The 71,741-nt window shown below is 49.0% G+C and overlaps 2 long non-coding RNA genes across 3 annotated transcripts; one reads left to right on the forward strand and one right to left on the reverse strand.

Moving 5' to 3' along the window:
• The first annotated feature begins 927 nt into the window (after nt 1–927).
• On the forward strand, nt 928–15,701 carry LOC147570819 (uncharacterized). The gene is made up of 3 exons (XR_015248008.1): nt 928–1,041; nt 4,530–4,650; nt 15,113–15,701. It is a non-coding gene; the product is annotated as an uncharacterized LOC147570819 (long non-coding RNA).
• Nucleotides 8,267–34,783, reverse strand: LOC147570820 (uncharacterized). 2 transcript variants are annotated; one of them, XR_015248006.1, is made up of 2 exons: nt 34,570–34,783; nt 8,267–9,056 (listed from the first exon to the last, which is right to left on the reverse strand). It is a non-coding gene; the product is annotated as an uncharacterized LOC147570820 (long non-coding RNA). The 2 variants fall into 2 exon arrangements; XR_015248005.1 differs by lacking the exon at nt 8,267–9,056 and adding an exon at nt 19,445–20,708.
• Nucleotides 34,784–71,741: the final 36,958 nt, after the last annotated feature.

Raw genomic sequence — 71,741 nt, forward strand, 5'->3', positions numbered from 1 at the left:
CGTTCCAGTGGTTCTAAAAGTGTAGTCCTGGACTAGTGACATCACCACTGCGGAGCATTTGTTGGAAATACAGATGTCTAGCTTTTGAAAGAATTTGACAAAATGTCTACTTCTGGAAGATCTGCTACATCAGAAACCTGGGGGGTAGAAGCCATCAGTCTGTTTTAACAAGCCCGCCAGGTGATTCTGATGACTGCCAAAGCTCGAGAACCACTATAGAAACCAATTCTGTCTGACCTCTGTGGGAGCATTTTCAAGCAAATGTCATCATTGTATTTGTAAATACTTTAGAAGCTATTTTCTTTTAAACACAGTATCTCACAAATTGGCACGACATTTAGAGAGTGGCCAGCCGATCGGTACCAATACTTAAATAGGTTACCCTTTGACCTCCTAATTCTACTCCTAGAGACCTACTTAACTGGACAGGTGCTTCATGAGGTCTATACAAAGATGCTCATCGCAGTGCCTCAGATGGAGAAAATTTGGAGATACCACAGGCCTAATCGTGAGGGCTTGGCTGAGTAAGTCGTTTTATCCACTGATGGAATGCTAGGAAATCATTACAGACGATGATGTCATTGATATTACTGTTAAGTAGGAAAAGCAGTTTTCAAAAGAAGAATTGGCCCTGTTTTCTTTTTCCTGTGTGATGTGTGTGTACGTATTTGTGTGACAGAAAATGTGCTTATGTTGTGTGTATGGGGTTATGTTGTATGTATAGAAGAAAGACTGGAATGTTCTATACCAAAACATTAATAGTTGGAAGATGTGATTTTCGTTCATTCCACCCTCCTCCTTCCTGATTTTTTTTTTTTCCTTTTTGCAGTGGGACATGTATTTGTGTAATGGAGAAAAAATAATTTAATTTTGAAAAGAAATCCATTGAAATGACCATCTCTGGATGAATTTCTGTTGAAATGATAATCTCTTTCCAGATGGACACCTGTTGGATTCAAAGAGCTATGCCATTATTGGAGCAGATCTCCGAGATTCACCTGAACTCGAAGAGAAGCTAAAGAAATGGAACATGAATCCACAGTGAGATCTTGTTTTAACCTCTTACGCGTTTGTGATTTCATGCGAATACGAAATAAGGTCAGGTGAAAGTGCAGCATGAGACCCGTGTTCCGTTTTTAATTCTGAAATGTTTATCATTTCATGGCTATGAGGGAGGTTTTCTAAGTTTTTGAGAAGCAATGTTTCTCCTGTTTTCACATCAGAATCACGTGTATTGCTTTTATGACATACTGATGCCTAATACCATAAAGTTTGAGAGAAGATAATTCTATGTATAGAAACCTACAACTGCAGGGCGCCTGGGTGGCTCAGTTGGTTAAGCGTCCAACTCTTTGATTTCCGCTCAGGTCATGATCTCACGGTTGGGGAGATCGAGCCCCATGTCAGGCTTTGCGCTGACAGCTTGGAGATTATATTAAGTATGCGTGTGAAAGCAGTTGAACGGAAATTGGCGCATAAGCTATAATCTGTAGATTATTACAGTTGCAGTGGTAACCAGCAGCAACCCGCTGCGAACGTAGAAACACACCATTTGGGCAAATGTGCTACATAGCCAGGGAAATAACCACTTACAAATCAGGAGAGCTCTTGGGATGCCTGCGTGGCTCAGTTGGTTAAGCATCCAACTTCTGATTTCGGCTCAGGTCGTGATCTCATGGTTCATGAGATTGAGCCCCACATTGGGCTCTGTGCTGACAGAGCCTGCTTGGGATTCTTCCTCCCTCTCTCTCTGTTCCTCCCCTGCTTGCCCTCTGTCTCTCTCAAAATAAGTAAATACACTTAAAAAAAAATTAATCAGGGGAGCTCCTGATAGGCAAGTTTGCCTCACTTCTGGAGATTTACAAAATGGATAAGGAACAGCGGCTATCACAAGTATTAGAATTACATCCATAGTTCTCTGGGGTTCATTTGTGCTCTGTGTTTTCCTCCGTGGGCTGTTTTCGCTTCACTTAGACTTCTCTTCTGAAAAGTATTAATCCTGTTTTTAATATTGGCGAAGCTACCTCTTAAAACTACACTGTAAACGTGTCTAACTTTTCATTTTCAAATAATTCAAATTTGTAAAAAAAAAAGTTGCAAAAGCTGTACAGGAAATTCCCACGTAGCCTTCTCCACCTGGCTTCCCCCCATGTGGTAATACCGTATGTAATAGTCGGTGCCTTTTGCATTAAAAAGGTTTTTGGAGGGGCACGTGGGTAGCTCAGTCGGTTAAGCATCCGACTTCAGCTCAGTTCGTGGTCTCATGGTTCGTGGGTTCGAGCCTTGCATCAGGCTCTGTGCTGACAGCTTGGAGCCTGGAGGCCTGGAGCCTGCTTCAGATCCTGTGTCTCCCTCTCTCTCTGCCCCTCCCCTGCTTGTGCTCTGTCTCTCAAAAATAAATAAACATTAAAAAAAATTTTTTAAATCAATAAAAACGTTTTTGGAACTGTTTTTCTCTAATTATCAACCTATTGAGGTTTTGAAACTTTTTTTTCCACCCACTCACTTTTTCTAATCGTTCCTATTGATATAATCTGGGGTTTTAGACTTAGGTTAAAAAAAATTGCTTACTTTAAACTTCCTTTTAATGTTTTTCTTTCTGATTTTCAACTTCATCTTGGACTTCATTGTCTATCCTCTGGATTTAGTTCTCTCATTCTTTGTACCATGACCCAATTGGGTCCAGAGAGCATTTGTAGATATATACATACATATGTGTGTGTGTATTTGTATACACATACATATATATTTATTTTAGAGAGAGAGAAAGAGAGCATGTGCAAGTCAGGGAGAGGGGTAGAGAAAACGAGAGAGAGAGATAAGATCCCAAGCAGGCTGCATGCTCAACGTGGAGTGCCAACACAGGGCTCAATCCCATAACCCTCGGATCATGACCTGAGCCGAAATCAAGTCAGATGCTCAACTGACTGGGGTACCCAGGCGCACCTGGATATATATTTTTAATTTCATTTAGTGTTTATTTATTTTTGAGAGAGAGTGCGAGCACGAGCCGGGGAGGAGCAGAGAGAAAGGGAGACACGGAATCCGAAGCAGGCTCCAGGCTCTGAGCGGTGAGCAGAGCCCGATGTGGGGCTCGAACCCATGGACTGTGAGATTATGACTTGAGCTGAAGTTGGATGCTTGACCGACTGAGCCACCCAGGCACCCCTGGGTGTATATTTTTAAGTCACTTGAGTTGTACAACATTTCCTTGTCAAAAAAAGGAAAAAAAAAAAAAAAAAAAAGGAAATCCTGATAAACAGTAACAGTGGATAGTCGGGACTGTCAGGTCAAAGCCAGCAGCATTTGTGGGTAGCCTTTCTCTCTAGTGATCATGAGTCCAGGCACTGAGTCTAACTGCATGGGTTACATTCTGACACTAACGTACACGATGTTCTTTTCAGCAAATTTCTTGGGTATTTTCAGTTCAGACAATTTATTTGTTTTGAAATTCCCCGCCAATAAAAATAGGCAAAAATAATCTACGTGCTTTGTGAGAAAACTAGCAACCAGCCATGAGGAACAGCAGCGTAAAGGGGCAGAGAAGGAGGAGGATCCAGTAAAGGAGTCAGAAGGAGCAGGAATAAATCAGCAGAGCTCACATAATTTAGGGCTGCCTGTGTTCCCTTCCAACATGTAAAGCTTTTAGAGATTTCTGTAGGAGTTTATTGCTTTTCCTGTTTCGTAATTTGTTCGTTACTTCGGGTCTGGTAACTCAGACCGCATACTAATGTGTCATTTGCTGAAGACTGTTCGTGTTGTTTTTAATTCTTGATGACAAAAGTCTGTGTGAGAAGAATTAGATTCTGTTGAAGGGATAGCAGTATTTCTGCATTTTATCAGTCAGCTTTTGACGTGTACCAAAATCTCTGCAGCCTCAGCGGTCTCGAACAACTCACAATTCAGAGCAGTTCACAAGTTGCTCAGGATTGTGTGAGTTGACCATTTGGACTGGGCTTCGCTGGGTGGTTCTTCCACTGGAGCCAGCTGCAGCTGAGGTCCCCTGGGGTTCCCTCCTATGCGGATGCCTCATTCTCACGCACAGGGCCTCCCCTCCGATAGCAAGCCGGCTTGGGTTCATTGCCACACTGGTTCAGGCTGCTGAGCAAGAGGGCAAGGGCCAACGTGCAAGTGATTTTCAGCTTCCGCTTGCGTCGTGTTTGCTACTGTTGTATTGGCCACAGCAAGTTACAGGCCTAACCCAGATTCCAGGGGAAGGGAACTAGACTACCTGGGAGCAAGGGGTCTGCAGGGCCACCTCGTCACCATGTGCGGGCATGCCGGGGGAGAATTTGGAGCCAGCCAGACAAAACCTTGCTCAGTGCTCACGTTGTTACGGTCTGAAACTTTGGGTCACAACGGGGCTCTCCGCCTCTTAGCGCCCTGATAGTTGACGTGCTATCCGGGGCTTCTCCTCTTCCTGCGGTGTGCACCCCAGGGTTTTCCTGCCCTGCCAGCACTATCCGTGGCTGCCGTTAGAGTCCCGATTTGATGAATACATACTTATGTGCCTTTTTTCTTCTCTGAAGATTGCCAACACTGCTGATAACGGAACGTGTGCTGGTTTACATGACTCCGGAGCAGTCGGCCAACCTTCTCAAGTGGGCAGCTAACAGTTTTGAGACAGCTGTGTTCATAAACCATGAACAGGTAAAAGGAAGCTCCAAGACCTTTGCGTGCTGTATGCGTTCGCGTGGTGGCTAACCCTCTCTGAGCAACCTCAGTATAAATTTCCACTCACTCTTTTCCTTCCGCCTCTGGCCACACACACATCTCCTTTTTAAATCGATTCCAGCAATTCCCAGCGTTCCTGATTTCTTAACTTCCTGCAAACTCGCAGCCAGGGTTTTTGGAACTTCTCTCTTGGCCTTTACAAAAACTTTGTAAAGTTCACATTTTACCGTTGTATTAATTATAGAGTCATAGATCGCGATGGAAGGAATTTTGGCTAACATATGGGTGTCAGGGTAGCGAACCCTGATTCCTTCCGAGGCAGGCAGGTGATGCAGTGGAGGAAGTTGGCCAGGTGTAAGGCAGACAGGAGTGCTGGGGACTCTGGTGAACCACAGTTCACCCCTGCTCAGTGCCACCTCGTTCCCATGTGGACATGGGAGCCCGGAGTTGAGAACCCCCAATTTTTCAGGAGAAGCTACAGTGTAGAATTTTAATGTAAAATTCCTAATTTGTAAGATCCCCGAGTTTGGCCCGCTGGTTGCCTGTTTTTCTCTTCTGATGTGGTGGGAAGGCTTCTGTTTTAGAGCTTTGGAATTACTCAGCGTGGGTCCGAGTCCTGGCCCTGGCTCTTAGGATTGGCCGGGTGCCCTTAGGCAGAATTGTAGGGTGGTTGGGAGTCCATGCTCTGGAGGTAGATTGCCTAGCTGTGTGACCTGGACAAGTTTCATAACCTCTCCGTGCTGTCTCTTGATCAGGAAAATGAGAATACTAACAGTCCCGACGTTAATAAGGTGTAGTGAGGAGTAAGCGAGTTAATTTGTACAAGAGCGTTTTCAGGATTGCCCGGCTGCTGAGCAGGTTATTAGCTGTTATTTGGATCTTTCTGAGCCCCAGGTCCTTGTTTTTGATTTTGATTTGTTTTTAAAAAAGTTCTCTACTTATTTTGAGAGAGAGCATGAGCAGGGAAGGAGCGGGGTGGGGATGGGTGGAGAGAATCCCAAGCAGGCTCTGCGCTGGCAGCCTGGAGCTTGACACGGGGCTTGATCCCACGAACTGTGAGATCATGACTTGAGCCGAAATAAGGCTTGGATGGACGCTCAAGTAACTGAACCACCCCGGTGCCCCCGCCAGGGCTTTGTTTATAAAGGGATAACTTCTCTGGACTATTATGGGAGTTCATGAGATGATGTGTAGCGGGAGGCACGTGACTGAATGCATGGTGGCTAATTTCATTGCTTATTTCATTTTAAGTTTATTGATTTTATTTTGTTCATCTCATTTTATTTTTAAATGGTGAGAGCAGTAAAGGCTTTGCCCCGTGTCACATAATTATGGACAGATCTAAGGCTAGACCTTGGTGGACTTTCTCACCCCTTCATGCTCCAGGCCACATTCCCGTAGAGGTGGTTCTCGGTTGAGTTTTCTTCCTTCCCTCTGTGTAACTGGGGGCATTCCTCAGACTCAGTCTTCAGTCCTGGTGAGTGGACATAATGGTAGCTGGCCTCATCTGGCTTCTGTAAGTCCTGGGAATCTGTCTTTGCTTGCAGAATACCAGGACTGGGGAAAATGAATTCTGCTTGCTTTCTTTTTTTAATTTATCTTATTTTTTTAGCGTTTGTTTTTGAGAGAGAGAGAGAGAGAGAGAGAGAGGGCGCGAGCAGGGCGGGGATAGAGAGAGAGGGAGACACAGGATGTGAAACAGGCTCCAGGCTCTGAACCGTCAGCACAGAGCCCGACGCGGGGCTCACACTCACGAACTGTGAGATCGTGACCTGAGCCGAAGTCGGCCGCTTAACCGACTGAGCCACGTAGGTGCCCCTGAATTCTGCTTTGTTTTCACACATTGTGGGTGTTCACCCTGCTCTGTTCACCTTGTTTCATTCGTGCATTCTCTTATTCAACATCATATAGCAATGGTGGATGAAGTGAATCTTGACCACGGACCCAGTCACTTGGGAGCAAGCCTGGGGATGTGTCCGTTTTAACTTAATTCAGCAATTTCCTAACAAATGCAAACCATCAGCCTCCTCAGGTGTACTAATTGCTCACATGCCTTCCGTGATTTCCTAATCAGTGTTTTAAAATGACAAAAACCACATGAATGATGAAAAAAAAATTTTTTTTTAATATTTATTTATTTTTTAGAGAGAGAGCGAGCAGGGGAGGGGTAGAGAGACAGACAGAATCCCAAGCAGGTTCCATGCTGTCAGCACAGAGCCCAGTGCGGGGCTCAAACCCACAAACTGTGAGATCATGACCTGAGCCAAAAATCAAGAGTCGGTCGCTTAACCGACCGAGGCGCCCTGAGTGATGCAGATTTCAGTACTGATACAATAAGGGTAGCGAACTTGTAGAAGTTGCTTGCTATGTAGCAGGCACCTTCCATGAGTGTGACCTGTATTAACCGACTTGTCACAGTAACCGGGTGTGGCGGGTGTGGCCGGTGAGGGGACCGAAGCACAGAGGGATTGGACAGCTTGCTGCCCACGGCCGCACGGCCTCACGGCTGGTAAGTTTCAGGCCAGGATTCAGACCCAGGCAGGAAGACGACGGAGCACATGCTCACAGGCACCCAGTGTGACCATCCGTGCCACGTAAGCCTCACACGTCCACCGAGAGAGAGTGATGCTGCTTCTTGCCTGCCACCGTTGTCACAGGAGCTCTGGGAATCATTTCGTATGGGGGGGGGGGGCGGGTAAGCATCTGCATGATGAAACAAGGCGTTCCTTGAAACTGGCAAACTCTTGAGGCCCCCGTGGATGTTCTAAGAAAGGGACAGGAGCAGACAGTTGCCACCTGCCTCCTGTGGGAATTCTGCAGTCCTCAAACTGCCTGCAAGGCCTGGGGCTTCAAGGGTTCAAGGAGGTTGTGCATATTTATTACTAACGTGGGATGTGGGAGAGAGAACACTGATGTGAAACCTAGTCTAGTTAAAGGTTATCGAGCCCAAGCAACATTTCTGAAAGTCTGAAAGTGAAGCTGAAATATACGATCAAAGCCAATGAGCAAATATTACTAAGAATAAGATTGTCAGGGCTCCTGGGTGGCTCAGTTGGTTAAGTGTCCAGTTTTGGCTCAGCTCATGAATTCACGGTTCAGGAGTTCAAGCCCCATATTGGGCTGTGTGCTGGCAGCTCAGAGCCTGGAGCCTGCTTCAGATTCCGTGTCTCCCTCTCTCTCTGCCCCTCCCCTGCTCACATTCTCTCTCTCCCTCTCTCTCGCTCTCTCAAAAATAAAATAAACGTTAAAAAGAAAAATAAAAAAAAGAAGAATATGATTATCTAATAATTCTTTAAAAAAAAAACCCTCCTACTCTTAATAAAAACTTCCGGTCCTTAAAAACAACAACAACAACAAAAAAAACGTGCTCTTAGAATCTTCTACCTGCAGGTGGCTGTCATAATTTAGAAGGATGTTCTGACATGGGCTGGCATGGCATCATTTTTCTAAGCTATGCCAGCTCCTCTCTGTGGGAAGAGACAGAAAGTCACCCGGGAGCAGACTGCTGGTCTTCAGGGGCTCAGGTGAAAAGACCTGCCGAAGGTCATGGAATGAGAAGCAAGGACACAAGCAAGGAGGCTTAAGAGAAACCTCAGTGCAGAAGGGTTCTGTCTTTCCCGGCGTGCCGTGAGGTGGGCGGAGACGGAACGGGGTTGAGGCCGAGTGAAGGGATGTGCACAAAGGGTCCCAGGCCTTCTGGAAGAAACCCCCAGCCCCAAAGTTAGGGAAGCCTGTGAGAGACGAAGTGCAGTGGCCCCGGCCGAGGTCCCTGCAGGAAATATCCCTCCTGCAGGGCAGAAAAGTCCAGGCTGGTAACAGGCCACCTCAGGGCCTCAGGGTGGTTCTGACAGGTCTGGTCACCGTCACTGAGACTCTATGTCCGTCAGGAGCCAACTCAGCCCAGAAGTGGAGGAGGATAGCATGAGAGGCAAGAAGTGGAAACTCTAGGCTGTTGCTGGCAGGGCCTGTCCCATCAAGGACACCGTCATAGCAGCGAGCGACAGGCCCGCAGCCTGCCCGGGACCCGTGACCAGGCTGCAGTGCCGGTGGACCGGCCAGGCCAGCCAGCGCCTCCCCCACCCCACCCCGACACCTGGCACTTGAAAGCAGGACAGCCCCATCTGAACTTCACAGCATGACACCGAAGTTCCAGATCCCCTTTTTATCACCGTGCAACCCAACTGCTTTTCTTTCCTGCTCGGGACCATGCCGATCAGTCTCATCGTGTCTCAGATCATACATACAGACGTTCGTACACAGATCTGCTTCAGTTCTCGCCGATGAGGCTTTGTTTTGTTTTCCTCTTTAAGCAAAGCACTTTAAGAAGATTTTATTTTGTTACCTGTAACAGATCTTCACTGAGGACTTCTGTTTTCTCAGCTCTGTGGGAAAAAATGAAAAGCTCAGAGTCAGAAATCCAGAAATGCAAAGGAACTCGTGAAATGTAACAATTATTATCCCAGAGTTTAAAACAAAACAGCTAGGGACGGACGCCTGGGTGGCTCGGTCGGTCGAGCATTCAACTCTTGACCTCAGCTCAGGTCATGATCCAGGGTCGTGGGATCAAACCCCACGTCGGGCTCTGTGTGGAGGGTGGCGCCTGCTTGGGGTTCTCTCTGTCTCCCTCGGCCCCTGTCTCCCCCCGTTCCCCGCTTGTGTATGCATGCTCTCTCTCTCTAAAATAAAAAAATAAAAAATAAACAAAACAGGCAGAAATGAATGATAACGTGGGGAGAAATTCCACCAATGTTGACATCAGAGGGCTCCTTGAGCAAAACCAAAGAAAAAAACCAGCAAACAAAAGTCTGCAAAGAATAGCAACCCCAAACAAGAACAAAGCCTCGAGACCAGTGGCTCCCAGACCTGGGCGTGTATAGAATCACTGAGGGTGGGGAGTGTGCGGATTTAAAATGCCAGTTTCCAGGCCTCACCTCTGTTCAAAAGCAGGTCTGGAACACGATCCTGCTTCTTTAAGAGGCCCTTTCCTCCCAGAATTCCATGGCCGAGACCCACAGGCCACCCTTGGAGAGAAGACTGCTCTAGAGGCGCCTCGCTGGCTCAGTCGGTAGAATGTGCAACTCTAGATCTGGGGGTCATGAGTTTGAGCCCCACATTGGGCATGGAGCCTACTTAAAATAAATTTAAAATAAATAAATAAAGAGCGCTGTAGAGAAGCTGAACCTTCATTTCCTAAAATGATCATTTCTGGGGCGCCTGGGTGGCGCAGTCGGTTAAGCGTCCGACTTCAGCCAGGTCACGATCTCGCGGTCCGGGAGTTCGAGCCCCGCGTCAGGCTCTGGGCTGATGGCTCAGAGCCTGGAGCCTGTTTCCGATTCTGTGTCTCCCTCTCTCTCTGCCCCTCCCCCATTCATGCTCTGTCTCTCTCTGTCCCAAAAATAAATAAACGTTGAAAAAAAAAAAATTTAAAATGATCATTTCTGAGCTTGACAGCCTTACTGAAACACGTTTGTCACAAATCCAGGAACGTGATTCAATGATACACACACAAATAGTAACAACTGAGTACTTCCTTCAGGCATCTCATCTTTACTTTAAAAAGAAACAAAGTACTTTCACAGCGTTCTCCCACTCATGCTTTCCAATTATCATTAACTATGTAGACCTTTCCAGAAAGCCGACCTGGCGGCCATCAATCGGCAGAGGAACATCCTGAGTTGCTCGAGCCTCAGTTGCCAGATCACGCTACTTTCCGAGGACTCCTCTGCAGTCCAAAGGGGCAGCACTGTTGCTGTACGTAATACCCAGAATGACGGCAATCGAGGTGCCATAGTGGGACTTCTGGTTCAAACAGTGATTTAAGTCGAGTCATTTGACACCCCTGTAATCAAGTCATTTGATTACAAAGCAAATCAATGTATTTATTATCCTTTGTTTCATTTTACCAACTAGACCCTTTGCTTTCAATTTAGAGGTACTTTACCTAAAAAGGTATCTGGAGACTGAAATCTATGTGGAACATATTATACGAAAATGTTAACATACAGCTTGAAAATAAGTTGACACTATGTTTCCTGCCTTTATGGACACTCAGCCACATATTACACTGATAAAATTAATTTTAGAAAGAGATCCAATATCTCTTCTTAATCAGATTTATTTCTGGGCTTTCTAGTCTGTTCCATTTATGTATCTTTTTTATGCCAATACCATCCTATTTTGATGACTACTGCTTTGTAATATACAGCCGACCCTTGACCAACATAGGAGTTAGGGGTGTTGACCCTGTGCAGTGAAAAATTGGCACGTAACTTTTAACTCCCTGAAAATTTAACTACTAGTAGCTACTGTTGACCAGAAACATCACTGAGAACATAAATAGTTGGTTAATATGTATTATATGTTATGTGCATTGTTTAATGTATTCTTACAATAAAGAAAGTTAGAAAATGTAATTACTTTTTAACATTTTTTAATGTTTATTTACTTTTGAGAGAGAGAGAGAGAGAGAGAGAGAGAGAGAGTGTGTGTGTGTGTGCGCGTGCAGGTGAGGGACAGAGAGGCTTCAGACTCTGAGCCTGTTAGCACAGAGCCCAATGCAGGGCTCGAACTCACGAACTGCGAGACCATGACCTGAGTGGAAGTTGGACGCTTAACCGACTGAGCCAGCCAGGCACCCCTAGAAAGAAAATGCTATTAAGCAAATTGTATGGAAGAGAAAATACATCTACAGTACTGTACTGCAAAAAAAAATCTGCATATACGTGGACTCATGCAATTCAAACCCACGTTGTTCCAGGATCAAGGAGTTTGAAATCGGGAAGTGTGACGCCTCCAGCCTTGTTCTTCTAGCGCAGGATTGCTTTTGCTGTTTCAGTCGTTTGTGGTTCCATGTGGATTTTACAATTGTTTTTCTTTTTTCTGTGAAGAATGCCATTAGAATTTTGATGGGAACTGTACTGAATCTGTAGACAGCTTTGGGTAGTATGGAGGTTTTAATATTAAATCGTCTAAACCATGAATACAGGCTATCTGGTAAGATTACTTTTTGTGACGAATCAGGAGTCTGGAATGTAACATACAAATTGGGGTGGCTCCTTCACACTAAGATACCCCCATTGGTCTATGCTAGCCCCACCTTAATTTTAGGGAACCACCATGGTCCCTACCTCCCCCAATACGTGCTCCAAATGACTCGATCTTTCTCATCACTGTGTCTGGTCCAAGGCTCAGCCCTTTCTATGCTGAACTGTTTGGGAGTGTTCATCTTTACCAGAGAATCTGCCAGTAGAACTTTTACCCAGGGAAGTCTAGCAATTACTCAGAATACTGGCCACGGTGCCCATTCAAAGAGTATATTAGCCACAGAAACTTGGTTTTTACTGAGATGTGATTTTTTTTTTAAGTTTACTTATTTATTTTGAGAGAGACAGGGAGAGTGTGACTAGGGGAGGGGCAGAGAGAGAGGGAGAATCCCAAGCAGGCTCCTCGAGATCAGTGCCCAGAATCTGATGCAGGGCTCAATCTCACAATCTGAACCGCGAGATCATGACCTGAACCGAAATCAAGAGTTGGACACTCAACCGACTGAGCCACCCTGGCGCCCCTGAGATGTGATTTTTGATCAGATTTTAAAAATTCATGAATAAAGCAAAGAGGGAGAGCAATATGTTAAGCTTATCAAGGCACCTAGAGACAGCGCAAGCCAACGATTAAAAAAAAAAACACTTGCTAAATCACATTGTTTTCAATCAGACATTTTTCTCCACAGACCTAAACTTTTTGTATGCGGGTCTTTTTCTGCTTCGTCAGAGCCTTCTTTGTGTCCAATGTTCTGTGCTTGAAAACACACTTGAATGTTTCCTGTCTGTAACTGGGAAAACGATACAAAGCAGGAAAGCACTTCCGGCTCACCATTTTACTCTGGGGTTTGTTTTTTCCTATGCAAGCCACTGTGCAATCTCACTAGTCATTCAAACAAGGCTTACTTACATAGGGCAGCATTTTTAAATTTATTACTTTTTGGTAAAGCATTAACTTTTTCCCTTGTAATCCCCAAAACCTACAAGCGGCAGGGCTGTGCAGGCCTCGATGTCCTCCCCGGTTCCCTTGACTGGTTGTGGTAATGGCCGCCTTTCAGTCGTGCCTAACGGGAGTCTCACGCTTACTGGGCCAGAAGAAAACGGAAACGCCCCCAACCTGAAGCAGTTCAACTTACCCGGAAAGACACAGAGGCTTGCACTAGGGCACAGGGTCAAAGGAAAACCTCCAACTGGCGTGACAATTTCCAACTCTAATTGTGGACTGATTTCTGGAGAAGTTTCTGCCATCGGTACACTCAAATGCCCAACGCCACTAATGTGAAACACCACCCTGTTTCCCAGGATACAGACTACTGCACGTGGGCCGCGTCCACCTGCATAACGCACGTATCATGGGACCGTGGAAATAAATGCTCAAGTCCACACCTTCAGTGCATGCTGTGATCTGCCAAGCACTGTGCATGACTGACCTCTTCCCTGCGAGCCAGAGAGATCCACGGGGGCAGAGACCAAGTCTATCTCGGCCATCACTGCCCCCCCCCCTTCCCCGGAGCACCCGGCTTGCCATGGCCACCTGCCTGCCACACCGTTGTGGGTGCTTCGTAAATACACACTGAATGCATTAACGAAAAAGCAAATGGCTGTCCCAACAATAGAGAATGGTTTGAAAAAAAGGTCTTTCTAGATTTCAACAGAGGTAGCAAGAAAAAAATCCAATAGCAGTAGGCAGAAAAGCAGACGTGTGCGTAGAATTGCCTTCCACAGTAAAATCCACAGCGACTAAAATTAAAACATGATAGTGCCTTCCCAAGCTAATGTTTTTTGTTTTGTTTTTTTTTAATGAAAGAAAGAAATACAGCAAGTAAACTACCCATATTACCAGGGGTCAGCGAACTATGGCCCACAGATCCAATCTAGCTCACTGCCTATTTCTGTATGGCAAGCTAATGGTTGTTACTTTAAAATGGTTGGGGGTGGGGGAAAGAAACTCCAAAGAGGAACATACGTACGATGCGCAAGGATGCTACGAAATTCAAGTTTCGGTGTGCACAAATCAAGTGTGACTGGAGCACAGCCAGGCTGATACGTTTCTGCATCATCTATGGCTGCTTTCACACCACAACGGCAGGGTGGCGTTACTGCGACAGAGACCAGACGGCCTGTGGAGCTCAAAATATTTACTCTCTGGCTGCCTACCAACCAGGGTGCCAACCCCGGCTGCACACCAGTGATCCTCACGGGGTGTGGTGCAAACCTCACAAGGAGGCTTTCTGGAGTCACTTTGAGGACTGGTACGTGAAGCCGGTCCGGAGGCGTGTAGCCGGCCTTCTCCGAAGTCCCGCCTCATGTTTGAGAAGCTGCCGCTAAAATGAAAGGGGGCGGCTGACTCTGATGATACAGTCCAAATGTGAGGCGCAGCCCGATGCTGGGGACGTTGGTGACAGGCGGAAATCAGACGTGATGTCTCTCCTCCCCCTACCCACCTCCACCCACTCCCCACCCCAAAACCCACTGAAATATTGTAACTATTGTTCTCTTCCCAATGCTTACCGACACACCAATGTCAGGACAAGTTCTAAATAAATACCACTGCCTGGGTCAGGCGTCGGCAAACTTTCTCCGGAAAGGCCAGATCGTAAATATTTCGGGCTTGCAGGCCACACCATTGCTGCTGCAACTACTCCGCTCTGCCACTGAGACACAGAGGTTGTCACAGACAACATACAGACGAATGGACCTGGCCATGTTCCAATAACCGTGACTTCTGGCCGCTGAAATGTGAGTTCACATAACTTTCCTAGGTCACAAAATATTCTCCTGATTTTTTTCCCAAACACTTAAAACTGCATAGTTTGCTGACCTCTGATCTGTGTACCGGTTCAGTGTGGTTTCCCAAGAAGCTTTGATCTTTTCTAATCACTCCCAATTCTTCTTACTTTGAAGGGGGATGTCTGCGCGTTCCCAACTTGCTCTTCTGAAGGCAAGCGGCGCCGCTAGCTTTTCGGGATTTCACCAGCTCTGAGCCACTCTCAGCCCGAGAGCAAAAGCTCACCTTTTACCACTCAGTCCCTCTCTCCCCAGGGATGGCAAACACACGGCCCCGAGAGCCAACACGAACTTCAAACATCAGTGCCTTCCCACTGCCCCAAGATTCTGGTGTTGACGGCTTTGGTTGACCAAGCCACACGAGAGTTCATAATTCTGTTGGTTTTTCACTTCAACCATCACTTGGGTGTATCCAAAAAAAAAAAAAAAAAAAAAGTGAGACACGGAGAGAATTTTTAATAAACTGATTTGAAATGCTGGTTACCTGCAAATATTTAAGTGCATGTTTGAGAAAGAATATAAACTATGACCCATCAATTGAGGCGTCTCAATACGGTCTACAGGGCAAAGACATACACGGTCACCGACTGCAATGAAATTTATATTTGCAGGGAAATGACAGCGGCCAGATGCATTCTGCCGGGAACCAGATTTTGAGCAACGCTGTCCTCTCCTGGTACAAGCCTTTACAAAACCCACTTGAGCCTCTGTGCCCAGTCTGGACACACTCGTCTGATTTCACAGTGAGCCAGGGAACTACTGGGTGACTTTTTCCTGTTCTGTCTCATTAGATTAGCGGTCTTCTTAAATTTCTGGGCAGTGATCTGAAGTCTACCTAACTGGATTTTAAAAGTAAAGGAACCCTATGACACTTTATAAAAATGAAACAATTTGTTACACATTCCAAAAGTAGTTTTAAAAGACTTAAAAGAGGGTTTATAGACTTCTAAAGGGAAAGTATGGGAAAAGAAAAACAGAAGACCCCTGCATAACACTGAAAAGGAAAAGGGTAGTTTTCAGAGGGAAAATGATCAAAGTATTCTGGTAATAGGATGGGTGAAATATACCTAATACCTATTTGTATATACCTAACACATATACCTACGTACATAATTGCCTTCATGTTTATAGCTTTCCTAAGATTAATACCGTTTACTTTTTACCTTAAACAACGATAACAAAACCCTGATGGCTCTTAACTGAATCTCTGTATTATTATTATTATTTGAATTCCAGTCAATAAGATGAAAGGTTATATTCTCAGATAAACGGAATTGGGTTTTATTGTCTTCCTACGCACGTAAGCTTATCCCACAGCTTTTTGTTTGGTCAGCTGGCCTTTTTCCCCCTCTGGCACACGAAATGGAATCTATTTGCTGTCCCTGCTGTAACCATGTGCTCCACCAACAATTTCTGCTCGTGGCAAAGTCGGAAGGAAGCTCGCTGCCGGGGACACTGTGCAAGTCCCTGCGGTGGTCTCCCCAGGGGAGTCATTTAGATAGTAAACCTGCTTGGGCCTGAGGGCAGCTGAGTTTGAGGTTTCAAAATGTACTGAAGCAGGCAGAAATATGTGAGACCTATTTTGTAAAGGATCTCAACGCGGACAAAGCATGTGGAGCTAAATCCTATCGGGGAGGGGGGCGGTTCTGGGATGGGGGATTCAGTTTACTGCCACAGCCGGGCAAGAAGTCAGGCGGAGGCGAAAGGCCATACACAAAAAAATGTAAAGCAGAAGTGCCAAAGGCAAGGCCACACGAATTCAGGGCTCGGCTCTGACTCAGTGCCGTGGCCACCGGCAGGGAGGCACTCCGCATCTTAAGACAGGTTGTGCAAGCTCTCTTCCAAATGCTTCTCCCTAAGTCAGCACATCTGGACTTTGAAAAGCACGTTTCCATAAAAAGCGGGTTATAAATGATCATTAAGCTCTCAGTCCAGGACCCGTTGGGCTTACGGCTTATCTGAAGTGCTCATTACGCTTACGGCTTATCTAAAAGGCAGCCCTTGTAGGCGCCTATTGATTTCTCTGAGCCACTGTGAATCTAGGCAACGGTAGTAAAAAAAAAAAAAGAAAAATCCAAGAGGTAACAGCGATTCTCAACCATAGCTACACATTATAATCCTGGGGGCTTTAAAAATACTACAGGTGATTCCATTTTTTTTTTTTTTTAATATTTATTTTTGAGAGACAGAGAGACAGAACACGAGCAGGGGAGGGGCAGAGAGAGAGGGAGACACAGGATCCGAAGCAGGCTCCAGGCTCCGATCTGTCAGCACAGAGCCGGACGCGGGGCTCGATCTCACTAACGATGAGAGCGTGACCCGAGCCAAAGTTGAAGTTTAACTGACTGAGCCACCCAGCCACCCCCAGATGATTCCATTTGTATGAAATGGCCAGAAAAAGCAAATCTACAGAGGCAGGAAGCAGATTAGTGTTAACTGAGGGCAGGGGTGGAACTGAGCACTGACTCTAAAATGGCCTAAGGGATCTCATCGGGGTGAGAGAACTTTTGTAAAATCAGACTGTGGTGACGGTCACACGATGCTGTCGGTTTGCTAAGAAATCACTGAGTTTTGGGGGCGCCTGGGTGGCTCAGTCAGTTAAGCGTCTGACTGCGTTCGGCTCAGGTCATGATCTCGCAGTTCGTGAGCTCAAGCCCCACATCAGGCTCCATGCCGACAGCTCAGAGCCTGGAGCCTGCTTCGGATTCTGTGTCTTCCTCTCTCTCTGTTCCTCCCCTGCTTGCACGCTGTCTGTCTGTCTGTCTCTCTCTCTCTGTCTCAAAAATAAACATAAACATTAAAAAAGGAAAAGAAAGAAAGAAATCACCGAGTGTTGCACTTAAAATGTGCGAGTTCTACGACATCCCAAGGTGGTTTCAGAAAGATTAATACCCGGACCCCAAGCCGGAATGACCGAATGGAACCTCTGGGGGTAGGGCAGGGCATTCTGTCGTAAAGCTTCCCCGGCCATTCCAAAGTACGGCGAGGGTTGAGAACCCCCGAGGGAGGAGGGTCAGAGGACCGAAGCTGGCAGGTGGCGCGGTAATCACCAGGACGCGACAGAAAGAGGGTCCGGCAGTAAATGGCTGGGAGTAGCAAAAACAGAGGTGCTCCCAGAGAACGGGCCGCGGCCGCACCCTTGCTGGGTCAGTACTGCCTGGAACGGGGTCTGATGTGTGTGACTCACAACCGAGCTCACGCTCCTGCCTTTGCAGGCTGAGTGATAAGAACCCGAGGGCTGGCGGACTCTTAAGGTTCACCGCAGGCAAAGAAGGAGACGGAATGCGGTACGAGCCGAGTCAGGGCTCTGGGGTCAGACAGATCTGACTTGGGAGTCCCAGTGCTGCTGCTTGGTCGCTGCAAATATGAGTGCCCATGCCTTCCACAGTCAAATGGGAACGATGGTCATAATAATGCCACCACCACAGTGATCGTTTAGCGACGCCATTCATCTCCTTCGGCTCATTAATGTGGTCCCGGGTGAGGGTTCACGGAGCGTCAGCTGTCCGGAGCAGTACGACAGATGACCGCCACCTTCAGATAACTCCCAAGCTAAGTCTTATCTGTGGAAGGCTTCTGCAGTGACCAAGCGTTCTAGCTTCTCCCAGAAGTTACGGCCGAGTGCAGGCCACACAAAGATAAAACCACAACAGAAGCGGGCAGCCCGTTCAGCTACAACAAAGAGTTGGTTGTGGTCACACTGCGTGGGCTGGAGGCCCCCAAAGAGAATCACAGGCACGTAACGCACAGAAACTCAGAGACCTAGTATGTGGTGAGTTAGCAAAAACCCTTCATCGAAGGATCAACGTCTCAGTCCTCTGTGCCTGACGCCGCTGGGAATGAGGCTATACAAATGCCAGCCCTGGTGGTTCTCAGGTGTGCCTTCCCAGAGGGCCAAAGAACTCTCTGGACAGAAACCATCTTAGGATGACCTTGCTATGAGATGTGTAGATCTTCATTCATTCAGCCGGTATTCGTGGAGCCCTCTCTAAATGTCAAGCACTGGGGAGGCTAGAAGGAGAGAAATGAGCCGCAGTCCCCACCCTTGGGAGCTAAAAGGAAAGACAGAAATGTAAAGAACCAACTTTGTTCCGAGTTTCTGGGAGCAGAGCAGCAGAATGGATTGTGCGGCCAGGAAAGGCTTTACAGGGAAGCAGTCTAAGCAGACCCCAACAGTATGGGAGAGGGAATGCGCAAAGGGTCCTACACTAGGGCACAGAAGAAGAGGAGAGGGGGGCCTGGCTGAAAAGAACCAAGAACCAGGAACTAAGGGGCAACAGGGAGCCATTGATGGTTTCTCTGTCCTGGAGTGGCATCAGATTTGAGTTTCAGAATGAAAATTCTGACCCTGGAGGACAGGCCAAAGGTAGGAGAGCATTTGAAGGCCTCTGCAGTTATTCAGGGAGTGAACAAGAACACAGGCAGGAAGCCCTCCCAGTCTGATCTGGGCCGATGCCATGCTGCTATTTTAAAAGAAATGGTAGGACTGACTCACCGACTATAAACCATCAACTTGAAAAACGCTTTAAAAAGTTCAAGGAAAACCTCTAAAATGTGGAGGTCTCTCTGATCAGGAAATAAATCAGAATAGAAGCTAGAATTCATGGACATAACTCAGGTAATCAACCAGCTTTCCAGTACTAGATTAAGCTTGCATTCGTACATTCCTCTCTGTTATGAAAGCGCTTTTGCATAATTATTTCATTTTATTCTCTTACACGTACCCTTATGGGGCAATTTTTATCCCTAGCTCACGGGTGTGGAAACTGGGGCAGCCACCCGTTAAATAAATGACATGGGAACCGAAGCCTTTGGACCCTCAGGAAGAGCAGTTTTAAGGTCCCTGACCAAAGCGGACTCTCTCCTCATTTGTTTTCACGCCAGATTCTGGTCCCGGCTCCACCACAAACTAACCTTAGGCTCTAAAAATACAACTCGTGACATTCCTGTACCTCACTTTATTTACGTTTGCATCAACCATCTCATGCAACTTTTAAGAGATTGCAACAAAACAGAATGTTTGTGAGAAAAGAGAATATTTGAAACCTTCAAAGCTGTGCTTTGCAAATGTACGGTCGTATCTGTATAAACAACAATAAATGCTACAGATTTTTCAAGGCATGCAAGGCAGAGAATTTGGAATAACTGTGGATCCCCTAAGTGTCTAGGAGGAGAACACAATGCGGACGTAGCCCAGAAAGTTCCATGATCAGCGTGGTGCAGAAAATGAAGGGAAAAAATGTTCACCTGGAAAACTGGGGTGAGGCTCTTTTGCTGGATGACGGCGAGATTCTGGGTGGACAACACCATAAATCTTCACTTGCCCTTTTTTAAAGGTCAAAGAAAAGAGTGTTCCGACACCGTGGCTTGATGGAGGGAAGGACGCTATTGATGACTCAAAACAGAACGCGAGGTGTTTTTTTTTTTACCCTGAAAAAGAGGCTTTTCCCCCAAAGGATATTCAGAATGATGAAATGGTCCCTGAGTGGAACAGTACGGCCCATCGCTGCATTCGACCCCACAGGGTGTCATGCATACTTTGCCGCTAACCTTTTCACTCAGTTAGTCACTGAGCAAATATGTGTTGGAGTCCCTTCCATGAGCCATCGCGAGTAAGAGTCACGGCCCCTGCGCTGACTGGGCGCAAGGGCTGTCAAGGAAAGTAAGCGATTATGCTCCAGCGCAGTGAGTGAGGCACAGGGCCTCCGAGAGGAGAGGGCTGTCGTCTCCACCATCACAGCTAACTAACGTTTACTGAGCTCATACTATGCGCTTGGCACTGGTCCAGGTGCCTCGTAAGCGTTAACCCCCTTGACATTGGCGGTAACATCCAGGGGGTAAGTATCGTTACCTCCACGTTAGGTAGGAGGAAACGGAGGCACTGAAAAGTGACGTGACCTGCTCCAGGTTTCACGGGAGGGCGCTGAGTCTGGGCAGTTTTGCCCCCGAGATCCCGTTCTTCGCCTCTGTGTTCCGAGTGCTTTGCACGTGTGGACTCACTGAATCCTCAAGATAACTAAGCCATCGATGCTATCACCATACCCATTCTGGAGATGAGAAACCTAGACGCAGAGATGATGATAACTTACCAAAGGTTAGAAGTGATGGGAGGGCATCTGATGCAGGCCTGAGACAGCAGGAAGGTTTTCTGAAACTGGTGATGGCTCTTGAGACCTACTCCGTGAGCTGGATTTAGAAGCTTGGGTGCTGAGGAAGGGTACGTGAAGGCAGTGAGGACGGACGTGGGAAAGAGCGCGCGGGAAGAACACACGCAAGGCGATAACGGGGGTGGGAGAACCGTGGGCCCCGGAACCCCTCAGGCTTGGGTGTGTGGGGCCTGCTGGAGTCTGAGGGGGAGCGGGAGGTCAGGGCCGCCCACCACGGAAGGAGGGCAAGGGACAGCTGACGACACCCCCGACCCTGGGACCATCCGAGGCTCAGACAGGCAGAGCCTGCCGAAGAGCGGTGGGAACGACCGAGAGGAGGAGCGGTCCCTGCCGGCCTCTGCACCTCAAAATGAGTATCGGGCACTGGGCCACTACCGTAGGGAGGGCACGAGAGCTGAGGAGAGTTCTAGCTCTCCTGAGGCAGGCACACAAGTCCTACTAAGTTTGGGGGTAAGGCAGGACAACTGAGATAAACAAGAGCTGCCAAAGGAGACATTTTCATCCGACCCTCAAATAAGCGGAAGCCTGTGGCGAACTGAATGCGCCCAGAGCCACAGCAGAGCCCAGACTCCTGCAACAACAGACTAGCAGAGCTGAGTGCCTGCACGAACAGCCTGACACAAGAGGTGTGGCACTCTCAGCGTCGACACGTGGCTAGCATCCCGTCAAAACTCACCACAGGAGAAAAACAGAAACGATGCATTATCAGGACACGCAGTCAATGGAACTAGATCCAAAGACGGCCAAGATGTTGGAATTATTTTGCAGGGACTTAATTACAGTAAGTACCTTAGAGCATCTAGTGAAAAAGGCGGGCCGAACGAATGAGTAGATGAGGGGTTTCATCAGAGGTTTGGAAGTTGAAAGAAATGATCCAAACGAGGGGCACCCGGGTGTCTCAAGCCAGTTAAGCGTCTGACTTTGGCTCAGGTCATGATCTCACAGTTTGTGGGTTTGAGCCCCGCATCGGGCTCCGTGATGACAGCTCGGAGCCTGAAGCCCGCTTCGGATTCTGTGTTTCCCTCTGTCTCTCTCTGTCTCTGTCTCTCTCTCTGTCGCTTCCCCGCTCGCGCTCTGTCTCTCTCGAAGATAAATAAAAACATTAAAAAAAAAATTTTAAAAATGACCCAAATGAAAATACAGAGAGGAAGAAAATTGGAACGATATCCAAGAACAGTGGGGCAGAGAACTACTGAATACCCAGTGGCTGGGAAGTATCCAAATTTAATGAACAATACCAATCCACTTATTCAGAACTCCAAGAACTCCAAGCAGGATAAACACAGAGAACGACACACCTAAAAGGATCAAGGTTGAAGTGTTGAGAAAGACAAAGAGAAAATCTTGAAGGCAGACAGAAAAAAAAAAAAAAAAAAAAAGAGGCACTTAACGTGCAGGGGAGCGACACAGGAACGACGGCTGACTCATCATCAGAAACACTAGGACCAAGTGACAACAGAGTGGCATTTTAAAGTGCTAAAGGAAGAAAAAACAAACAAACCAGTCAACCTGCAATTGCACACCAAATGCCAATATTTCAAAGATGAAGACAAAACTAGTAACGTTTTTGTAAGTAATCTCTACAGCCGACGTGGGGCTCGAACTCACGACCCCAAGATCAAGAGTCGCGTGCTCTACCAACTGAGCCAGCCAGGCAACCCTAAAATAATGACATGTATCAAAGAGACAAAGGTTAAAGAGATCTCATCTCCTGAAGACCTCACCACGGCACGGTCGTGCGGAGGGGAGGGAGAGGGAGGCGGAGAAGGAAAGAATTTAGGCATCTGCCATCTATACTGGACCAGTCTGGGCGGGGATAGCTCTTAGGGAAGGAATGATGCCAGCACTGACTCGTCATGGCTGTCTGCAGTCCCGGTCAAAGGAGGGCTGTGAGACTGCACCCAGGCACCCTGGGAAAGAGAACCAGACAGACTGACAGTGACGACAGAAGGATGTACCAAACAGTCCAACTACGGATGTTTTTTTTTCCCCCAGGCTAAATGTTATTCTTGATGTCACGCCTTGAGCTTCACTGTGCGGGCACATCAGGCACAAGAAGTGTTTGTTGGAGATTTATCTACTTTCTAGTAAAGTATTAGGATAGTTTAGCATAAAGAGAAGACTGCCAACTTTCAGCTTGCAGCTTTTAACTTCTTAGGTCTCTGACATCTTGGGAGATTAAGGAAAAGTTCTGGTTGCAAGTCGGCTTGGCAATTTACAGTTCACTATTTCCCAGCCTTGACACTTTTGACATTTTGGTCTAAATAATTCCTTCCTGTGGGCTGTCCAGAACACTGTAGAATGTTAACAGCATCCCTGGCCCTTACACGCTTAAAACCCAGTGGCAACGTGTCCCCCTCTCCCCAGCAGGGACAAGCACAACCATCTGGAGACACTGCCAGATCAGGGGGCGAGGAGGATGGCAAAACTACTTCCGGTTAAGAACCACTGGGATAAAAAAAAAAAAAATCTTTAGGGCTGCCAGGAAGGCTAAAAGACAGCAGTCTTTTCGTGTGATCGTCAACGTGACTTAGTCACATTAATAGGACGGGACGCTTGCACGAAGAGGAGGGACGCTCCTCTGACTGTGAAATGGCCTGTTTTAGGAGTGCTATTCCCGACGATGTCCATTTGGGGGAGTCCTATATCCTGAGAAATGAAAGAACACAGAAACTCGCTTCACTGCTTTTCCAAAGACCGTTTCTTTGCTTAGTGTCCTAGGACTTTTTATGAACTGGTGACAGATTTTTTTAATTGCCAAGAACTCTGTACCTTTTTCTCAGTAGCTTGTTTTTGTTTTTGTTTTTAAATGGATGTACGAGCCTTTCTGAGGATTTTCTTACATCCTATTGTCCTGCCTTGGACAAGGAGCGAACAAATAAAACAGCCCCAGGGCTGCTTCTGAATCAGTCATCTGGGACTTTTTCTGAATGGCTTTTAGTACCATCTTTTCTAATTCCCAGATTTTTTTTTTTTTTAAAATACCTAACATTTCAGTGGACTGTAATGAGAGAGAAGAAACACACACGTGTTCACCAGGTCACCTGAAACGAAAATGTCTCCCATAATGTCTTAAGTTCACGAGAGAATTTTCCTACCCTGGATAATTTCAGGAGCCTACTGGTGGAGACAAGCTGTTGTGCTATAACATACTACTATGGTAGTTGTATTCCTAAGGATTTATGAAAAATCCCAAATCATACGGTCAACGCCTACAAAGGCAGGAGGGAAAAACAGAATGAAGCATGTTCAACTGGCACAGGAAATTCAATGGCATTACTGGGCAAAGCGTCCCATTCCATCTGGATATCACTTGAACAGGCGCTGGTCTTTTCTCATCACACTCTTAGTAGCATGAACATCTCACACAAGTATACCTCCTTTGCCACCCACAACCCAGAAGAACAGAAAAATACTCCTGAAAGTGTGAGTTCAGAAGGTGCTGGCCCCTTGTGGGCGGGTGAGGTGGCTAAGACTGACAGCCCAGAGCACATCTGCTGCGGGTCAAAGCCCCGTCCACCGCCTACAAGCCGTGTAAGTATGAGCGGGTTACTTCATGTCTCCGTGCCCCTGTTTCCTCGTCCGAAAAGCGGAGACGTTAAGAATTTCCAACTTCCAGAGCTGAGTGGATTAAAAGAGAGGATACACGCAACGAGCTAATTCCTAGAAAGCTCAAAATGTGGTTTTTGTTGTTATGACGTTAAGTGGCTGAGAGTGTAGACTCTGCAGACAGACTTGCTGGTTCTGTGACCTGGGACAACTTAACTGAAGCTCTCTGGGCCTCTGTTTTCTCACCTGTAAAAGGGGATAATACAGCACTGATTTTGGTATTAAATGAGTCAACACAAGACTAGCGCTTGGGAAAAGGCCTGGCAGATGGTAAGCACCCAAACACACATAAGCTAGCAGTGTTACAATTATTTTCTTTGGAAGGATCCTCCTGGCAACAGTGTGGAAGGTGCGTGGAGGGCTGGGGAGGGAAGACACACTGGTGCGCAGGGAAACTGAGGAGTTGAGAATGAAGAGACCGGAGGGAGAATGGGAGATCCAAGTGAGAATAAGGAGCCCCCCCCCACCTCCCCGCCCAAAAGCAGCGGATAAGGAGGGGAGGCGACAGAGAGCTATTACAAAGATACAACACGCAGGACTTCGTGACGTGGCGTGGATGGAGAGGGAGAAGGAATCCCCTAGAACGGCCACCATGTTTCCACGCTGAGTGACCGGCTAGACAGCGAGGCTCTTCAACTCCAGAGAAAGTCTGGGAGCCTCTGAGGTTGGGGTCAACACGGTCAGCTCCGGAAATGCCGGATTTAAGGGGTCGATTGAGCGTGCAGTGGCGACGTCCGGTGTGTTTCTTGCTATGAGGTTCCGAAGCACAGCAGAGGCGCCCGGAAAGGAAACTCAGAGCGTGTTAGCAGGAGCAGCAAAAAGCACTGCTTTGGGGGAGTTTGCTCGGAACGCAGATGTGGGGAGAAGACGAAGGCTAAGCACAGAAGCCTTAGGGGCAACGCAGCGCAAGAGCAGCCCAAGAGCAGAGAGCAGCAGGGAGGCCGGGGAAGAAGCCCAAGAAGCTGGGAGTGTGGGCCACCAGAGCAAGGATGAAGGACCGGCCGAGAATGCAGAGTGTGGCAGGGAGGGCAGGAAGGTGTGAGGGCGGTGGCTCCCGGGAGCCAAGACGCAGGGCGCCGAGCGCAGACAGAGAAGCAAAGCCACGTGAAGAGAGACGCGAGCTGTCGCAAACCTGAACATCGCGAGTGGCAGAAAAGAGCCAGTGGAGAGAGGGAAGCTGGAAATGCAGAGTGGCCAGAGGAAGGCCGAGGAGGGAAGCCCCCGGGGAGGGGGGGGGAGCGGTGTGCGTGCAGGAGGTAATGACCTTGAGGGCAGGGAAGGTGGCGGCAGCAGGTCTTCTCTGGGAACTGGGAGGCAGGTCGTCCATCCCAGGAGAGTGGGTGTGTCTGCAGAAAGGGTGGAGTAGGTTTGAGGGAAGTAAGAGTCTGGCAACAAGGCTTAGGAAAACGGGACGGGAAACTGCGCCAAGGGCTGGAAGGCAGTCTTTAAAGCCCAGCTGAGCTTGGAGGCCGTGACAGTTGGGCCGGCCTGACCCTCCACATGAGACGATCTTTCTGGACCACGCCCTGCATCCCAGGTACAGGCGCGAAGAAGCCCCAGATGAACGAGCCTGGCTGTGGCTCTGCGCAACAGGTGAAGGAAAGAGGCCGGCTGGACAGACGGCTGGAAGGGATGTGAAAGACACCCTCTGTGACTGACTGAGGTCAGAGAAGGAAAGGGACCCAGCAAAGCACAGAGGGGGACTGTTCAGGAAAGGAATCCAAAAAGACAAGAGACTGGAGGACGAGGTGGACGATTTGGGTTCCAATTTTAGAAATGGTTCTTAAAACGCCAAGGCACATTTCTTTCTGGAAAGGAATGCCAGTTTATATTCCCACCTGTGTATGGCTGTATGACGGCCTTCGTCAGTTCTCCCGAGACAGCAACATATCATCATTTTGAGCTGTGCCAGTTTAGTAAGTGAAAAATGCAGTCTCAGAGCTTTGGGTTTCTTCGGTTAGTTACAATTTTGAAATGAGTCTTATGTACTTACTGGTCATCTGTATTTCATCTGTGAGCATTCTGTTCATGGCATTTGCTCACTATAGTGTGCTTTTTTGAGTGAGTGAGTGAGAGAGAGAGAGAGAGAGAGACAGGTTAGTGCAGGAGAGGGGCAGAGGGAAAGAGATAGAGAGCAGAGGGAGGGAGGGACTGAGGAAGGGAGGGAGGGAGGGAGGGAGGGAGGGAGGAAGAGAGAGAGAGAGAGAGAGAGAGAGAGAGAGAGAGAGAGAATCTTAAGCAGGTTCCATGCTCAGTGTGGGGCCCAACATGGGACTTGATCCCATGACCTTGGGATCATGACCTGAGCTGAAATCAAGAGTCAGACGCTCGACCAACTGAGCCACCCGGGTGCCCCCGTCGTGCACTTCTTTCAACTGATCGATAACACAGCTTTATACATTAAAGATCTTAATGCTCCGTTGTGGCTGCTCCTGTTTCCACCTAGTCATTGGCCATAATTTTAATTATGAGATAGGCAGACAGAAGTTTAATTCTTGCGTGGTTAAGTTTATAATGGTGGTTTTATTTGCGTGGTTATCTTTTATTGTTCATTCTCTGTACTTTTCTGCCAGAGCGTGAAGAACTTTCCATCTTTTCCTCCGTTCTGTGGTTCTGGGTTTTCACTTGAAACTCTTCATCCATTTGGAATCGACTTTGGCCCCTAATGGTGAGGTACAATCTAACCCGCCTACTTTTTCCAGTGCTAACCTGTTGTTTCATACTGTTTCCTCCCTGTCTTCTGACGCCTCCTTACCTCATGCCGCCTTCTTAAATCTCCCAGGGCCGGTTCCCAGGTGGTAGCAGGAGCCCCGTCTCACCAGCGTGGGAGCGCAGCTGGGAGGCTCAGGCGGCCAAGGTCAGACAGAGAGCTGGGGGACCACACGGACTCAAGTCCAGTTACTCTTTACTAGACTCCAGCTGCCCCACAGGAGTCTTCGTTTTCTTAAGCCCTCACCTAAAAGCTCTGAAAACATTATGGAACGGACTATCAAAAGAAGCCGATTATTCAGGGAAAGTAATTTCATGTGATCGCCAGATCTCATCGTGGAGAATATCCCATCTCAGCTTTTCTGGGGAAGGCTCTCACAGACGTCAAGCGTGTGTTCTGGAGAACAGCGGAACACCACCCACCTACACCGGAGGTAGACACCTGTAAACAGCGCTTCTCCACAGATGTGTTTCTAGCGTGGGGGCCGTGACTACACATCTCTCCAGGAACTAGCCCGGGGTTCTTGGCCGTGGGCTTGAAGAGGTCTGTGGAGTCCGTGAAATTCTCTGCCAGTCTGTGCGTGTGGATGATTTTTGGGGGGGGAAGAGGCCGTCAGAACCTCCATGTAACATCTACAGGGAGCAAGGTTTCTATTCCTAAAGACTGTTCTAAGAGTCAGAGGCTGCCCTCTGTTAAGCCCACTGCCCTGTGACCTGCTGATCACTTCTTTAGAAGTTATATTAACATATATTGCCGGGGCGCCTGGGTGGCTCAGTCAATTAAGCATCCGACGTCAGCTCCTGTCACGATTTCGCGATTTGTAGGTTTGAGCCCCGTGTTGGGCTCTGTGCTGACAGCTCAGAGCCCGGAGCCTGCTTCGGATTCTGTGTCTCCCTCTCTCTCTGCGCCCCTCCCCTGCTCACATTTTCTCTCTCTCTCTCAAAAATAAAAACCTTTTAAAAAATAAAACTGACGAAACAAATAAAAACCTATTGCCACATAGGCTGCATTTCAAATTTCTCTTCCAGTTCCTTCCTCCGTCCAAGTGCACTGTGATTGTTTTCTCCATACGGTTAGGCTACCTCAATTCAGTATTCTGCCTTTAAGCCACACGCCTGCCAATCTTATGACTGAGCCTTGGAACAAAGGCTCAAACATCAGACACACTACAAGGTGTGTGGCTCCAAAAGCAGAGGGAAAATGCTTGTAGATTTCCACTGAGCACCACTCAGATTAGGACATTCGCATTTAAACACGAGTCCACCTTACCACATTTCTGGAATGCCTAATTAGGGTGAAATCACACGCCCTTTAGACAATATTGCTATAGACAATTATACAGCTACACATTATTTTCGAGGCTAACCAATTAAATGAGGGATGAAAAAGAAATTGCTGAAAGAAAAGGAAAAGGAGAAATAAAAACATAGATAATACATACGTAGAAATTCAAGGAAGTCACAACAATGATCAGCTAGGACTAATTTAGCACATCTTTATTTAGTACATAAAGATATAGACAGACATGAACACCACTCACGTTTGCCAACTGAACTAATCAGGCACTCTTCCTATGACAACAAAGCCCTCAGGAAGCACAGAAAACCTTTGTGTGTAGAAAGAGATGTGCCAGGCTCATGGGAAAGGACATCAATCCTCCCCAAAGTTTAGTTCACAGATATGCCAGGCCATCAATGCCTGGGATTTACTTATTTTTGGGTTCTCAGGACCCACCCCATAGCAGGGACCCACTAAATATATGGATGAATGTGCTCTCGACCAATCACAATCATAGAATTTTTCTAGGAACTAGAAACGATACCAAAATTCACTTCTACACAGAAATGGGAGACAGCAACTGAAAAAGGAAAGCCAAAGGAGCCCAGCTCTGCCAGAGTGAGAACACATTACACATCCACAGTTATTATTAGCACAGTGTGGCGTCGGTGCGCACAAACACACCCACCCGAAGCCACGTGTCAATGAAAACAAAGCCAACAGAAAGTCGAGGCAGGTGTGAGAATTCTATGGTTCAAAAAAGACAAGCATTTGAAACGAATGGAAAAGCGAATAATCACTGCGTCACCGATTTCAGTAGATAACATCCAGACATAACCCGAATCACGCCAACCCCTCCCTTCTTCGCCCCTAAAGCCATGGTGCTAAATAGTTTCTCACGTCAGTCCCACGCCATTGTCCTGCTCTGGGGGCCATCACCTCTCCCTCAGGCTGCTGCGATCGCTTCCTGCTTCCTGACTCGTCTTTCACTCGTGTCCCTTCCCCTTCCTCCACAGTCCTGGCTCACCTGCCACCACAGGACACCTCCTCAATCACCAGCTTGGCTTCCTCAACCTTCTGCACATATGGGCTCCCCCAATTCTACTGCAGTGGTCCTCAAACCACGATCCCCCAAAACTGGCCCGGAAGCTTTTCGAACAATGGTCCTCCACCGATGAGCACAAAGGCCGATCGATACTGCCCGTCTCTAAAAGTTGACGTCCACGGTCACAGGTGTTCGTGTGTTTTAGTCCTGCCACCTTGGGGTTGTTTGAGGAACGTTACACATCCTAGCGTGTCCAAGAAGGTAAAAGCCGTGAGAGGAGTGAAAAGGTTCTAAGAGGAGATGAACAAGCATGATGCAAATTAAGGAAATGATAAGCTTCACCGTGAGAAATGATGCCTCCACCGATTTTCCCATACAAATATGGGACACATTCATTTCAACCTTAGCAGAAAAAATGAAAAACCGTCTATTTTGGGGAAAGATGGCTGTCAGTGTTTATTAAGCAAAGAAAATAAGGGTACACTGGTTTTAAACCTTGTTTACTAATGTTGATTTATTTTGAGAGAAGAGAGAGAGAACAAGTTGGGGAGGGGTTGAGAGAGGGAGAGAGAGAATCCTAAGCAGGCTTCAAGCTATCAGCGCAGAGCCTGACACGGGACGGGGCTCGAACCCATGAACCGTGGGATCATGACCTGAGCCGAAATCAAGAGCTGGTTACTTAACTATGAGCCACTTAAGTCCCCTGATTTTAGAGCTTCAAAGCTTTTAAGAACCAACTTACTCTATCTATTGGATGGAAATGCATCCAGAGGCTTGTGAATTTAAACACCACAATTGCTCTGGACTTAAGACCATATGGATCTACAAACAGCCATTAGTTCACTACCTCATTGGAAAATAAGAGCTGGACAGACTTTTCCCACTGCTAGCAATCAGATAGTGTCGCCTTTTTCCAATTTATAGTAAACAAACAAGCAAACAAACAAAACATGGAGTTAAAGGACAAAATGGTCAGTGGGTTAGGTTTCCCCCGGGAATTTTTCTTCTCCCTGGGAATCCTCTACCACCCATCACCCCCTACCTTCCTGTTCTCAAGATTATTCAAGTGTCACGTGTCAGAGAAGGCTTCACGGACCCCTGGGCACGTCTCAGCGACCCCATGCCAGCGCCCACGCTACATCTATCCTGCACCCACCGTACCTAGTGAAGTAGAAGTACTTTGGTGTATTTCCCCAAGGTACAGATGCGCATGGGTTCAAGTGGCCAGTCCTGTCTATGCATCAAAGTATCCAGAGACCACGTGGAGTCCAAGCTGGTAGACTTATAAATGGAGCTGGTCATTGCTTAGGAGAATTTCTGTGCAGTTCTGAACATTTATTTTCATTTGAGTACCTTGTCACTCAGTCTACCGCTTATACTATAAACTCTTTAGGAGGCAGAAACTTAACGAACCCATTCAGAAATGACAGAAAAACTGCTAATGAAACATGAATGGAGAGATCAAGTGGACAACTAGGCCGAAGTATCTCTGATAAGGAAGACACTTAAAAACAACAACTGTGAGAAAGGACAGAGAGAAACATGCTGGGACCAATCAAAAGGAAGGAGTCTAGGCAAGTAATTAATAAGCTGTAATTCACAGGCAATAGCAAGACTTCAGACACGAGTCTTAAAACCTGGAGAGCTGAGATGAACTTGATATTGTTTTCGTGTCACTGGCTACAAAGAGGCTCCTCCTATTCAAAAGCAGTTTCTTCTATAATCCACAGGGTCGGTCGGATTTTCAACAGAATCCGCTTTATTTTCTGACTCTTGTATCAAACCTGTACCTAGTCGTGAATGCGTTCCCTCAAGATTCTGTCACTGCACTCATTACGTGATGTACCTGAGGAGAAGAAAGTGAACTTGTTTACCTTGTCATGTATAAATAAATCAAGATGTGGCATTCATACTTCCTAAGGCCTGCTGGAATAAGTACAACCGGCTGTATTCAAATTATCTGGTGTAGGTCTCTCTCCCCACTCAAATTCCTAGGAATCCGTTATCTTTTTAACCCCAGCATTTGACAGGTTCTCAGCAGACAGGTGTTGAACCGAAACTGGTGATTAAAAAACGAAATTGACAACTGGCAATTAAATGACCAAATAACACATATAGAAAACTCATCAAGAAATACAAATATGGGACACATTCATTTCAACCTTAACAGAAAAAATTAAAATAGGTAGATTTTTTACAAGACAGCATCTACAAGTCAGCACAGCGTGACGGTGAAACACGACATTCATCATATCACGCACGGTGACATACAATCCAGTGTAAATTATTTGCCGCACCGTAACTCAATGACAGCGCTATCGTTTCGAAGACAATTTAGCAATACTAGGACGACATAAAATGTCCTACGAACGTCATGATTTCATCAGAAGAAAATAATTTAGAGAGGAATAGCTATGACCATTAAAATTTGGATTGGCCATGTCAGACCAAAGAGGAAGCCCAGATGTCCCACGTATGGATAAAATCCAGCTCAAGCTAGCTAAGCCAGTTGGAAGACAATTGTGAGTCCAGGTTTAAAAAAAAAAAAAAAACAGTTCAAACCATAAGAGACTTAAATACGGAGAACAAACTGAGAGTTGATGGGGGCGGGGGAGAGAAAAGCGGGTGATGGGCCTTGAGGAGGGCACCTGTTGGGATGAACACTGGGTGTTGTATGGAAACCAATTTGACAGTACATTTCATTAAAAAAAAAAAAAAAAAGAAAGAAAAAGAAAGAAAAAACCCCGCAAGCTTGAACTAACTGAGGCCACCGAGAGGCAGAGACCAAGTCAGAGACGGTCCAGAGGCAGAGCTGCCAGATGGCAGGGAGAGCCTGGATATAAAGAAGATGGAGGAGAAAGAGGGGGATCGCAGGTGACAGAGGAGACGCGGTTCCGGCATTCGGTGCGCCAGGGCGGGTGTCCACAAACTCTTCCTGCAAAGGGCCAGGCGGTAAATAGCATGGGCTCCGTGGGCCATACAGTCACCGTGAGATCTGCTTGACTGTGCTGCTGCAGTGCGTGGCTGTGATCCAATAACCCTTTTTCACAAAACAGGCAGTGGGCAGGATTTGGCCTACAGGCCAGAGGTTGCTGACCCACGGCCTAAGGAATACAGGGAAAGAAGGCCAATTTGAGGATGCAGTTCATGAGCTGAATTTCAGCAGGACTTTTAAATAGAGAAGTTCAAGACCAAGATCAATCTAGAGATGAAGAGATGCCAGGACTAGAGACATAAAATTAAGGAGCACCCAGAGGGGTTCAGTCGGTTAAGCATCTGACTCTTGATCTCGGCTCAGGTCACGATCTCCCGGTTTGTGAGTTTGAGCCTCGCGTCAGGCTCCGCCCTCACAGCGTGGAGCCTGCTTGGGATTCTCTTTTCCTCTCTCTCTGACCCTTCCCTGCTTGTGTGCGCTCCCTCTGTCTCTCTCTTGCTCTCGCTCTCTCTCTCACTCTCCCAAAATAAATAAATAAATAAATAAATAAATAAATAAATAAATAAATAAACCAAAAAGACATCAAGTTGAAAGTCATCAGCCGTGTGGCGGTAGGTATGGGGATAGGACCAGGGATACGGTCTGAGAGAACAGAAGATGAGGCACACCTCCCAGTCCAAATACGGGGGCGGACTTGCAATGGCACTTCAGATCACTGTGGCCCTGGAAAGGCAGGGACATTATAATCTAACCCCCCTTAACTCAAACTTTTTAAAAAAGAGGGTCCTATTTTGACTTGGAGTTCTCATTCCCTTTTCCAAAAGAAATAACATTAAACTTTCAAATTCATAGATGAGAACGAAAACTTCCCCCTGGCTAGAAAATAAGGCAGTGCTCCAGTGTTTTTTTCTTTTCAAATATTTTACGCTCCAAAATTACATAATAGGGGGTATAGCTCAGGGGTAGAGCATCTGACTGCAAAATTATGTGACATATACGTAAAGCACAACGAATAATGATAAAGCAAATGTCCCATCCCCATCTCAAGAAAGCGTTCACTACCAAAACACCACGGTCCAACTTTTCATTCGGTAAGAATCAGTCTCGCAGCTAGAGGTCAGAGCAGGCAGCCCAAGGCCAGATAAAGCTTGCACACAGATTTTCTCTGGCCTACGTCCAGCGGTTTCTTTTCTTTTCCTTTTTCATTGCTGATATTTAAGTATCAATAAACTTCACACACACACAAAAATCACCGTTCTGGAGTATCCTTAAAAATGAGAAGGTGGGTGTTCCTGCACCCACATTCACCATGTCAACAGGTAGCTAGACTTGCCAAGAGCAAGCAAGCCCGTGCAATGAGCTGGTTTTGCTATTCCTCGCCTCTCTCTACTGCCCTACAATTACCTTCCCTTCGCTTATTAATTTTACCTGCCTAGCCCTTGAGTCTGTGACCCCCTAGTTACAGAACATCATTGTGGTTTCTAACTTTTTGGAGTAAGGGGGCATTACGTAGAGTAAAAGGCAAAACAAAACAAAACAAAAAACAAAAAACCATCTCAGATTCTCTCAATAGGAGCATTACTGCTGAGTAAACCACCTCCATAACCCCTTAGCCATCACTTTGAAATCTAAAAAACAAGGTTTTTTGGTAACTTATTTGGTAACAAAACTTGACCTGAACTAACATGAAGCCATTTACAATCTTTAAGTGTTCCATTTAGCATGAAGTACCTTTATATTTTCACTCTACAAATATTAACCTATTCAACAAAGGGCTGCTGACCCACACCATGGATTATACAGTAACAGCATATGTACATTTTTACTCTTCTACAATCTGAAAAAGGGGCGCCTGGGTGGCTCCGTCGATTAAGCGTCCGACTTCGGCTCGGGTCATGATCTCGAGGTCCGTGAGTTGGAGCCCGGCGTCTGGCCCTGTGCTGACAGCTCAGAGCCTGGGAAGGGGGCAGGGTGGGGGTGAGGCCTGGGGAAAGCTTGCGTCCAGACTCCAGAGGACGATGCTCAGCGGGGCCGGGACAATGGGCGGCGGGGACCCGCGCTGGTCGGGGGGGGGGGGGTGTCGCGGAAGGCCGGCCCGCCCCGCTGTTCCCGGGGGCTCGGGCAGCGGCTCCGAGCTGGGCGCCTGGCCGCTGCGTGGCGCAGCCCTCGTCCCTGGCCCGCAGCGGACCCGGCGTGGAGCGGGCGGCCGGCCGGCCGGAGCGCGGGGCCCCGCGGGGCAGCGGGCTCGCCCCAGCCCGGGACACGACCCCGACCCCCGGTCCCCGAAACGCACGCTCCCGGCCGGCCCGGCACGGCTCACTCACCCGCCCACGGTCTGGTTGGCGAGCTGCTTCGTGCGGTTCAAGGGCAGCGGCAGCGGCGGCCCGCGGGGCTCAGGCCTGGCGCGGCTACATCGCTTCCGGGCCGAGGCGGCGGCTGCTGCTGCGCCTGCTGCAGCGGCTGTGGCTGCTACTGCGGCTGCTGCCGCGGCTGAGCGGCGGCTGCTACTGCGGCGGCTGCGGCGGCTGAGCGGCGGTTGCTGCTGCGCCTGCTGCTGCGCCGGCTGCAGCTGCTACTGGCGGCTGCGGTGGCTGCTGAGCGGCAGCGGCTGCGCCGGTTGCGGTTGCTACTGTGGCGGCTGCGGCGGCTGAGCTGCTGCTGCGCCGACTGCGGCTGCTGCGGCGGCTGAGAGCCGGCCGCGGCAGCTGCTATGGTGGCTGAGCGGCGTCTGAGGCGGCGGCTGAGCGGTGGCGGCGGTGGCGGCTCCCGGGCCGGAGCCCCGCCCTCGCCGCGTGACTTCCAGTGCCGCCCTCTGCCCGGCTCCGGCGCCGCGCGCGGCCTGGCCCCGCCGCCCGAGCCCCCGCCGCCCCCTCCACCCGGGCTGCCCCGCAGAGCGCACGGAGCCCCCCGTCCAGGCGCCGCCTGGGTCCCGACTCCCGGCCCCTGCTAGGCGGGGCACCGGTGGGAGGGGGCAGCAGGCGCCAGGGGCGTGACCCCGCGATCCTGGCGGCCGGGAACAGCCACACCCGGGCTTGGGGCGCTCTGGGCACGGGGCTGGACCCGCGAGGGGGGCTGGGGGGGCGATGGTGGGAGACGCGAGGGGTTGGGGTAGGCGGGAGCCTCCGGATGCCCCCTTTAGGACTGTGCCGACGCGCGGGTGTAGACCTGTTTCTACCTCCTAGGTGGATGGGTGCTATCACTGTGCACATTTCATGTCAATTACAAGAAATTGTTACCTGGAAACCACAAGCTGCAGAGCGCTGTGTGCTTTGATTGGACTTCCCGGGAAAGTCCAGGGCGAGACGCATTTTCCCCCGCAGGTGCTCACAGGCACCTGGGGACCGCCAGGGATGGCCGCGGGGCAGTGGGGGGAGGGTAAGGGGTGGGAGGTCGTGGGCAGGGGTCGCGCGGACCCTAGCAGCCCCGCGTGCGGTGTGGCTGGCGTTGCCTAGAAACGCCCGATTGTGATGTCATCGGTAGCCTCGCGCAGGCCTCCCTCTGGAGACAGTTGGCGGGACTGTCCGACTGCGCTGGACGCTTTTTGCCGAGCGGACCAGGTCAGTTCTGTGACCCGCAGCGATGTCCTTTTCGTTTGGTGGCCAGGGCCATTCCCTAGAGCAAGTGGGTGGCAGTGTGGCTTCCTTCACTGACCACATCTCGGAGGTCATCAAAGATGTGTGGGTGGAGGGAACCGAAAAGGTGGGAGAAGGACCTGACTCTGACCGAAAAGAGAGTGAAGTGAGTCGGGAAACCTTAAGATCGGAGAATCAGAGACTTAAAAGTCTTTGTAGTCATCTGGAAGAGAAGTACGAAGCCTCGGAGCTTCAGATAAAGCGGCAGACTCTTAGCTACCGACATCAGCTACAACAGAAAGAGGTAGAAATGAAACTTCTTAAAGTGAGACAGATAGGGCTCAAGAACCAGTTGCTGGAGCTCCAATCAGCCCTTCGGTCAACCACAGCGTCACCTTCCGTGGGTTACGGTATCAACTACTTTGCTTCAGCTTCCCCGGGGGATGACCTGGACTTTGCTGACCTCATTTGGTCACAACAAGACATAAGCAGACTGTCAAATGAAGTTTTAAGACTGGAGGCTGAAGTTAGCCATTGGAAGCATTTGTCCCAGACTTCAGCACCGGGAGCGAACAGCGCCGAGCAGAATGAGATCTACAAACTGCAGGTTACCATCAGGGAACTTGAACAGAATCGAAATGAGGCAATTGATGACCATCAACTTGAAAAGGCAGTACTGCAGAACGTCTATCAACAGACACTGGCAGAAATACGTCGCAGGTACCGTCAAAAGTCAAAAGGCTATGAAAAAAGAATCAAAGAACTGGAAAATCTGTTAGAGAAGGACGACTCTGGACTCAGAGCAGCTGAGGAGTCTGTCATTGAGCATCTGCAAAACACCATTCAAGTGCTACAGACTGAAAAAGTGGAGTCTACCAGGAAAATTGAAGAACTTGAGGACACCGTCAAGTACATCCATAGCAAATTATCTTCGGTAGAAAGTGAGAGAGACGCTTTAAGGAGAGAATGGGACCGGATACATGAGGAAAAGAAAGAGAGGATTGAAGAATGTGAATCGCAGCCTTCCGTTTTGAGGCAAAGTGATACAGTGACGGAAAAGGAAAGAGTTCTTTCCGAGAGTACAGCGGTGGAAGAAGTGTCTGGACTGCGGCAAGTGCCGTCCGATGCGGAAAAGGAGATGACGCCACGGTGTAGCTCAACCCAGGGTGACGATCTCATTGGAGACGATCTGAAACTTGAAGAGCGAGTCTACGTTTTAGAACAAGAAAACTCATTAGGTCAAGGACGGGAAGCACTTCAACCGGCACTTTGGAAAGTGAGCCATGAGCAGGAAGTGATTGAACGTACGGCTCCAGGAGGTGTGAATTTGGATTCAGAAGGAGAGCATTTAAGATGTGCCTTGGAGGCCGACGGACAAAAATCCACTCAGGGTAGGACCGAGAAGGAACTCCCAACAGCAGAGCTGGGGGAGTTCGATGGACAGAAACAAACTACACAGCCCAGGGTTTTGATGAGAGGTCAGCCATCAGAACCACAAAGTGAAGGCAACGGCATCAACGGCAAAGTGGAACACGATCTCAATGATGAAAAGAGAGCTTGTCCATTTGAGGATGAGCAAACGGACAGAGCCAAAGAGTCAGATGCGCAAAACGAAGAATCACCTCAAAGTCAACTGGCTGTTAATGATCCGCATCGGTCAGATCCGTCGCAAACGCATAATGTAAATATCCCAAAGGAGAACGCTGAACTTAAGGAACATATTAAACAAGACGAGGAGGAATCTGCTAGAGCTGAGAAGGAGCCAGCACAGTCTCTTAATCAAGACTCTGACAACACTGTTGACGACGACTCGCTTCCAGGGAGGGAAACGACAGTCAGAAAGTTGCAGCAAAGCCTTTCAGAAATGGAAGAGCCGAATGGCCATTTAAAGAAAGCTGCTTGCAATCTCAAGGTGGAAAATGGAAAGCTGGGTTTGGAGCCTGAAGACGTAAGACGTCGGCTGGAAGAAACTACTGTCTGTAACCATAAGAATTCTCTGGAAACAAAATCTATCACGCGGGACTTAAAAATAGAAAAAGGACAGTTAATCGTAAAATTGTGCCGGGCTGAAAAGAAGGTGTTGGAGAAAACAGCCAGGTATGAGCAAGCTAGTAAAGAACCGACCAACACGTATCACTTGTCTAAATCCTCCTCCCAGTTAGAGCAGGAGTGTTTAATTCAACGCAGTCAAGACAAAGATGATGAAATACTACAACTCAAAAAGAGTGTTGAGCAGATGGATGCCGACCATAGAGAAACTAAGGCAATGCTCTCCTCTGCTCTGGAGGAGCATAAGCGATTGACACAACTTATTAAAGAGAAAGAAATCTGTATCGAAAAACTTGAAAGAAGGCCAGAGCTCCAGGAGCTATTAGAGAAGTACGTCCAAGTCTTAAGAGAAAATGAAATTTTACAGCAAACCGTGGAGGAGCAAGACGTTCGTCTTGCATCCACGAGAGAAGAGAATGAATTTCTGCAAGACGAACTGGAGTGTCTGAGAGAACACAGCCAATCTGTACCTGTGGTCGACCAGCAAACGCAAGACCGTATCACAGAACTAGAATGCGAGGTGTATCAGCTGAATGTAGAAAGAGTTTGTCTGGTAGACGAAATCAAACAACAACAAAAGATCATTGAGGATCAACGCCAGGGTAAGCTACAGTGGCTTCGTTTTTTACAAGACCAGAAACGGAGGGCAGAGGATCTCACACACCAGCATGAGCAAATGACCATTAAACACGCTCAGCTCCTTTCAGCGAAAGATGAGGAGATTAAGATTTTGCAGAACACAATAGAGGAAATGAACACCCAGATCCTTCAAAAACCCAGCACATTCCTACAACACATCCTGATGTGTTTCAAGTAACAACGATTCAGCATCTTCCTGTAGAAAAACGTCAGTGAAAAGCGTGATGTATCTAAAGCTGAAACTGAAAGATTAAGTAAAAGGAACAAAAGGACAAGAATTGGAGATTAAAAATAAATAAAACATTTAAAAAAAAAAAAAAAAGAACTGGAGAATAAACTCCTCACTGAAAAGAACATCTGATTAACTGAACGGACTGATCACCCATCCAAAGATGAGACTGGTAAACTAACTCAGATTATCCGGCAAAAAGATTTGGAGATAGAGGACCGCCCCAGCAGGACGTCTGTGGCTTCCTACAACCAGAATGTGGCAAACCTTCTGCAGCAATTGGAAGATATGCTTTGGAAAGAGAACAAGTATTAGCTGCCTTGCAGGAGAACTAGGGAAAACAGCAATCTGAACAGAGAGTACCACAAAATGACAGATGGAATGGTTGCCAAAGAAGCGTATCTCACGAAGCTGTAAGATGAAAATCTTCACTAGAATCGAGTCTAGCGACCAGGACGTGTTTAGAGAAACGATTCAGAATTCGTCACACGTTATTCAAGAAAAAGACACCGGAGTGGACGCATTAAGGCAGGAACGTCAGGCTTTATTGGCAATTTTGCCAAACTCACCGTGACAATAATCCTAAACTACAGATGACCTGTATTGGCCTGGTCCAGAGTCACGAAGGAAACGAAATCAAACTAAAAAAAAATCAGAGACAGGACTGACACAAACGCAGCTTAGCACCGCGGAGCTCTGCAATGGCAAGGATCTGCTTTTAGGGAAATTCGCCATCATTTCGTTCCAGCCCTCCACCGAATCATCCGAGTCAGCAGGCTCTCTCAAGGCAATTAAGTCTGGTGTATCGAGTGAGTCTTCTCGATTGCTCCATTAAGAGGTAGAGGAGCTCAGAAAGTCAATGCAGGAAAAAAGATGCCACACTGAGAACCCTCCAGGACGATAACCAGAGATTGTCTGCTTCGACTGCTGCCCCTTCAGAACTGGAAAGAAAACAACACGAACACCCCGATTCGGAGATCAAGCAGCTCAAGGAGGAGCGAGATGTTTTACCAAACTGACTTCAGGAAAAACAGCTCCTGTTTTCCCAAAGCAGAAAACGTGATGAACTGCTTCCCCTGAACGAGAATTTCGCCGGCGAAGTGGGTGAAAAGGAACTTGTGAGGCAGGCAGTAACAAATCTGAAGGAGAGACTATCGAATTTTGAAATGGACGTGTGTAAACTAAAACAGGACAATGAAACAAGAGTGGAAACGTCTAGAGAACGGGAGACACAAAATCAAGCACTACCAGAGACAAACACGCAGCTTTTAATGGTGCAGAGAGAGGAAGAATCCTAGCGTGCTCCAACGAAAGAGAAGGTGCTTGCTTTGAAAGGGCTACTGAAAGACAAAGAACAGGGCAAGACCGGGGAATTACATCAGCTTGTAAATGCAGTTACAGCAATTCAGGACAAGACAGCGATGTGCCGGCGGGAAGACAGATGAAGTCATGTGGGCCCCGGAACAAAGAAATGGAAACCTGTGCCCTCCAGAATGAGATGCAACATCCACGTGAAAAAGAATGACACCCAAAGCAGGAGCTGGAGAGATCACAGCGCCACGCTTTGGGATCCGAAGATTCTCGTCAGCGCGGTGCTTTGGCCGCAGAACACGGAGGGGCTAAACCAAGAAAGAAGACCACGGTATTGGAGGAGAAGCTAGTTGTGTCTTCCAACGCCATGGACAATGCGAGCCATCGAGCCAGTCCGCAGACAGCGTCACCGCAGGAGCAATTACACGTGGTCACCAGGCAGAAAGACGAAAGCGTATTCTGGCTTTCTGCCTCCCAGGAACAAGAAAAAAGCAGCACGCTGGAGCACTAGCTAAGCTAAAGCTGGAAGCAGCCGAATGGATGGAAAAAGCGGACACCCTACAAGGAAAACTGATGTCACTGCAGGGACAATTCACCGAAGCGGATGCTGTCTTGGATCCCAAGGAAGACCAAATTGAAGAATTCAAAACGCAAAATGAGGTCCAACAGGAAATACCGGATGATGCGCGCAAGAAATTAATGAACTCACTGACGCCGAGAGGTGGATAGAATCCTGATAAGGAAACTCTTAACTGGATATGTTCAAGCACAGGAACACGGACGTCGTGAAGCTTGATGGCTGATGGGATGCAGCCTGGGTATCAAAGAGGAAGAAATGAGGAACAAGGTGGTGTCACCGGATGGATGACTGGGTGGTTTGGACCCAAAGGTGCCCCCAACGCACCCGGGAAACCGAATCACCGATCCATGCCCGGGAACTCTTTTCCAGGACTTTTGGTAAAATTTCTAAAAACCGAACCTCAATTAGCTTTTCCACCGCCCAAGCTCCCTGCTCATGACATGAAGCCTCCAGACTCAGCAGGAGGCTGAGCGCTGGCTTTAGAAAAAGTACCACCATGTCTTAAAACTACCCTTGGATCCACACCCAGAAACACAGATGGGATTTCCCAAGCCACGGCCACTGCTGTGTCTCTTATCAACCCACCCGGACCGGAAACGGATGGCGGTGGGCATCCTCTTCTAAATGCTGTGACTGACACTTTACCCACGTACAACACCATTAATACTGTCACCCGGGAAGAGGACTGACCTGGCCAAAGACCTTTCAAAGCAATACAGGATTCTTAAGCCAGAGAGGAGACAGTACTCGAAAGAAACCAAGTCACTATGCGTGTGTACCTTATCGCAAAATGGCCTTTTGCGAGATGTACGAGATTGATGGTTTTGGTTTAAGTTAAATAAAAATATTCTTAATATTTGAAAAGACTGTCTTTTAATGACTGCAGAGGTATTCACCAAACTGAAAACACTGGCTCCTTATGGGGCACCTGGGTGGCTCAGTCGGTTGAGCGTCCGAAAAAGAGCTCAGGTCTATAGGCAGGAGGGAGCAGGAAGAAGGAAGTAAAAGAAAGGTGGGTTGGTTATTGCAAGGTTCCTTTCCTTTAGGGGATGTAAGGGGCTTATCATGCAGGTGACCTGACTCATGATGATCAGGCTAGTCAAGGGTTTAAGGTTCCCTGTCTGGGAGAGCCAAAACTGTAATTAAGTTAAGCCTTAGTTTGGTGGAGTGGGACTTAGCATAAGCGACTCCATTTTGGGTATGCGGTCTTGTCTTTAACACTCTCAAGGTGGAAAGAACCGGCACTGGAAAGGCTCGCCCAGTTGCCACTAGAGAAGGAGGCGCATCTGCTTCAGGGCTCTGCCCTAAAGCACCTGGCTCTGCGCTAAAGCTACCCCTAAAGCACCAGGGGTCAAGTGGGGCCTTAAGTACAGTCTACGCTTTCCTTACCAAAGCACATTCCCTGGTTCAGGGCTGAATGTGCCAGGGGAAAGAGACACATTTTCCTCCAAGAAGGAGCCCTCCCACTGCCAAGCTGTGTGGCCATGGGGTTGTGTCTACCCAGAGGGGGCACATCTTGCAAATCCACTCAAAGGCATTATAATAAGCTAGCAGCAAGCCTGAGCGGTACCACCCCTGCACTACTGTGGCCCCTCCGATCTCTACTACCCCTCAGAACACGGAGGACAGGTTCCTGTGGACCCCATCCCCGAATCAGGCTTACCCTGACAGGTCACCTGAAGAGCAATCTTTTGTTCATTATGAATCACAAATCATTTGCAAAACAGGGAGCTGCCTAAATGCTGGCATGAGCTCCCTGTGAACTGCCGTAGGAGGCAGATGGTTGCCAATTAAGGTAGGACTCGGCCATCATGGATTCAGTAGGGCTTCAAACGGGGTGCCTCAAACAGGCTTTGTTCACGCGCCGAGAGGCTCCAGCTCTAAATGCCGAAGCACCTTCGCCCTGGCCTGTCCTTGTTGTTTCCAGAGCTGACAGAAGCCCAGCTGTGGATGTTCAGGGACATCTTTGGGCAGAATACCAAGCCTCGCAGCAGTCAGCCCCTGTTCAATTAAGAGAAGAGAGGACTGATAAATGTTCGGTTTACTCGCATCCCCTCAAATATCCAACACAAGGGAGAGAATAATCTTAATACGTTCTGAAATAACTTAAACTCATTAAAGTTGAAAAAAAGAAACAAGGGAAGAAAGAATTCTGCAGCAATGAGCTGACACAGAGCACGGGGATTTGGTGACGTCACACAACAAGCCAAAGATGTGGCTCAGAAAAGACAGGAAACCCACTCGGGATACTTAAAAGTGTGACCGCTCAGCCAGCTAGCTAACCAACTAACCAGACAGGCAAACCAGGACCAGGAGATCAGTCTCAAACACCCTGTGAAGTGAGGATGGACGGTTGAGTTCTGTTCTCCATGTTAAACCCGAATGAATTATCCTGGAGGAGGGAGAACTGCTATCAATTAAACAAACAATATGCTGAGAAAAGAGCTGTGTGATGATAACCATTAAGCACATTTATTCACATGCTGTACACACATTTCATGCCCTCTGTTCAAGACATAGGCTCCTCCTCTGTCACAGTCACACAGACATGATGTACGTACTTGCTCTGATGCCAGCAGATACAAAGCCCCTCTCCCTCGGCACGCACACCACTCGCCCGAGACCACCCAGGCAAAGGGCCTCCACACGCCGACCCCACGTGCACCTTCATCCATTCCCCCGCCTCAGAGCCACACGTACCAGTGGCCAGCCTCTTCATGCCTAGCAAGATGATGGAACGTTCTGCAAAGCTGGTGGGGTCACTCTACTCCTCAGGAAGGTGCCACCTCCTGTGGCCTTGCGTGGCCCCTGGCTTGGGTCATGGCACTGCAAGCACTGCTCTGCTCCCCCTAAGGGTGGAAGGACCCTGTTGCCCTGAGGCTCCAGGTTGGCCCTCCACAAGCCAGTACCTGTGATCTATCCTAGGCCGTGGGGACCCGGGGAAGACACAGGAAGACACCCACTTCTGTCCTGCTGCTCTGTTCTCTGTGAAACAGAGAGTTATAAATGCAGAAGGAACCAGCCAGACTGGGGATATAAACAAGGGCAGCTGGCTGGGTGGCCCCCTGTGAATGAAGCCCTAGGCCCCATTTAAAGAAGACAGATGCTGCTCAAGCCCTAGATTAGAAGAGGAGCTAGAAACAGGATTTTCAAAGGAACGCTCCTCATTAAAAAAAAAAATGCTATCAGGACACATGGGTGGCTGTCAGCTGAGCGTCTGACCTCGGCTCAGGTCATGATCTCAATGTGGATGGGTTTGAGCCCCACATCAGGCTCTGTGCTGACAGCCCAGAGCCTGAAGCCTGCTTTGGATTCTGTGTCTCCCTCGCTCTCTGCCTATCCTCTACTCACGGTCTGTCTCTCAAATAAATAAATAAATAAATAAATAAATAAATAAATAAAATGTTGAAATGAAAAAAAATAACTTTTAGAAATGCTATCAAATTCTTTAAATCTCCCCTTTTCCAAGATAAAACACATCTATTTGCAACTTGCTCTGTTGTCCCAAATATCTGGTGAATCATAGCTTTTGCTGTCCTTGAGGATGCTGTTTTGGTTAATCTTCATCATCAACAGCTCTTCCGGTTATTGCACGTGTGCGAAAACTTCATGGTCACGATGTTTCTGATGGGGCTTTCCACACATGACAGCTGTCTTGGACCTCAGCACAGAAATAAGTTTCATGCTAACCTGTGCGCCTTCCAGAGTTTTCTTTTTCTCTACCCCCAGTGTACCCACCTGTACCCTGGACTCTCTGCACTGACCTCGCGGTAACACAGATGTTGACGAACGATGGGGCCTTTTACACTTCACAGGATCTGTTGATTGTCATCCACCCAGAGAACCTTCTCAAACATTTGTAATACAGAAGGTCCAAAGAAGAGCTTGACGGGTTAGGGGAATTTCTAAGGAAGGTGGCCTTACTAAGTTCCCAAAAGCCTTCTAGGGTGGCATTTGCTTTTTCTGTTCACAATACGGTTCTCAGTTTATTGGGCTGAAATACCGTCCAGACTCTGACACGGGACCCGTTTCTGAGGTGGACTTACCGAAGTAAAGGCTGGTATGGAAGGTGTAATTTCAAAGCATTCATTTACAATGAGAAATACAATTGTTCATTCAAGCCCAATGGCCAGCAGCATCTTTACTGTAGAGAAAGCCACATGGGAAGCCAACCTATAACTAAAAGTTTGCCGATGGGGGGAAAAAAATGAATTTGATTCACCTCAAACGGAGTAGCCACGCTGAGTCTGGCCAGAAGCCAGGGCCTCTGGCTTCTCATTCATCTGCTAAATGTCACCGTGGGTTCTCAAGAGAAAGAATACTGTAGGCAAGATCACACTTTGTACCGAAAGGCTTTTGTCCCAAATCTAAACCGTGTGGCCCATTTTAGAGGCAGGCCAAGGTCCTACTCCAGGGTAAGCAATTCTTCCTCCCTGGCCTCTTCTCTCACATTTACTGCTTGATTTGGGGGCTTGTGGAAGACCCAGAGACACAGCGCTCAAGTTCCCCTTCAGAAGAAGCAAACTGCCGTGGCAAGAATATGAATCACTGACAGCCTCCATCTGGCAGCTCCTCCCAGGTACTTGGATTTGAACCAAGGTAACACTTTTTGTGGGTTGGTCCTTGGCCAAGACTGAGAAGTATGGCAGTACTAGGGGCTGGCCATTTCTGCCCAGTGCAGGACTCCTCTAATGGGCAACCTGGGCTCTGGAGCACCCTCTACTCTGGAAGTCCCCTGGGATTCTGGACATTCTGGAGAAGAGACGGGAACTCCTTGAGAGGAACAAGACATCGAGAGGATCCAAGGAAGAGGTGACCTGGGCTTGCCTCTCTACAGCCCCAGAAGGATGTGCCGGCGTCTTGGCTGCAAAGACTCAGACCTCAGTGATGAACGGTATCTTTATTCCAAAGTCCTCTGCTGGGATTGTGGTGTCCTGAGCAGGTATTTTTCCAGTTTCAGTGAAGCAATTCCTTCAAGAAACAGTCTAACGGTATTTCCAAATCGTCCAAGCTGGGTCACCAGGGGGATTTTATTAGACATATTTATTCTACAATCCAGCATCTCACAAGACATCCAGAAGCTTCCTGTAAGCTGCCTCTCCTGCCTGCCTCCCAGGCAGAATTCTCATGTTGCTTCTCAGACATTAAAAATAAAATGAAAAAGCTCCTGTTGTGCAGGATGAAACCTTCTGAGCTGAAAGGTTCCTGCTTCCACCCCAGCCAGTTGGTAGACATGCCTGTCTTCCACCTCCTTCCTGTCTGTGTAAGTCCCCTTGTGGCTGGGAGCCTTTCTCTGCCATGGTCAAACCGACTTTAGATCTGCAAGGCTGAGGCCATGGTTGAAATGTAACACAAAACTACCCTGCCTCTATTTTCATTTCTATTAGACCTTTATAATGATTCCTTCTTGAACTGACGCTTAAATGGCTAAAGACTGATCATAATAGAACACTTAATTGTTTACTTGTCTAACTCTCTCAGCCCTAATGAAATACTGTGTTTTCACTGAGCAGCTTACATGGTGTTTTCTTCCTGTCACTGAAGAGAGCAAGGGGGCTGAGGCAGAATTCAGATGAGCCCATGCTCGCTTGGTGTTCTCATCCTAGGCATTTTTCATCCAACAGCGAGGAACAGAGCCCTCTGGAGGGAGAATCACAGAGTTCTGGGGAACAAGCTTTTGGACATGATCACACGCAGGTCCTCAGAGAGGAAGAAGGCGGCTGAAGAGGAGTTACCAGAGACCATGTCACCCTGTTGGGATTCCTAGACGGGGTGCAGGCTCTGCGTGTGAAAGGCTGGTGTTGGAGCCACTCCAGTTACCTTTCTTCACACACCCCCTTCTCACTGCCTATGGTGTCACCTCCGTGCCATCCCCCGGGTGCACACCGCCCTCCCCTGTCACCAGATCATTACAGAAGCCTCTTGACTGACCCGTGTTTATCCCAGCTTCACTCCAGTCTGCTTCCAGCACAGCAGCAAGAGGTCTTTCATGTCCCTCTCCATCTGAGGACCCTCCAGGGGCTCCCAGCTCACTTAGAAGCAAGCCAGGGTTCTGACCACAGCCTCCACCCCCACTGTTCCCTCTAACCTCGCCTCTTAGCGTTCACCCTTTGCTTGTTCAGCTCCAGCACTACTGACCTCCTACCTCAGATATTCTTCACATGCTTCCTCTTTAGGGCTTTTCACTTGCCATCCCCTCTACTGGAACAGAACTCTCCCGGAAACCTGCGGGGTTCACTCCCTCATACCTTTATCCAAATGTCATCATTCAATGGGGCCTCTACCCCTTACATACTCCCTAGCCTCCATCTCTGTCTTATTGTTCTCCATAGACTTTACTACTGACACACACTTTAGTTCACCTACTTATTTGGTTTACTGCTGATCCACCTTACTGGGATCTTAGCTCTAGGAGGGCAAGGATTTTCCTCTGTTGTTTTCACTGCTGAATCGTCAGTGCCTAGAAAAATGTCCAGCACTAATTAGGTGTGCAAACACATATTTTTTTGAGTGACTAGAGTACATCAATAAATGTAAACATGCATAAATGAATGAACAGGCATTCATTTCTGGCCACGAATCCCAATGGCCACAGTCTACTCTCGGCCAGAAGCCTGGACGTATCTGCACTTTGCATTCTAGGATTCTGGGCATAAAGAAATCTTCCGGTGGGAGACGGCGATGCTAAAGGCAGAGTGAGATCCAGAGCTCAGAATGAGCCCCAGCCTTCCAGCCAGAAGCGCTGATTTAAGCCTAGGGCAACATGCTGGAGGAGGAGGGGATGTGAACCTGAGTTCAAAAAGGCCCTGCTTCACAGCATGACAAGGGACAAGTGGACTCAAGGAGCTTCCCTGGAGGCATCAGATAAAGACAGTTCGGTGAGTGGAGGAGGCATCACTGTGAACACCCCCTGAGTCTGGGGATGCTCTGGGAGCCTGGGGATGGTTTTGGCTGTTAGAGCCCAGAACAATCCAGGACAATTTTCCAGAAGGAGAAGAGGGGAAGTTGGCTACCTAGGACCATGTCCTTTGTATACAGGACCGATTCATAGAATCGTGGGGCCAAGGTCAATGACTGAGACACATCCCTCTCCGAAGGCTTCTGGAGAGGGGAGTTCCATTTATCCCCTGTTCGCCAAGTCTGGGGTTTCAAACTTCTTACAAGAAAGTAGTATTTCTCCATGAGACTTCGACATTTGAGAACCTCAGTCGGTTCAACCTAACACTTACGTATTCATCAAATTTTCAAGGTACGCACATTTTACGTTTCCACACTTGTGTCAATCCGCCCACCAGAAACAGCGTACCGATTTATATTGTCTGTTTCTCATGCCTTACATTGAGTATCTCTCTCTTTCTACCTGCTTTGAGGGGAATCCTATTTCCCAGAGACTTGTCTACTTGATTTATCCTTCCAAAGTTCTGGTCCTTGATTTGATTAATCAATTCCACAGACTTTTTGCTTTGTGATTAATGTAGGCTCGTATCTTTATTAATTTCTTCCACCACTTTTTATTTTGCTGTTCATTTTCTAGCTTAGTTTGAATTCTTCATCCAATTATTCTCAATCTTCCAACGTTTAAGCGTATTTATGTTAGCAGTATCAGCTTTAGATGATGAATTTTTACTAAGAATAACTTTAGTCCCATCCCCGTATGTATTTGCATACAGTGGTCTCATCATCTTAAATGTCTAGTCTGTCTTTTCAGTATTGATTTCCACTTTGTCAGAGGAGCTATTTTTTATTTTGTTTAACTTCCAGATGGCTATCATCTATCTTCATTTAGGCACAGTCTTGCTATTAATGTGATCAGGAAATAGAGTTTGTAAAATTTTAATTTGGGGACCGGTTGTGGATTTCTTTGCCTGGGTACGTACATTGTATCAGTCAGGATGGGTTAGGTTAAGCTGCAATCAACAACTAAATATTCTCAGTGCCTTAACTCACATGGGTAAGCTGGGTGTTCTTCTCATCGTATCCATTTAGGGACTGGAGAGGATAGAGGCTCCACTTTGACACCTGCTTCCATGATCACAGGGGCAAAGGAAAGAGAACCTGGCTCTTAAAGCCACTTCTGTGTTCATTTCATTGGCTGAAGGAAGTTCAGATGCCAAGGTTCCACACAGCATGGATGTCTTAACCTCCCAAGGGAGGAGGACTGAGTATTTGTGAATAAACATTCTATCATATGCATTCAACAGATACTTATAAAGGACTGTGGAGACACCTCCTGCTATATACCAAAATTTGTCATAGACTTTGGAATCCTAGCAGATATTGTCAGTTGATGTCCTGCCTCGCCTTCTCATCATCCACTTTCCAGCCAGAGGAGGCCATGTGACCCAGATGTAAGTGGAAGTTGGTGAGGTTCCTAGGAAACCTTTTTTCTTTTCTTTTTTCTTTTTTTCTTTTTTAAGCTTTTGTTTTTCTGATGTTGGTGCTGCCTGGTCTTCTTCCTCCTTCTTCCTGTCTTGAGTGCTCATGTTGAGAAAGGCCAAGAGAATGCCAGAAACATCTGCCTTGACATTGTTGAGCATCTGAACCAATGTCAGCAGCTGCCTACTCACAGATTTCTCATATGAAGAAACAGGTAGCCTCGTGTTTGTATAAACCACTGTGGTTGGGTTTCTTGTTACTCGCATCTGAAAGCATTTCTGAGTCATAACAGAATTCAGCATGTAAACAAGACAATTCCCATCTTCAGTGAGTAATAATCCATGAGAAGCATTGTTATGAAATGATAGAAAATATGTTCATCGGTCTCTGCCCCCAGTTCCTGCACAGAACTCCCAAAAGCCTTGTCATTTCCTAACCAATCAGAGCACCAAGAGCTTCTTTTGTTCCAATATTTGAGATTTGATCCCAGTTCCTGACACAGTTCCTAAATTCCCCGGAATTTCCTGGGTGATAGCAGTGCCTTTTGTTCTAATGAGAAAACTCTGGACGGGCTAATGGGTGGCCCCTGGATGGGGGCTGGTTACTACACAGACCGTGATTAGAAGCTTGGGATTTTCAGCCCTACCACCTCTCTCTGTGCCTTGCCCCTCCGACCATTCTCCACAGAGGAAAGAGGGATGAAAACGAGTCAACAGTTGTCCATGCCAACGTGACGAAGTCTCCATAAAAATCCAATAGTACAGGGTTTGGAGAACTTCCACGTTGGTGAACAGGGTTGGTGAACCCTCCCAGAACTTGCCCTATGTATCTCTTCATCTGGACAGTCCTCTGTATGCTCTATCACACATCATCTTTGTCAATGTAAAGCAGTGTTTCTCTCAGTCCTACGAGCTGTTCTAGCAAGTAACTGAATTCAAAACGGGGGTGGTGGTGGTCATGGGAACCTCTGACTAGCAACCAAGTCAACAGAAATTGTGGGTAAGCTGAGGACCTACCACTTGGAAATGGCATCTGAAGTGGGGGGGCAGTCTCGTGGGACCGGGCCCTTAACCTATGGGTTCTGTGCTACTCCTGTTAGGGTCAGAATTGAATTGAATTGTAAGATACCCAGCTGGTATCATGGAGAATTGCTTGGTACCGGGGCGCGGGAGGGGCACACAACACATCTGGTGTCAGAAGTGTTGTGAGTGTGGTAGTTGTGTGAGAGTAAAGGAGAAAGTCACAAGAAGAGTGCGTTTTTCCTCCTCATCTGTGGACAGCTGAAAAGAATGCTAAATATGTATTCTAAATATGTAAAAGAATTTATATGGTCCCAGATTATCAAAGGTGTTCAAATATGTGCTAGGAGACAAAGTAGGATTGTCAAAATGTTGATAATCGTTGCACAAAGAATCTATTTTTTCCCCAAACATAGTTTTCTCAATTATTATAGGTGCAACAACCACACTAACAATTACTTAGCCAACTCTAATTTTCACTGGTATCAGTGATTCACCACTGTTATTTTTACAACAGCTTTATGGAAACTAGAATTCACATACCATATAATTGACCAATTTAAAATGTACCTAGTTCTTAGTATATCTGCAGAGTTGAGCAACTATCACCACAATCTATTTTAGGATATTTGCATCACTCCAACAAGAAACTCTATATCCTCTTAGGCGTACTCCTTATTTCATCCCAACCTCCCCCAACCCCTCTTGCCCCTCCTCCATCCCACTTCTGCCCACAGCCCTAGGCAACCACTAATCTATTTTCTCTTTCCACGGCTTTACCTCTTCTGGACATTTCATATACGTGGAATGATACATACATTAGGGGGTCTTTCGAGATGAGCTTCCTCCACTTAGCATGTCCTCACAGTTCATCCATGCTGGAGCACACATCGGTACTTCATTTCTTTTACTCCCAGTTAAGCCACTGTATGAGTACACCACACTTCTTCATCCATTCGCTGGACATTGCACTTTTTTCCTTTTTTTCTATGACGAATACTGCTGCTACAAACATTCATGTACAAGTTTTTGTTTGAACACCTGTTTTTCATTCTTTGGGGGTATATACCTGTGAGTGAAATTACTGGATGTTTAACTTTTTGAGGAACTTCCAGGCTGTTTTCCAAAGTGGCTGCACCCTTTTACATTTCTACCAACAGCGTATCCCATTCCTATTTCTCCTATCCTCTCCAATGCTTGTTATCATCTGTCTTTTTTATTTTAGCCATTCTAGTAAGTGTAAAGTGGTATCCTGTTGAGGGTTGGATTTGCATTTCCCTGATGACTAACAATGTTGACATCTTTTCACATGTTTATTGGCCATGGGTGTATCTTCTTAGACTGAGTTTTTTGCCCACTTTTTCCATTTTTTAAAAAATGTTTTATTTATTTTTGAGAGAGTCAGAGAGAGAGAGAGAGACAGAGACAGAGAGAGACAGGGAGGGGCAGAGATAGAGAGAGACACAGAAGCTAAAGCAGGGTCCAGGCTTTGAGCTGTTAGCACAGAGACAGATGTGGGGCGTGAGCCCACAAACCGTGAAATCACGACCTGAGCCAAAGTTGGACGTTTAACTGACTGAGCCACCCAGGCATCCCTTTGGCCCATTCTTAAATTGAGTGATTTGTTTTTGCGTTTTTGAGTTGTAAGCGTTCTGTATCTATATTAGTACACGTTTCTTGTCAGAAATATGATTTGCAAAAATTATCTCCCATTCTATGGGTTGTCTTTTCACTTTTCAACTATGTCCTTTACAGCACAAACATTTTTTAATGTTTACTTATTTTGAGAGAGAGAGAGAGAGAGAGAGAGAGAGAGAGAGCATGAGTGGTGGCAGGAGCAGAGACAGAGGGAGAGAATCCCAAGCAGGCTCCATGCTGTCAGCATAGAGCCTGACGTGGGGCTTGATCTCACCAACTGTGGGATCCTGACCTGAACCGAAATCAAGAAATGCTTAACTGACTGAGCCAGCCAGGCACCCCAAAGCACAAAATTTTTAAATTTTGATAATGTCAATTACCTGTTTTTTTCCTTCTGCTGTGTTTTTGGTGTCAAGGCCACAGAGATTTACATCTATGCTTTCTTCTAAAAATTTAATAGTTTTAGCACTTAACATTTAGGTCTTTGGTCCATTTTGAGTTAATTTTCACCTATGGTGTGAGGCAGAAGTTCAACTTCATTCTTTTGCATGCAATATCCAGTTGTCCCCACACTGTTGAAAAGACTGTCCTTTCTCCCATGGGGTTGTCTTGATGCCTTTGTTGAAAATCAATTGGCTATAAATATGATGGTACATTTCTAGATTTTCAATTCTATCCCATTAATCAACATGTCTTTCCTTACACTAATACCACACTATCTCGATCACTGTAGCTTTCTAAGAAGTTTTTAAGTCAGGAAGGGTGAGTTCTCCAACTCTGTCCTTCTCTTTAAAGATCTGCTTTGGCTATTTTGGGTTCCATAAATTCCCATATGAATTTTAGCATCAGCCTGTCAGTTTCTGCTAAGAAGCCAGCTGTGGTTTTGATAAAGATTTCATTGAAGCTGTAGATCAATTGGAGAAGTGCTACCATCTTAACAACATCGTCTTCCAATCCATGAGTCTGTTTATTTAAATCTTGTTTAATTTCTTTCAATAATGTTTTATACTTTTAGTGTACAAGTTTTGAATCTCGTTTTTAGTTCAATGTAATTAGTATTTTATGTTTTGATGCTGTTGCAAATGCAATTGTTTTTTTGGGGGGTGTTAGGTTTATTAATTTATTTTGAGAGTGAGGGTGCGTGAGTGGGGGGAATGCAGAGAGAGAGAATCCCAAGCAGGCTTAGCATTGTATGTGCAGAGCCCAACGCAGGGCTCGAACTCAACAACCAGGAGATCATGACCTGAGCTGGTCTATAGCCTGGCCCCGAGGCTTGGAGTTGAACAACGAAATTGAACAAAACTAAGCAAAACGTTGGGGGAGGGGGGAACGAAAGTGTAAAAAGCAAATATAGAAAGCTCAAGGGGAGGTAAAAGTGTTTTCAGACACACACAGAAAAGGAGTGTCCCCACGTGCTCTGGCCAAACCAAACGCCCCCTTTTACTCAACTGTTGAAAAAAAAGAAGAAGGAAAAGCGATGAAAAAGTCACACTTTCATAGCCCTTCTCGGAAGAAACAGTCAGCGGGGACAGGACAGCTCACTGCCCTGAAAGACCTTGAAAGATTTACCCCAGATAACACAGCACACCATAATCAACCTCCAGAGGCTCTCAAAACCACTACAAACTCCGGTCTCTTCTGTCATTTCATCATCCACCGTTTCTGTCAAGCATTAAAGCCATACCAGAGAAACCTGGAGAAGAATTTGCTCCCCAATTCAAAGTGAGAAAAGCTGTTTGGAAAGCCCCCCCTCTTTTTGTTTTTCCATTTGCCCAAGGCCTTTCCACAATTCTTTCCTCCCGCTTCCAAATGTCTACAGGTCAAGAACTTGAGCAGTCGGGTCCATAGGGGCCACGGTTGGGAGAGGGCACACCCTCCAAAGTCCCTCCAAGGGAGTCCTGAGTCTCCCGAAGCGGCTCCGATGGGCTCTGATCGCCCCTTCCTTATTTACTGCCATCAGGCACTTGGAGGTGGACGGTCGGTCGGCAGCGGCCGGGCGACCCGGAAAGGCTGAGAATGCCGCCCCCCAGAGCACCGCGCCCGCCCGGCCTCGGGCACACCAGTTAGCCGAGTTTCCGCCCAAGGCCAAGCCCCGGGAGAGGGGGGGAGGCCCGGGGAAAGCTTGGGTCCAGACCCCAAGGGACGATTCTCAGCGGGGCCGGGACAATGGGCGGCGGGGACCCGCGCGGGGGGCGTCCCGGGAGGATGGCCCGCCCCGCTGTTCCCGGGTGCTCGGGCGGCAGCCCCGAGCTGGCCGCCTGGCCGCGGCGTGGCGCAGCCCTCGTCCCTGGCCCGAAGCAGACACGGCGTGGAGCGGGCGGCCAGGCACGAGCACGGGGCCCCGCGGGGCAGCGGACCCGCCCCGGCCTGGGCCACGACCCTGACCCCCGGTCCCCGGCCCGCGCGCTCCCGTCCGGCCCCGCACGGCTCACTCACCTGCCCACGGTCTGCTTGGAGAGCGGCTTCATGTGCTTGAAGGGCAACGGCAGCGGCGGCCCGCGGGGCTCGGGCCTGTCGCGGCTACATCGCTTCCAGCTGAGTTGGCGGCGGCTGCGGCGTCAGCGGCGGAGGCTGCTGCGGCTGCTCCTGTGGCGGCTGCGCCTGCTGCTGCGGCGGTGGCGGCTGCTGCGGCGGCCGCTGCGCCGGCTGCGGCTGCGACTGCGGCGGCTGAGCGACGGCTGCGGCAGCAGCAGCGACTGCGGCGGCGGCGGCGGCTGCTGCTCCCGGGCCGGAGCCCCGCCCTCGCCGCGTCACTTCCAGTGGCGCCGCCCGCCGGGGGGCGCGTGGGGCCAGGCTGGCAGCTAGGCTTGGGCACGGCGCGCGGCCTGTCCCCCGCCGCCCGAGCCCCTCCGCCCACCCCCCCCAAACCGGGCCGCTCCGCCGAACGCGCGGAGCCCCGCGTCCCGGCCCCGGCTAGGCCGTGCACCGGTGGGAGGGGGCGGCGGTTCGTGATCTCGCGTTTCCTGAGTTTTAGCTCCGCGCTGGGCTCTGTGCTGACGGCTCGGAGCCTGGAGCCTGCTTCGGATTCTGTGTCCCCCTCTCTCTCCGCCCCACCCCTGCCTGTGCTCTCTCACTTTCAAAAATGAACAAACGTAAAAAAAAATTTAGGGCCGCCTGGGTGGCTCCGTCGGTTGAGCGTCCAACTTGGGCTCAGGTCATGATCTTGCAGTTTGTGAGTTTGAGCCCCGCGTCCGGCTCCGTGAAGACAGCTGGAAGCCTGGAGCCTGCTTCAGATCCCGTGTCTCCCTGTCTCTCTCTGCCCCTTCCCCGCCCATGCGCTGTCTCTGTCTCTCAAAAATGAATACACGTTAAAAGAAAATTGTTTCTAATTTAAAAAAACAGTGGCCCATCCCCCAGCCAAAATCCCAAAGGGAACCAGTTCCTGCCAGGGAACTTGCCTGCTCCTCGCAATCACCCAACGCTGTGCTTCTGCGGAGCCACCCCTCCGGCAGCAGCGGGTCTGACTCCCTCCCGCTGCCACAGGGCCCCTCCTGAAGTGGATCACCTAAGGAGAAGCGAGCTAAGCCTGCCCCTCCTGCCCCCGTGAACCTTGCCCACCCACCCTAGCTCATAGGCCAGATCCCCAGCACCACAAGCCTGGCAGTGTGCAAGTAGCCCAGACGGGCCACGCCACCCCACAGTGAATCCCGCCCCTAGGAGAGGGGAAGAGAAGGCACACACCAGTCCGACTGTAGCCCCAACGGTGGGCTGGGGGCAGACATGGGGTCTGACTGCGGCTCCACCCACCAACTCCAGTTATACACCACAGCACAGGGGAAGTGCCCTGCAGGTCCGCACCACTCCAGGGACTATCCAAAATGACCAAACGGAAGAATTCCCCTTAGAAGAATCTCCAGGAAATAACAACAGCTAATGAACTCATCAAAAAGGATTTAAATAATATAACACAAAGGGAATTTAGAATAATAGTCATAAAATTAATCGCTGGGCTTGAAAACAGTATAGAGGACAGCAGAGAATCTCTTACTACAGAGATCAAGGGACTAAGGAACAGTCAGGAGGAGCTGAGAAACGCTTTAAACGAAATGCAAAACGAAATGGAAACGACGACGGCTCGGATTGAAGAGGCAGAGGAGAGAATAGGTGAACTAGAAGATAACGTTATGGAAAAAGAGGAAGCTGAGAAAAAGAGAGACAAAAAAATCCAGGAGTAGGAGGGGAAAATTAGAGAACTAAGTGATACACTAAAAAGAAATAATACACGCATAATTGGTATCCCAGAGGAGGAAGAGAGAGGGAAAGGTGCCGAAGGGATACTTGAAGAAATAATAGCTGAGAACTTCCCTGAACTGGGGAAGGAAAAAGGCACTGAAATCCAAGAGGCGCAGAGAACTCCCTTCAGACGTAACTTGAATCGATCTTCTGCACGACGTATCATAGTGAAACTGGCAAAATACAAGGATAAGGAGAAAAGTCTGAAAGCAGCAAGGGGTAAACGTGCCCTCACATAGAAAGGGAGAACTAGAAGACTCGTGACTGATCTCTCTTTTGAAACTTGGCAGGCCAGAAAGGATTGGCACGAGATCTTTAATGTGCTGAACAGAAAAAAATATGCAGCCGAGAATCCTTTATCCAGCAAGTCTGTCATTTAGAATAGAAGGAGAGATAAAGGTCTTCCCAAACAAACAAAAACTGAAGGAATTTGTCACCACTAAACCAGCCCTACAAGAGATCCTAAGGGGGATCCTGTGAGACAAAGTAGCAGAGACATCACTACAAGCATAAAACATACAGACATCCCAATGACTCTAAACCCGTATCTTTCTATAATCACACTGACTGTAAATGGATTAAATTCGCCAACCAAAAGACACAGGGTATCCGAATGGATAAAAAAACAAGACCCATCTATTTGCTGTCTACAAGAGACTCATTTTAGATCTGAGGACACCTTCAGATTGAGAGTGAGGAGATGGAGAACGATTTATCATGCTACTGGAAGCCAAAAGAAAGCTGGAGTAGCCATACTTATAGCAGACAAACTCGACTTTAAATTAAAGGCTGTAACAAGAGGTGAAGAAGGGCATTACATAATGATTACAGGGTCTATCCACCAGGAAGAGCTAACAATTATAAACGTCTACGCGCCGAATACCGGAGCCCCCAGACATATGAAGCAATTACTCATAAACATAAGCAACCTTATCGATAAGAATGTGGTAACTGCAGGGGACTTTAACACTCCACTTACAGAAATGGATAGATCATCGGGACACGTGGTCAATAAAGAAACAAGGGCCCTCGGGGCGCCTGGGTGGCGCAGTCGGTTAAGCGTCCGACTTCAGCCAGGTCACGATCTCGCGGTCCGTGAGTTCGAGCCCCGCGTCGGGCTCTGGGCTGATGGCTCAGAGCCTGGAGCCTGTTTCCGATTCTGTGTCTCCCTCTCTCTCTGCCCCTCCCCCGTTCATGCTCTGTCTCTCTCTGTCCCAAAAATAAATAAACGTTGAAAAAAAAAAAATTAAAAAAAAAAAAGAAACAAGGGCCCTGAATGACACATTGGATCAGATGGACTGGACAGATATATTTAGAACTCTGCATCCCAAAGCAACAGAATATACTTTCTTCTCGAGTGCACATGGAACATTCTCCACGATAGATCATATACTGGGTCACAAAACAGCCCTTCATAAGTATACAAGAATTGAAATTATACCATGCATACTTTCAGACCACAATGCGATGAAGCTTGAAATCAACCACAGGAAAAAGTCTGGAAAACCTCCAAAAGCATGGAGGTTAAACAACACCCTACTAAAGAATGAGTGGGTCAACCAGGCAATTAGAAAAGAAATTAAAAAATATATGCAAACAAACGAAAATGAAAATACAACAATCCAAACGCTTTGGGATGCAGCGAAGGCAGCCCTGAGAGGAAAACACATTGCAATCCAGGCCTATCTCAAGAAACAAGAAAAATCCCAAATACAAAATCCAACAGCACACCTAAAGGAAATAGAAGCAGAACACCAAAGGCGGCCTCAACCCAGCAGAAGAAGAGAAATAATAAAGAGCAGAGCAGAAATAAACCATATAGAATCTAAAAAAACAGTAGAGCAGATCAACGAAACCAAGAGTTGGTTTTTTGAAAAAATTAACAAAGTTGACAAATCTCTAGCCAGGCTTCTCAAAAAGAAAAGGGAGATGACCCAAATAGATAAAATCACGAATGAAAATGGAATTATTACAACCAATCCCTCAGAGATACAAACAATTATCAGGGAATACTAGGCAAAATTATATGCCAACAAACTGGACCACCTGCAAGAAATGGACAAATTCCTAAGCACCCACACTCTTCCAACACTCAATCAGGAGGAAATAGAAAGCTTGAACAGACCCCATAACCAGTGAAGAAACTGAATCGGTTATCAAAAATCTCCCAACAAATAAGAGTCCAGGACCAGATGGCTTCCCAGGGGAGTTCTACCAGACGTTGAAAGCAGAGATAATACCTATCCTTCTCAAGCTATTCCAAGAAGTAGAAAGGGAAGGAAAACTTCCAGACTCATTCTATGAAGCCAGTATTCCTTTGATTCCTAAACCAGACAGAGACCCGGTAAGAAAAGAGAACTACAGGCCAATATCCCTGATGAATATGGATGCAAAAATTCTCAATAAGATACTAGCAAATCGAATTCAACGGCACAGAAAAAGAACGATTCACCAAGATCAAGTGGGATTCCTTCCTGGGATGCAGGGCTGGTTCAACATTCGCAAATCAATCAACGTGATACATCACATTAATAAAAGAAAAGATAAGAACCATATGATCCTGTCAATCGATGCAGAAAAGGCCTTTGACCAAATCCAGCACCCTTTCTTAATAAAAACCCTTAAGAAAGTCGGGATAGAAGGAACATACTTAAACATCATAAAAGCCATTTATGAAAAGCCCACAGCTAACATCATCCTCAATGGGGAAAAACTGAGAGCTTTTTCCCTGAGATCAGGAACACGACAGGGATGCCCACTCTCACCGCTGTTGTTTAACACAGTGTTGGAAGTGCTAGCATCAGCAATCAGACAACAAAAGGAAATCAAAGGCATCAAAACTGGCAAAGATGAAGTCAAGCTTTCGCTTTTTGCAGATGACATGATATTATAGGTGGAAAATCCGATAGGCTCCACCAAAAGTCTGCTACAACTGATACATGAATTCAGCAGAGTTGCGGGATACAAAATCAATGTACAGAAATCAGTTGCATTCTTATACACTAACAATGAAGCAACAGAAAGACAAATAAAGAAACTGATCCCATTCACAATTGCACCAAGAAGCATAAAATACCTAGGGATAAAGCTAACCAAAGATGTAAAAGATCTGTATGCTGAAAACTATAGAAAGCTTATGAAGGTAATTGAAGAAGATATAAAGAAATGGAAAGACATTCCCTGCTCATGGATTGGAAGAATAAATATTGTCAAAATGTCAATACTAGCCAAAGCTATCTACACATTCAATGCAATCCCAATCAAAATCGCACCAGCATTCTTCTCGAAACTAGAACAAGCAATTCTAAACTTCATATGGAACCACAAAAGGCCCCGAATAGCCAAAGTCATTTTGAAGAAGACCAAAGCAGGAGGCATCACAATCCCAGACTTTAGCCTCTACTACAGAACTGCCATCATTAAGACAGCATGGTATTGGCACAAAAACAGACACATAGACCAATGGAATAGAATAGAAACCCCAGAACTAGACCCACAAACGTATGGCCAACTAATCTTTGACAAAGCAGAAAGAACATCCAATGGAAAAAAGACAGTCTCGTTAACAAACGGTGCTGGGAGAACTGGACAGCAACATGCAGAAGGCTGAAACTAGACCCCTTTCTCACACCATTCCCAAAAATAAACTCAAAATGCATAAAGGACCTGAATGTGAGACAGGAAACCATCAAAACCCTAGAGGAGGAAGCAGGAAAAGATCTCTCTGACCTCAGCCGTAGCAATCTCTTACTCGACACATCCCCAAAGGCAAGGGAATTAAAAGCAAAAATGAATTACTGGGACCTTATGAAGATAAAAAGCTTCTGCACAGCAAAGGAAACAACCAACAAAACTAAAAGGCAACCAACGGAATGGGAGAAGATATTTGCAAATGACACATCGGACAAAGGGCTAGCTAGCATCCAAAATCTATGAAGAGCTCATCGAACTCCACACCCGAAAAACAAATAACCCAGTGAAGAAATGAGCAGAAAACATGGATAGACACTTCTCTAAAGAAGATATGCGGACGGCCAACAGGCACATGAAAAGATGCTCAACGTCGCTCCTCATCAGGGAAATACAAATCAGAACCACACTCAGATATCACCTCACGCCAGTCAGAGTGGCCAAAACGAACAAATCAGGAGACTATAGATGCTGGAGAGGACGTGGAGAAACGGGAACCCTCTTGCACTGTCGGTGGGAATGCAAATCGGTGCAGCCACTCTGGAAAGCGGTGTGGAGGTTCCTCAGAAAATGAAAAATAGACCTACCGTATGACCCAGCAATAGCACTGCTAGGAATTGACCCAAGGGAAACAGGAGTACTGATGCATAGGGGCACTTGTACCCCAATGTTTATAGCAGCACTCTCAACAATAGCCAAATGATGGAAAGAGCCTAAATGTCCATCAACTGATGAATGGATAAAGAAATTGTGGTTTATGTACACAATGGAGTACTACGTGGCAATGAGAAAGAACGAACTATGGCCCTTTGTAGCAACGTGGATGGAACTGGAGAGTGTGATGCTAAGTGAAATAAGCCATACAGAGAAAGACAGATACCATATGGTTTCACTCTTATGTGGATCCTGAGAAACTTAACAGATACCCATGGGGGAGGGGAAGGAAAAAAAAAAGAGGTTAGAGTGGGAGAGAGCCAAAGCATAAAAGACTCTTAAAAACTGAGAACAAACTGAGGGTTGATGGGGGATGGGAGGGAGGGGAGGGTGGGTGATGGGTATTGAGGAGGGCACCTTTTGGGATGAGCACTGGGTGTTGTCGGGAAACCAATTTGAAAATAAATTTCATATATTGAAAAAAAACTTTAACATCAGTGTTACCTAAGTGTTTTCAAAATTAAACACCATGCCACATTCTATGTGAAGTACTTACTAATTATTCTCTCTAGTGGCGGACCAACAATGGAGCAGTGAGAGTGGTTTGTCCAGGGGTACAAAAGAACGCTACATTGTCTATAGAAAGTTTATAAGCAAGAATACAATCAATTCAACACTGAAAAAAAAAAAACAGTGGCTACTTCTTTTGTTTGCAATAATTTTTTTATGTTTATTTTTCTTGTTTGAGAGTGAAAATGGGGGAGGGGCAGAGAGAGAGAGAGAGACAGAGAGGGAGAAAGAGGACCTGAAGCACGTTCTGCGCTGACAGAGGCGGGGCTGAGAGGTCACGAGCCACAAGATCACAAGGCACGAGACCACAACCTGAGCCAAAGTCAGATGCTTACACTGACCGAGCCACCAAGGCACCCCAAAACAGTGGTTACTTCTGACCAGGGTGGACATTGGTGGGCTTGGAGGCTGTGGCCAAAGGAAGACATACACGTACATTTGTCTCTATGGGAGGAGAGTATTCTCCAACCGCTTTGTTTGGGTGGAGGCCCGCTCAGTGTGGTCTGGTTTACAAGTAACAGCATAAATGGGCTGAAGTAAAATTTATCAACAAGGAATATGTTGCCTCCAGAACCCCCAAAATACGGAAAGATTTGAGACTTGTACGTCCTCAACAAACGTGTCCAACAAATGTCCTCACGGTAGGATGTCAGACATGCGAGGTCATACCTGTGCTCCCGGTAAGTTAAGGTCCCGCCTGCAAAGATGACATGTGATAGCAGAAGGGTTTGGGTGCCCTGTGCATAACAAGGTAAAACATGTCCCCTTCAAGGTCAAGGGAAAGCTGGCCGAGAGGACATTGAAATCGGCGCTGAACAGAACCTATTAGCCAAATCTAGAAGAAACAGCAAACGATTTACCGTCTTTAAATCTGTTGGGATCCCAGGTGTTTTAAGGGTAGCAGGGTTTATACGGATAGAACTATAACGGAAAACAGTGGCTACTTATGGGGCACCTGGCTGGCTCAGTCGGTTGGGCGTCCCGCTTCGGCTCGGGTCACGATCTCGCGGTCCCGCGAGTTCGAGCCCGGCGACGGGCCCTGTGCTGACGGCTCAGAGCCTGGAGCCCGTTTCGGGTTCTGTGTCTCCCTCTCTCTGACCCTCCCCGTCCATGCTCAGTCTCTCTCTGTCTCAAAAATCAATAAACGTAAAAAAAAAAAAGAAATTAAAAAAAAAAAGAAATAAAACCTGGAAACGTCTGAATTCCAAAACTCATCTGGCCCCTAGGGTTTTGGAAAAAGGACCGTGGGCCTGCTTTACTTTTCACATCCACGTTTAAGACAATAGACACACACGGCAGGTAGGAGTGTAATAATATTTGTACGTGGATCTATACTTGGATTGATTATGAGGGCATCTGCCTACATTTGAGACACAGAAACAGAATGATAAAGGCCACACATCGCCAGTCCGACAAGACTGCGTGGTGTGCATACTGACTCTGGGACCCTATGCCATACCCCCACGTCCAATCTCGGGGGCAGGTGGCTGCCGCCGACACACTGGGAACCACGACCACAGACATCGTTTCCTCTTAGAATAACATGCTGCCTTCACGTGTAAAACCAACGCCATTAGGCCACACGTGAGCACATCTGTTTAGGGTTCATTTTGGTTCAGCGAACCACGGGCTTTCTTCACTCACCTATAAACAACCCTGTTTGATTTCACAGTAGGTAATACAGTGGATGACCAGGCCACGGAAGCTCGGATTCAGAAGTCGTGGGGAGAACACATTCCTCTCCTCCTCTGCTCTATGCAGAGGCTGGATGGGATCCACCCAGACTGAAGCGAACCAAGCACAGCCACCTCCCCTGGAAAAGGCGGAGGAAGGCGGGGTGTGGAATAGGTGAGGGGTGGAGAACGTTACCGCTGATCCAGCGAGGACACGGTGTGCGGTTTGCGACGCCGAATACAGAAAGGGCCGTCTCGCGGAAGAGAGACACAGGCGGCGTGGCAGCAGAGGACTCCCCTGGGACTCACGGGCAGAGATGCCTTTGACTCATGTTGCCCCTGACGCAACGGGCTACCTCGCGAGGCAGAGACTCTGCTGCTCCTGGAGAAGGTCGTTGAGAGATCCGTGAGCAGGGAGGGGTCCGCGAGGAACGTACCACAGCAGGACAAGCCAGGTAGGGAACCGGGGACACTGGACGGTCGATGCCCCACCAGGACGGGACAGCACCTACGCAGCTGCAGCTACGACGACGTGTACCTGCGCGAGGGCGCGATGCCAGGCTTCGCTAGGTCTTGCAAGATTTGAGAAGCAGCAGGAAGCCCAGGTTTCCACGTGAAAACTCCCAACTGTTCAATACGGGCCAATGATTGTCAGAAATGCTTCCACACGTAAGAAACAGGCCAAACGGAACGCACCTTCACCCTGCAGGCAAACATCACGGATCTTCGGTTTTCACGATTCACGTATCCAGAATCTCTAAGGACTCGACCAGGCATTCCCAACCTCACCGCTCTTGACGTTTGGGACCAGATAATTCTGTGCGGCAAGGCTGTCCTGGGCGGTGTAGGCTGGTCAGCAGCAGCCCTGGCCTGTGTCGCCAGATGCCAGGAGCACCCCACGCCCGAGCCAAGTCACGACAAAAACAAAAACGTCTCCGGCCATTGCCAAATGTCCCCCAGGGGGCCATCCCTGGCGGGAGCCCCTGGACTAGAGCAACATCCAACTCTCAGCTTCCAGGATTCTGTGGAAGCGTCGTCACACAGAATTCTAACACGGGGTTTCTTAAAGAAAGAGTTGCCTGGGTGAAGTAAGGACTTCTCCCTGCTTTGGAGGCAGAACCCCGGTTTCTGATGAACGGCAGCGCTCTTATTAACTAGCCCGATGACCTCTTTGAGTCCTCGCTTCCTCATCATTAAACCAGGAATAAATAACATCACCTCTGGGACTTGCCGTGGAGAAGGCAGCGAGAGACTTGACTCAAAAGCATCTAGCCCAGCAAGTCAGCAAGCACCAAAGACATTTCATCCACAGGAACCCTTCCCTGGCGGGCAGCCGGCCCAGTGTCTACAGTCGGAAACACACGGGGTCCGGAGTCACACCCCGGGCCCCAAGTCCTGCCTCGGCCACTCGCTGGCCGGGCAGACAACGGCAGGTCATTTTTCTTCTCTCTACACCAGAAATGAGGTCACCAGTAGGTGAGACCAGGCCAGGTGGTTCGGTACAGCACTTGGTAAACCAAACCAGGAGAGAAGTGGTGATGATGGCTACTCTCGGATCTCTGAAACGTTTCTGTAAAGGAAAGGACGAGCTCGTCGACAAACCCAAGAACTCAGAAGGTAGTAATAGGAGGGTGGGGTGCAGGAGGAAAAAGAGAAAAATCACCACAGGAACCTTCACATCCCCAACCTTTTCCACAAGCAACTGCCCACTGGTGACCCACAGACCAAATCTGGCACAGATGTATTTTGTTTAGTCCCGCTCAGGGTCCTGGTGGTTGTTTTCAATTGGCATTAAATGCCACCTCATCTTCATGAAAATCCAGAAGGATTTAGGCCTTTCTCAACAACTCCAAAGGTCGGGCCCGACAGCGGGCCCATAGTCTCACGCGGCCCTTTGGTAAGACAGGCGCCGTCGGGTGCCCCACGGCCCTCACCTGGTCGAAGTCGCTCTTATTTTATTTATTCTTATTAGCCCGGCCCCCTGAGGCTTGGAGTTTGCAACCCTGACTTACCTAAAGGCTACTATCCAGGAGAACATTCAGGCCTCCAGGGAGAGCTTCCATCTTGGCAGAAGCCGACATCCAAAGAGACACTCCCTTCCAGAGCCTCACCCGCGTAGTCAACTCTGCTATTAGGCCCCCAGATGCCTGTCCTCCTGGACTCATCGACCTCACAACCAAATGCGCAAGTTCCCCACCTTGGTGCACCCCTGCCTCCACACCCTCCACGCCAACTGCCATCCGCAGCTACTGGATTCTCTGCGTCAGCGATTTCCAAAAAGCTCTTTCTTTCCTTTTAGCAGGACTAGAAAAGACCACACTTCCTGCCTCCTGCTGGTAAGAACACCCCGGTTATCTTGCGGGGGAGGGGGCTCAGCACCCTCCCATTCTAGGCCCCTGTGGCTTGCGTGGGGCTGACTCCATTTCCATGTCCAGGGAAAGGCCACTGACCCCATCAGATACCTCCAGAGTCAATCTTGGGGCTCTGGCCACAGTGAAAGGTATTCTTTGTCCCCCTGGGACTTGAACGGAAGACGTTGGAAGCCGGGGGGGTGGAGGGGTGGGGGTGGGGGTGGGGGGGCGATTCCTGCTTATCGACACAGCTTCCCTAAAGAGTGGAACCCCTGGAGCCAGCCCTGGCTGCAACTATGTTGCTTTTGGACTCTTTTCCTCACATAGGAGCCAATCAAATTCGCAGCTTGGCTTATAACAATTCCAGTTGGTTGGGTTTTGTGTGTTTTTTTCTTTTTTCATCTGAGACAGAGAGCGGGGAAGGGGCAGAGACAGAGAAGATCCCAAGCAGGCTCCCCACCACTGGCACAGAGCTTGATCCCAGGAACTGTGAGATCATGACCTGAGCTGAAATCAAGAGCCGGATACTCAGCCAACTGAGCCACCCAGGCGCCCCTCGAGGTGGGTTTACTGACAATCAAAAGAGACCTACGCGGCACCTGGGTGGCCCACTGGGTCAAGTGTCTGACTTCGGCTCCGGTCACGATCTCTCGGTTCGTGGGTTTGAGGCCCGCGTCAGGCTCTGTGCTGACAGCTCGGAGCCTGGAGCCTGCTTCGGATTCTGTGTTTCCCTCTCTCTCTGCCTCTCCCCCGCTCATGTTCTGTCTACCCTCTCTCTCAAAAATAAATATTTACAAAAAAAATTTTTTTTAATAAAACAAAAAAGGGACCTACTCAATACAACAGAAGTTCGAAAGAAGTGTTGAAAGGTAGAGGGGAAAGGCTCTGGTCAAATTTTCTCCTGTTTTTTTTTGTTTTGTTGTGTTGTGTTACCTCTCTCCTTCCAGTAAGAGTAGAGTTTCACTCAGTGTGTCAGCCATCCCTCTATAAGGACTTACCTCGTGGTACATAATCATTTTTGCTTGCCTATCTCTTCCACAAGTCTGTGGAGCCCCTTCAGGGCAGAAGCTGCGTTTGTATTCACTTGGGATTCTTCTACTTTCAACAACAGCACATCATTTGGGCTCAAAAAGGGTCTCTTGCACGGATGAATCAGCCATCCTAATTCTCTTCTTTGGGACACCCCACTCAAGAGATCACTGCATCATCCTCGCGCCTGTGATACACAAACCATCTTCCGAAACAGACTCGTGCACCCATTGTCCACAAACTGCATCATGAGAACTCAACTTCTTCTAGCCATTACGAATTCTCCCACATGTCCATCCCACAGAACCTCACTGTGGGGTGACTCACGAGGTCCTCATTGTTGGGAAGAGAATACTTCCTCGCAAGACACCACTCAGAACTCTATGCATCCGTCACAGACACAATGGGCGAGCCACTCACACACAGAATATCACTTCTGGCTGCGGGGGGGGGGGGGGTGGGGGAGAGGTAACTTCTCTGCTTTCTAGCTTTCCTCTTGACCCAAATACCCCCCAAATCCCAATCCTGATGCCTACGCCAATAACACACAATTACAGTTCTAGGCTCTCTCTTGCCTCCGTTTTTCCTCCCTAGTCCTTCGTCATTCTTGACGTGGAAAAAATACAAACTTATGCAGGGAATCAACAGGACTAAAGCCAAAGCTTCCCCAGGAAACAGTGTTGGCTCTGGGAGCAGAAATTGCCACACCCCTAAGAGCTCCGTAACAGCTGCTGCTTCCACTGGCATCTAGCAATAAAGATTTTCAAACAGAGTCAAAGGTCAGGGCCAGAATTACCATCCTACCACGAATCACTATTTACTCTATCCAGCTTTCATGTTCCCATTCTTGGGCTCACACCACCGGAGCGAGCTGGTAAGAACTAGATGTGTGCTGGATTGACAAATGTTTATGGAGAATCGACCCTATGACAGGAGCCACAGCAGAGCTGGCCAAGGAAACAGAAAGATGGCAAGGACTCTCAAGGCGTTCAGTCTAATGGAGAATACTTACAAGTAAACAGGCGTTGCATTATAGAAAAGCAGGTGCTACGTGGACGTATGTAAGTGGCCAGGAGAGGGACTCCCGATCCACGTTGGAGCATCAGAGAAGGTCTTTTAGAGGCAGTGACCTTTGTCTGGACACCTAAAGAATGAGTAGGAGGCAGGTATACGGCAGGTGAGGCCAAAGGAGCTTTGCAGACTTCCAGGTAGAGGCTAAGAGGGAAGAAGGTTCGGCGGCCTCTGGCAACCGAAAGGAGGCACATACGGCTGTAATTCGGAAGTGTGAAGAGAGAAGCTGCTACAGAGGAAGCCGGAGCCAAAGAGACCCTGAGTGGCTTGATAGCTTGAAAAGTCTCACAACTTTGTGCAAAAAGAGCAAACACCCCTTTCCTCATGAGATGTACAAACTGGCCAGAATGACAATGTGACAGATGTGCCTTCATAGTCACTAAATACTGATTTCACAATGCATGTTACTGAGAATGCCGGGGGGGGGGGTTGGGGGTGGGGGGAGACAAAAGTCCTAAGGAGTTATCTTGTAACTCATTCACAGATGCCTGCTTGAAGCTTCGGGCCCCACGACTATTCCGTCTGCCTTCCCCTTGGCACTCGTTATTTCTATCATTTTCCTACAAATGACAGAAAAGTAGGCACCGCTAGGCTGTAGGGACAGGGATCCACTCTGGAAACAGGATAAGTGCACACGGAGATAACAGGCTGGGGGTAGCAACGAAATTGAACAAAACTAAGCAAAACGTTGGGGGGGGGGGGACGAAAGTGTAAAAAGCAAATATAGAAAGCTCAAGGGGAGGTAAAAGTATTTTCAGACACACACAGAAAAGAAGTGTCCCCACGTGCTCTGGCCAAACCAAACGCCCCCTTTTACTCAACTGTTGAAAACAAAGAAGAAGAAAAAGCGATGAAAAAGTCACACTTTCATAGCCCTTCTCGGAAGAAACAGTCAGCGGGGACAGGACAGCTCACTGCCCTGAAAGACCTTGAAAGATTTACCCCAGATGACACAGCACACCATAATCAACCTCCAGAGGCTCTCAAAACCACTACAAACTCCGGTCTCTTCTGTCATTTCATCATCCATCGTTTCCTGTCAAGCATTAAAGCCATACCAGAGAAACCTGGACAAGGATTTGCTCCCCAATCAAAGGTGAGGAAAGCTGTTTTGACAGCCCCCCCTCTTTTTGTTTTTCCATTTGCCCAAGGCCTTTCCACAATTCTTTCCTCCCGCTTCCAAATGTCTACAGGTCAAGAACTTGAGCAGTCGGGTCCATAGGGGCCACGGTCGGGAGAGGGCACACCCTCCAAAGTCCCTCCAAGGGAGTCCTGAGTCTCCCTAAGCGGCTCCGATGGGCTCTGATCGCCCCTTCCTTATTTACTGCCATCAGGCACTTGGAAGTGGACGGTGGGTCGGCAGCGACCGGGCGACCGGAAAGGCTGAGAAAGCCGCCCCCCAGAGCACCGCGCCCGCCCGGCCTCGGGCACACCAGTTAGCCGAGTTTTCGCCCAAGGCAAAGCCCCGGAAGAGGGGGGGAGGCCCGGGGAAAGCTTGGATCCAGACCCCAGGGGACGATGCTCAGCGGGGCCGGGACAATGGGCGGCGGGGACCCGCGCGGGGGGCGTCCCGGGAGGCCGGCCCGCCCCGCTGTTCCCGGGGGCTCGGGCGGCGGACCCGAGCTGGCCGCCTGGCCGCGGCGTGGCGCAGCCCTCGTCCCTGGCCCGCAGGGGACCCGGCGCGGAGCGGGCGGCCGGGCTGGCGCGTGGGGCCCCGCGGGGCAGCGGGTCCGCCCCGGCCCGGATCCCGACCCCGACCCCTGGTCCCCGGCCCACGCGCTCCCGGCCGGTCCGGCACGGCTCACTCACCTGCCCACGGTCTGCTTGGCGAGCTGCTTCTTGCGGCTCAAGGGCAGCGGCAGCGGCGGCCCGTGGGGCTCGGGCCTGGAGTGGCTACATAGCTTCCGGGCTGAGGTGATGGCGGCGGCGGCGGTGCTGCTGCGCCTGCTGCGGCTGCTGCTGCTGTGGCGACTGCTGCTGCTACTGCGGCTGCTGCGGGGGATGAGCGGCGGCGACTGCGCTGGCTGCGGCTACTACTGCGGCTGCTGCGGCGCCTGCTGCGGCGGTGGCGGCTGCTGCGCCTGCTTCTGTGGCTGCTGCTGTGGCCGCTGCTGCTACTGCGGCGGCGGCGGCTGCTGCCGCTGTGGCGGCAGCGGCTGCTACTGCAGCTCTTGCGGGGACTGAGCAGCGGCAGCGGCGGCTGCTGCCCCCGGGCCGGAGCCCCGCCCTCGCCTGGTCACTTCTAGGGGCGCCTCCCGCTGGGGTCGCGCGGAGCCGAGCTGGAAGACAGACGATCGCCAGGCTGGGGCGCGGCGCGCGGCCTGGCCCCCGCTGCGGCAGCTGAGCTGCTGCTGCGCCGACTGCGGCTGCTGCGGCGGGTGAGAGGCGGCGGCGGCAGCTGCTATGGCGGCTGAGCTGCGTCTGAGGCGGCGGCTGAGTGGTGGCCGCAGCGGCGACTGCAGCGGTGGCTGCGGCGGCGACTGCGGCGGTGGCGGCTGCTCCGGCTGTGGCTGCTAATGCGGCGGCTGCGGCGGCTGAGCGGCGGCGGCTGCGCGGGCTGCGGCTGCTACTGAGGCGGCTGCAGCGACTGAGCGGCAGCGGCTGCGCCGGCTGTGGCTGCTACTGCGGCTGCTGTGGGGGCTGAGCGGTGGCTGTGGCGGCGCCGGCTGCGGCTGCTACTGCGGCGGCTGAGCGGCGGCTGCTGCTGCGCCGGCTGCTGCGACGGCTGAGCGGCAGCGGCTGTGCTGCCTGCGGCTGCTACTGCAGCTGCTGCGGCGGCTGAGCTGCGGCGGCTGCGCCGGCTGCAGCTGCTACTGCGGCGGCTATGGCGGCTGAGCGGCGATTGCTGCTGCGCCTGCTGCTGCGCCGGCTGCGGCTGCTACTGCGGCTGCGGTGGCGGCTGAGCGGCTGCGCCGGTTGCAGGTGCTACTGTGGCGGCTGCGGCGGCTGAGCTGCTGCTGCGCCGACTGCGGCAGCGACTCTGGCTGCGACTGCGGCTGCTGCGGCGGCTGAGAGGCGGCGGCGGCTGCTATGGCGGCTGAGCGGCCTCTGAGGCGGCGGCTGAGTGGTGGCGGCGGCAGCGACGGCAGCGGTGGCTGCGGCGGCGACTGTGGCGGCGGCCGCTGCTCCGGCTGTGGCTACTACTGCGGCGGCGGCTGCGCCAACTGCGGGTGCTACTGCGGCGGCTACGGCGGCTGAGCGGCGGTTGCTGCAGCGCCTGCTGCTGCGCCGGCTGCGGCTGCTACTGCGGCTGTGGTGGCAGCTGAGCGGCGCCGGTTGCGGGTGCCACTGTGGCGGCTGCGGCGGCTGAGCTGCTGCTGCGCCGACTGCGGCTGCTGCGGCGGCTGAGATGCGGCGGCGGCAGCTGCTATGGTGGCTGAGCGGCGTCTGAGGCGGCGGCTGAGCGGTGGCGGCGGTGGCGGCTCCCGGGCCGGAGCCCCGCCCTCGCCGCGTGACTTCCAGTGCAGCCCGGCTCCGGCGCCGCGCGCGGCCTGGCCCCGCCGCCCGAGCCCCCGCCGCCCCCTCCACCCGGGCTGCCCCGCAGAGCGCACGGAGCCCCCAGTTCAGGCGCCGCCTGGGTCCCGATTCCCGGCCCCTGCTAGGCGGGGCACCGGTGAGAGGGGGCAGCAGGCGCCAGGGGCGTGACCCCGCGATCCTGGCGGCCGGGAACAGCCACACCCGGGCTTGGGGCGCTCTGGGCACGGGGCTGGACCCGCGAGGGGGGCTGGGGGGGCGATGGTGGGAGACGCGAGGGGTTGGGGTAGGCGGGAGCCTCCGGATGCCCCCTTTAGGACTGTGCCGACGCGCGGGTGTAGACCTGTTTCTACCTCCTAGGTGGATGGGTGCTAACACTGTGCACATTTCATGTCAATTACAAGAAATTGTTACCTGGAAACCACAAGCTGCAGAGCGCTGTGTGCTTTGATTGGACTTCCCGGGAAAGTCCAGGGCGAGACGCATTTTCCCCCGCAGGTGCTCACAGGCACCTGGGGACCGCCAGGGATGGCCGCGGGGCAGTGGGGGGAGGGTAAGGGGTGGGAGGTCGTGGGCAGGGGTCGCGCGGACCCTAGCAGCCCCGCGTGCGGTGTGGCTGGCGTTGCCTAGAAACGCCCGATTGTGATGTCATCGGTAGCCTCGCGCAGGCCTCCCTCTGGAGACAGTTGGCGGGACTGTCCGACTGCGCTGGACGCTTTTTGCCGAGCGGACCAGGTCAGTTCTGTGACCCGCAGCGATGTCCTTTTCGTTTGGTGGCCAGGGCCATTCCCTAGAGCAAGTGGGTGGCAGTGTGGCTTCCTTCACTGACCACATCTCGGAGGTCATCAAAGATGTGTGGGTGGAGGGAACCGAAAAGGTGGGAGAAGGACCTGACTCTGACCGAAAAGAGAGTGAAGTGAGTCGGGAAACCTTAAGATCGGAGAATCAGAGACTTAAAAGTCTTTGTAGTCATCTGGAAGAGAAGTACGAAGCCTCGGAGCTTCAGATAAAGCGGCAGACTCTTAGCTACCGACATCAGCTACAACAGAAAGAGGTAGAAATGAAACTTCTTAAAGTGAGACAGATAGGGCTCAAGAACCAGTTGCTGGAGCTCCAATCAGCCCTTCGGTCAACCACAGCGTCACCTTCCGTGGGTTACGGTATCAACTACTTTGCTTCAGCTTCCCCGGGGGATGACCTGGACTTTGCTGACCTCATTTGGTCACAACAAGACATAAGCAGACTGTCAAATGAAGTTTTAAGACTGGAGGCTGAAGTTAGCCATTGGAAGCATTTGTCCCAGACTTCAGCACCGGGAGCGAACAGCGCCGAGCAGAA

This window comes from Puma concolor, unplaced genomic scaffold (assembly GCF_028749965.1).
Source record: "Puma concolor isolate L17-30 unplaced genomic scaffold, mPumCon1.1.hap2 unalloc_scaffold_92, whole genome shotgun sequence".
NCBI classification, from domain to species: domain Eukaryota; kingdom Metazoa; phylum Chordata; class Mammalia; order Carnivora; family Felidae; genus Puma; species Puma concolor.